The sequence below is a fragment of the Argiope bruennichi genome, chromosome 10 (genome assembly GCF_947563725.1).
Source record: "Argiope bruennichi chromosome 10, qqArgBrue1.1, whole genome shotgun sequence".
In the NCBI taxonomy this organism is placed as follows: domain Eukaryota; kingdom Metazoa; phylum Arthropoda; class Arachnida; order Araneae; family Araneidae; genus Argiope; species Argiope bruennichi.
The window spans coordinates 85445738-85517826 of NC_079160.1; the positions used below are offsets into that span (position 1 = coordinate 85445738).

General features: G+C 28.2%; 3 protein-coding genes across 9 annotated transcripts; 1 reads left to right on the plus strand and 2 right to left on the minus strand.

Moving 5' to 3' along the window:
• Positions 1 to 2692: 2692 nt before the first annotated feature.
• On the minus strand, positions 2693 to 13226 carry LOC129988937 (C-factor-like). Its single transcript, XM_056097223.1, has 5 exons — positions 12874 to 13226; positions 11085 to 11142; positions 6872 to 7059; positions 5915 to 6085; positions 2693 to 3142 (listed from the first exon to the last, which is right to left on the minus strand). The coding sequence occupies exons 1-5, from the start codon at positions 13003 to 13005 to the stop codon at positions 2915 to 2917; spliced, it is 777 nt and encodes a 258-aa protein (XP_055953198.1). The 5' UTR covers positions 13006 to 13226; the 3' UTR covers positions 2693 to 2914.
• Positions 13227 to 34155: 20929 nt separating this feature from the next.
• LOC129988950 (zinc finger protein 239-like) lies at positions 34156 to 55865 on the plus strand. Of its 3 annotated transcripts, XR_008785711.1 has the most exons (3): positions 34156 to 34411; positions 38784 to 40598; positions 40684 to 40953. XR_008785711.1 is itself a non-coding variant. In XM_056097245.1 (2 exons), the coding sequence occupies exon 2, from the start codon at positions 38945 to 38947 to the stop codon at positions 39995 to 39997; it is 1053 nt and encodes a 350-aa protein (XP_055953220.1). In that variant the 5' UTR covers positions 34156 to 34411; positions 38784 to 38944; the 3' UTR covers positions 39998 to 40953. The 3 variants fall into 3 exon arrangements, 1 of the variants encoding a protein (XP_055953220.1); XM_056097245.1 differs by having other exon boundaries at positions 38784 to 40953; XR_008785712.1 differs by lacking the exons at positions 34156 to 34411; positions 38784 to 40598; positions 40684 to 40953 and adding exons at positions 51582 to 51804; positions 55220 to 55865.
• A 5129-nt stretch (positions 55866 to 60994) lies between these two features.
• On the minus strand, positions 60995 to 69002 carry LOC129989424 (uncharacterized). 5 transcript variants are annotated; one of them, XM_056097963.1, is made up of 5 exons: positions 68345 to 68368; positions 66984 to 67115; positions 65794 to 65926; positions 65053 to 65087; positions 60995 to 62838 (listed from the first exon to the last, which is right to left on the minus strand). In XM_056097963.1, exons 3-5 carry the CDS (start codon positions 65903 to 65905, stop codon positions 61066 to 61068), a joined length of 1920 nt encoding a protein of 639 aa, XP_055953938.1. In that variant the 5' UTR covers positions 65906 to 65926; positions 66984 to 67115; positions 68345 to 68368; the 3' UTR covers positions 60995 to 61065. The 5 variants fall into 5 exon arrangements, with proteins under 5 accessions (XP_055953938.1, XP_055953937.1, XP_055953935.1 ...); XM_056097962.1 differs by lacking the exon at positions 68345 to 68368 and adding an exon at positions 67937 to 68206; XM_056097960.1 differs by lacking the exons at positions 66984 to 67115; positions 68345 to 68368 and adding an exon at positions 68951 to 69002.
• Positions 69003 to 72089: the final 3087 nt, after the last annotated feature.

Consider the following 72089-nt stretch of genomic DNA (forward strand, 5'->3'; position numbering starts at 1 on the left):
AAAACATTCATTTTATTGGTTTATCAGTCTTCGCGTATTTTTATTCTGTAAAAAGAATACAGATCTTAGATAGCATGTATGTTTTATAGTCAAGATCTTCCGTTTATATTTACGTATGAAAAGATAAAGTTTTCATATAAACGAGAATACTAGATTTTTAAATATAAGATAAGATGTATTTTTATAACTATATCAGGCTTGTTAAGTTATTTATTTCATGTGTATATGAATTATTTATTTGATTACCAGATTTATCAAAAGCTTTGAACAGATTTAATTTCAAATAGTAGCAAATTTATCAACTGTTAAATTCTCTTATTGACTTGTGTGTTATTAATTAGCTGAAATGCACATTTAAATAATCCACTTATCTTAAAACAATTGGAATCGCTTGTGATGGTAATAGTTAAGTTCAGGTGTTTCTGTTTCAGATTGTCTTTTAAACTTTATTGATTTTCATTTGAGAACTATATTTAGCATACTTTGACTGTGAATGAATAATGCAGAGAATTGATATGATTTGCAAGTAAAAACTATTTTTTACTGTGAATTTTTAGAAAGTTATCACGGAAAAAAGTCAATATTTCTCTTAATTTTTGATTAATTATAATTCTAATTAAAAATTCAAAAAATCATTTTCCTACCATCCAAAGTATATATTTGCCAAATTTGATAGGCAGACGACCTGGTATGTACAGAGCCAGTATATACACATAGAGACAAAAGTTTTTTCCTTGTGTTTAAGTATCAAAATTTAGTTAAAATATCAATACATTTTCTCGCAAAATACTTTTGCCAACAGAAAACATATGTTTTAGCAAACCTAGACTAATCACTCCCTACCCCCTTTTTTTCAAAGAGCTACGCATGATTTATTGGCCTTTTATGATCCGTACGCAAATGGTTGTACGCATTTGTTCCACTACCGTTAAAGTTAAATGATTGCGTTTCAAAGTGTAATCGCATTAGAGTTCATTTTGTTCACTTTTTTTCTTTTTCTTTATAAATCTTTCACAGTGTTTTGGAAACTTTAAAGAGGACGGATGGCATGCTCGCATTTCGCGTTCTGATTTCTAGTCTGTGAACTGGAAAGCTCTCAACATTAGGTCGTAACCTCTTATTTCAAGAGAATATAATTTTAGAAGAATGTTTTCTGTGAAAGAAATTTTGAATTATGGATTGCACTTGAATTTTTTTTTTTGTGGAATACTTTGAATTATATAAAAAAAATCATGTGTACTATGAATAAAAAATACTCAGAATTTTTATTTTCTCGCATATTAAATGTAACAAGAGAAAGTATTCATCATCAAAAATTCTAATTCGAGATTTTGATGAATATTCTTGTTTCTCAATCTGAATCCAAAAAACACATTTTTGGAATTATGTCTGTTTGTTTGTCAATGAACACAATAATTCAAAAAGCAATAAATAAAGGAATAAAATTCGTTTTGTTTTCTTAACAAAATTGTAGCTTCTTTCAAAATTTAGACGAAATTTGAAAGGGAATCTGTCCATCGTTCGTTCTTATGCATGTGTACATGTTAACTCAGAACCGCAAAGAGCAATTTCGTAACACCTTTATTAGAGAATATGAGAAACAGTTTCAAGAAAATCGCTTCCGGTGGTTTTAAAAATCTATTTATTCCGAAAAAAAAAATCATGAAAAAAGTCATAACTTATTATTATTAGTGGCGATTGTTTGTTAATTGAAATTCTTATTATTAAAATAATTTAAATGATTTTAGAATAATGAGCATATTGTGGCAACAGGAAAAATGATTGCCGTTATATTTTTTATATCTTATGTCAATATTAAGGCTAGACATAAATTTTAGGTATGTTTCAAATCGATTTTGAACTTCGTTTCCATCAGCTAGATTTTGTTTTGAACTCCTCAAGGATTATTTTGGGAATATAAATATTATTCATAATACTCTAAATTATTTCATGAATTCCATTATATGAAGAGATACGAAATTCTTTATCTTTAATCATGGATGCTATAAAATTGGAACACTTCCTGGATGAGAGAAGTGGTATTGTGCAAAAGCCAAATCAATTGGAAGGATGCGATAAAGTCGTAGAAACGTTGTTTTTTTTTTTTGTTTTTTTTTTCTTTTTTCTTTTTTTTTCTTTTTTTTTTTTTTTTACTTTTAAAATTATTATTTTTTCTTTTTTATTTATCGACTCTCTTTTATGGAACAATAACTAAAGATTAAAAACGAAAATATATGCTTTTAAATATTACGATGACAAGATGCAACAGTGGCATAACGACGATGAGGGAGGCCAACTCCTTCACGCGTTTCTGTAGCCTCTTTAAAAATCCAGATAATATGAGGGAGAAAAAAATGTTATTCCCCCTCGCGCCATTTGTCATTGCTAAGCTATTGATTACGATTGGAAAAGATTAAAAATCACATGCTTGTGCAGGCTTGAGACGCGTGAGAATAGAACCTGCGACCTTTGGGTTAGCAGTCCAGTAACAAACCGATTTTGCTAAAACAGCTGTTCGGGCAGAAGCGCTGTTACTGGCTTATATGCGATCCACCACATGCTCCTAGCGCCACTTACCTTCGCTACACCACTATTCAGCAATTCTGCACCCTAATGAATGAGCCACCACTAATTCTTGTTTCAATTTCAAGTTTAAAATCACACTATTATTAAGCAAATTAAAAACAGCACATAAAACAAATAAAAAATTTTATTCAAATGAAAAACAGACTTTCCAATATTTTTTTTTTTTCCTTTGGTAATTAACAGATGTTCATCATCTTCAATCGTTATTTCTGTACAACAGAGTTTCATGCATTGCCATGAAGTTACTATGCAAACCATTTAACCAATATCACACAGAATTCATGATTGAAAATTGATGGAAAAGAAATAAATAAGTTCATGAATGAGTCTAATAAGGGATAGTTTTCCCATGCCTGTCCAGGAATGTTCCATGGTGTGATTCGTTGAGAGTAGGAAGGGTTTTTATGATGTCGGAAACACTGTCCCAAACTTCTAGCATGGCTCGATCTGTGCCCATGTCTGTCTTTACCCAACCAGGGCACATGTTCACCAACAAGATACCTGATTCCTGAGTCATGGTGAGGGCAACTACTTTCATGGTCATGTTCAGGGCTGCCTGCGAGAAGAAATAAATTATTAGAGATTCACGTGGCAAAACAAATTAGCTGTAAATAAGCCAATATTATTGAACAAGTCTGTATTAATTATATTTAATTGAAATTAAATGGTTTCAAATATATTTTATGTACATGATTCCGTTAAACTGTGAGTAAATCATTTTAATTGTCTTGCGTATATTCGCTTCAATGCGTACAAGAATCTTGCTAATGGAGACCAAATTTCATAATGTTGTAACCATTATTTTCCGTCTTAAAATAACAAAACAAACATTAAATAGAATCTTTCTTCTCTAAATTCCAACAAGGATGATTTTCAACAACATTTAAGAAGAATCAGTAAAACATATTTCCTTAAAAGAATATGCAATCAAATTCGAAAGTGAAAACAGAAGTAAGGAAATTAGTAGGATTTAACCGTGCGTCAAAATCATATGCACATAAAAACATTTAAAAAAAAGAATTTTTATAAAATACCATCATAATCTAATGACTTTATAGCCATGAAAATGTTCGCATTGTTTAAAATAACTGATATTTCAAATAACATTTAATACAAAATGTTTTTATTATACAGGGTGATGAAGAAATAACAGCAGGTGTTCGGAGCCCTGTAGTGCGTTATATACAGGACGAAATATAACGTAATTTCGCCACCATACACATTAAAGTATGCGGTTTCGATTTATCAAAAAAAAAAAAATAGTACCAAAAAATTCCGATAGGGGAATATCTGGCGCTCCAAGCGCATAATGTGTGAAAAAAGAATACATAACTACCAATGGAAACAATAAATAATACCACACCAAATAACAATGAAAAATGTTTATTATAGCAACTTACAAATTTGTTTCTAAGTGACCACCAACTTGATGTTCCAATAATTGTATGCAATACACGGGGTTTCCGACGGTGGCTCGCAACACATCGGCATTTATTCGTCTGATATGGAACATTATTTGATCTTCTAAAGTAGGAATGTCAGGAACATGTCCTTGATACACAACGCCTTTCAAGTAGCTCCACAACCAGAAATCGTCAAGATTCAAATCAGTGTTATCAGAGAATGGATGTTATCTTATACGGATAAAATTTCAGGATCTTACGCAATATATCTTGCACCGTCGAGAAAGGGATATCTTTTTGCGTGATATTGAATGAGTACTGCTGGTACCCTGCTTATTAGCTATCGCCTGATCCATATCGGCAACCTTCAACTTGTTCCTGCTTGATACATTTAGTCCTTGGCCTGGTGGCACACCAAGAATTCCGGTTGTTTCAAATTTTTCAACCATTCTTTGTAAGTTAGTTAAGGTCATTGATGCTCTACGTAACTGTTTTAACCGCCGATATTCACGAAGAGCAGCACTGGCATTTTCATCTCGCTGATAAAACAGTTTGACTAATAAGGCGCGTTCACGTAGTGACAACGCAATAGACTGGCGAATTCTTGCAGAATGTCCTAAATTCACGTAACCCTTCCTTTTCTCTTCTATGCCATGTCACAAAGTACCCGTATAAGCAAATTAAATAATAAAGTTTTCGATCGCAGCGCCAAGATCGGCGTTTTTTGGTACTATTTCTTTCTTGATAAATCAAAACCGCATACTTTAATGAGTGTGGTGGCTAAATTTTGTTATATTTCGTCCAGTACATAACACGCTACAGGGCCCCGAACACCTCCTGTTATTTCTTGATCACCCTGTATTTTAATATCTTCCGTTACTGTATTCATCAAACAGTCAAGTAAAAAAATAATAATAACCAATAAATTGTCCAATTATACAGAATATTGAATTGACTTAATCAATAAAAATATTAACGCTTATTAAAATCCCATTTTACAGGATTAACACAAAGGTTATAAAAGCCACCCGTGCAATTCTATTTAAAATTAAATTTTATTACAAAAAAAAACAATTTACAATTATGCATTAAAGTAAAATTAATAGATTATCATTATAAAACCAGTTAGCCAGGCAGACTTCTCTACCTAAAACTTGCTCAGTGAAAAATCTCTGAACCTATTCAAGCAGGAGAGATAAACTATCAAAAACTGACTGTCAAACTTTCATAGTGCTATAATATGAAAGCATCACCTGAACTTTATTCAAAAATTACACAGAACATAAGCCGATTGTATCCTATCTCAACAGCTTCGTTGTATGGTCACACGTTTGTTACATCTCCAGAGATATAAGTAGTCCGAATCATTGCATAACCCATTGCAATGAAAACTTTCATTTCATCAAGCCCGATATTGGACCACATTATTATTGCACAAAATAAATATATTGAGGAATAGAAATATTGCACAAAATAAACGATTCCTGGCATAAATTCATATCTATCTACCCTGTCAATTTCTTTACTTGTGTGTATACGAACACAATAGCTCAAAAATACAACAATTATAGAAATGAAATTTGACAAATGATGTTAATACTATAACATTAGAACTCCATTATGTATTGGACCAAATCTATCAACTTGCAGACTATTTGTCAGTATGCATGTGACCTAGTTACTACATTTAAAGAAAAACTATTAGATTTTTGAAATTTGATGTGTAGTATTTAATCAATTCAGGACTAACATAATTAGGGTTATTTTTATTTATTTATTTATTTTTGCAAAAATGTGCTCATGTTTGATATTTGTAACTATTATGAGATTTCTCTGGTACGTTATACTAAAAAAATTTTCACAAATGAGATTTTAAAGAACTGCCAATAAGAGTTTCAGATCTGAGAATTTAATTTTTTACGAACCTTGCTGACTCTGTATCCCATGATTTTCAAATACTCTGTCCCCAAAGGACTTGCGGGAGATAATGTCGCCATGGAACCGGCAGTGGAAGAAATGTTGAGGATAGCTGATCTTGACACACTTAAGCCATCAGTTTTATTAGCAGCGGATTTCTGCAGAAGAGGTAGCATTTCCTGGAAATAATCAAGTTTAGATATAAGAAATCAAATTTAAATTGGATAGAAAATCAAATTGTTATGAATGGCCGAGCTTGCTTATCATAAATGATGATGACTTTAGTGGGAGGGGGACGAAATAATCTTATTATGCTCAGAGCACCAATTGTCTCCAGTATGCAATTATGAAAGAATTAATGGGATAAAATAACAAAATATGGATAGGGCAGAAAAATAGAATTGAGTGGTGTAGATAAATAACCAAGCAAATTAGGCAACTGCCTATGAACCCCAAATTCACCAGATTTTTTGTAGCATTTTCAGAACATTTTCATTCTCAAGAGACGTGCACTCAAACTTATTAAAATAAAATTAAATATTGCTTACATTTTGGTACATTAGGCAACTGCATATAAGCCTCAAGTTCTCCAGATAGTTTTTCGTAATATTTTCAAATAATTTTAATTTTCAAGAGCCATTCACTCAAACTTGCTGAAATAAAATTGCTTGCAATTTGGAACAATTATTATAACAGCATTCCTAACTTATTACCTTTTGTAATCATGAATGGCCGGCCTTACCTATGATAAATGTTGACGATGGTAGGGAGGCCCGAAACCTTGTTATACTCTGGATATCAGTTACCATCATTACACAGTTGTCAGTAAGTCGTAAGAACAAAGAGACTCATAACAATGCAGTTAGGTCCCGATTGCACAACCTGCGTTCAAATGATACACGCTGTTCAGGTTGCAGAAGCTTCTAAGTCATCAGTAAATTATTTTACTTGTTTGATAGCCTTACCTTCACTATCATGAGTGGGCCAATGGTGTTGGTGGAAAAGTGAAACAGCATATTGTCTTCCGTTATGTCTGGGAAACCCTGCCACTTCACGGCACCTGCGTTGTTGATCAGGAGGTTCAGCCCTTTCTCTCCAACCGAGTCTTCAATTATCTTCCGAGCATTTTGGATGTCTTCTATCTTTGTGATATCTGGAATAATTTTTACAAATTTAAGTATATTTATTACAAATTGTGTTTAGATGATACAATATGTTCAAAATATGTAATATTGAAATGAAACGAAACAAAATGTATCACGTAAGTGTTGTCTGGAAGAAGAGTTGGTTTATCAAAATGGTAAAACAGATAATTGCCTGGGAATCCAATGCAGTGACTGAGATCCAAGTTTTAGTGGGCCGCGGTGGTCTGGTAATAAGGTCCCGGCTTCGGAACCGGAGGGTTTCAGGTTCGTGACCCGATTCCACCGAAGAACCGTCGTGTAAGGGGGTCTGCTGCACGTTAAATCCCTCATGACCAAACGTTCTCCCGCTGGTGTGGTGTGGTGTGGAGAGGGGGGGGGTGCCAGCTCAGGTGTCGTCCTCGTCATCTGACCGCGGTTCAAATTACGAGGTCCGTCCCAAAATAGCCCTAGTGTTGCTTCAAACGGGACGTTAATATAACCAAACAAAGTCTTAGTATTTTTAAGATAATTTTAGGCTTATATGAGCTGTATTTGAAATTATAATAAAATAATGACTGAATTATGGTGTTTCTCAGCTACCTGTATCATTATCTTCAGCCGTTTTATTGAATGATCTAGTGTTGAGAAAGATTATTCTTTGTGATTATTCCCATTAAATATCTCTCCACTAATTCCCGAACCATATGGTGATTTAAATTCCAAATTCAATTAAAGAAAATTCTATTTTTGCAACAAAAAAAAATCCAGCTTCATTTCCGTATTTCTGTACAAATAACATTTATCTGTTTTCGAAAACAATTCTACATATTGTTGTCAAAAGTTGTTCCGACTTTTGGCTCATACTGCACTTATGCATTCCAAACTGAGATGATTTATCAACAACGCTGTATTACACATGGAAGTATCTAATATTAGCAGTGTTAGCTAGAAAAATGTTTATCAGAAAAACAGTAGCGCAATGGAAAGCGGTAACGAACTGCTTTCCTCTGCGGTCAGTATCCTTAAAAGGTATACAGGAAAGATGTGATGAAAAACATGAGAAACATTTTATTGTGAAGTCAGTGCGTGAAAATAAATGCTTATTTCAGCTTAATGTAAAATAAGTTACAAGTCCTCCAAATGAGTGATTTCACAGGATTTGGGGCATATGATAAATATGATTTTTAATATTCTTATTAAGCATATGAATTAAAATGAAGCACACATAAAATGCATGGAAATAATAGAAATAACATACAGCTTACAATATAAAGCCATCGAGAATGGCTTTTCCGAAACATTCTCGCCTATTGTCCACTGGAAACTTATCTACTTCTCGCCATATAAAATTAAGAGCATTGGTAAGAGCACGAATGTCTTATATAGAATTTGCGAACATTAATTACGAAATATACATCTTTGGCTTGAATCTGTCGAGTGAATCTGCATTTTGGATACTCTTTTCAGACAGATTAAAACCAAAATTTCATACTGAACTACAGTTACAGTCACAAAATCGCATACCGAGTATATTGATTGAAATTATTGAGTTTATCATTTATTGTATATACACATATACGAAAGAAGAGACCAAAAAATGGTCAATCCTTTGTCAGATTAGATTCTAAATTTGACATGGATCTATATTTTAGATTCGTAAACTGTGTGACAAATTTTATCTTTCTGGCCTTTTCCTTTTTATTTTTTTAATCATATTCACTTGTAATCAGGAAGCCGAACAGACAGACTTCCTATCAATGTATTTCGGTCAAACTCTGATAAAAATCTACAAATTTGGAATAAATTCAATATACGAAATTTCATCTGTCTAGCTCAATGCGTTTTTCAGTTATTGTTCTCACAGACAAACATAATGGCAAAAATGTGTTTTTGAACTCAGGATTAAAACATGGAGATTCTCCAAAATCTCGAGCTCTAATTCTTTTTGATGATTATAATACTCTCCATAATTCATATACGAGAAAGTAAAAAAGAATTTAATTTCGAAACATTTAATAATTCCATGAGAAATTCTAAAATTCTATTAACATAGTATTTCGAAACTATATAAGATATTTTTGAAATCAACTTCATAACTTTGAGTCCTGGTCAGATAATGGGGACGGCACCTCAATCATCGATCCACTCTCCATAAGTTTACGGAACATCGGTTTGAAGAAATTTCACTCTATACAAGATTTAATGTACAGCAAACTGATACATGACGAATTTTCTGTGAAAATCGAATTTCGAACTCATGATCCTATGATTTTGCAGCCATGAGTGGATGAAAATGCCACTATGGATTCCGAAAAAATTCTAAAGTTAATGTACTTTTTCTATCAAAAATTTTTAATTTTATTTCTGTTTTCTTGACGCTTTATTGTTCTTAGTCTTTCTCTTTTCCGCTTTGGTTAATCACGTATTATTTTTTAGATTTCTGATACGGTTTCTTTCTCTTCAGATCGATTTTCATAATTCTTAGCAAAGGTAACAGAACGTGATCAACCAACTATTGCATTTCATCCTTTATGCCGGTCTTCAATTATATCTTGTGTCTGGGGGAAAATATTGTTTTCATAAACAAACTACAATTCCACATGCCACCGAAAAACTGATGGTTTTGACATGAAAATGTTTATAGCAGGTAGACGGTGAATTGTTTCATCTCACATGTGTAATAAACATCATGATGGAAAAATCTTTCAAAAACGCTTCACAGCGGAGGCTATTGGATCTAGATCTATCAAAGTTTAATTTACCAGTTGGATAATAGACACTCAGAAAGGGTTCTTTAAAATATCAATTACATTTTTAATTAAAAGTTATTCAATGTTTCTTTATAGTTTTAAAACATAAAATTGCTAGCTTATTGTATAATATTTACAGTATATCAATATTATTATCAATTTCCTTTCTGCACAATTTTTAACTAATTATAATAATTTTCAAAAATACTTAAAAACATTTTTATAGCAATATTTTTTTATTGTTTTAATTATTTGAATTTGTACCCACGCAGTTTGCACCGCTTATAAACAATTCTTTGTTTTTGTCTTCAAGTCATCGCTGCTATATAAGTAAGAGCGAATTTTAAAAATAAAATTGACAAATTAATCCTAAAACATTATTCGGTTTCGATGCTTCGAATTAGAAATTTTGATGTCTTCACAGGTTTGTTTTTTAAATGAAGAACACAAAAAAGATTTTCTTTTTTTAAATATCATAACGCGAACTGAGTCATGATTCTAATAAATGTAACTTGAGGAGCTAAAAAATTATTTATATCAGTATTGGATTAAATGCAAGCTGAAAGCAACTAGTCACAAATTAGACAGATACAAACCTTTCTGGTAGAATGCAAACTCAATGTTAATATTGTTTAAGACTATTGGTAGCATTTTCTGTAAACTTTTTATGCATGTTATAATATTTAATAAAGTCACTTATGAAAACACTTTCAATAATGAATTAATATTCATTATTTTAATTATTATCTACTTTTCAGATTTTAATGAATTATTATATTATATTATCTATTTTTTAGTTTTTAATAAATTACAATAAATATTAAAATTCTTAGAAAAAATATCTTTCCGCATTCACCATCAGATGGCACTATTTGTACAGAATCAAAATTTAATTAGATCAACCGATTAACTGATAATTAAATTCTACAAATACTAGAATAATGTAGAGTCATCAAAAATATACTTGTTCGTAGACAATCTCAAAATTCTAACATATCAGAAATAAGTGAAAAATCATGCCATCTTTACAAGCATGAAAAGTTCAAGTTCAATAAAAATGTTTAATAATATATTATTAAAGAGATTACTCTATTTACTATTATTTATTTATTCTTATTTGTTTAAACTTATTAATATCTCTAGAATATCCTTAAACTTTTGCAAAAATCCGGTGGATATTTCAACTTTTCTTTTTTTTCATTTTTTTATTACTATAGAAATTCTGAACTAATTTCGCTGATTAGTGGAAATTGCCACATTCTAATTTTATAGGATAGAAACTTATTAAAATCTAAAAAACTTACCCATTTTGACCAAGATAACCTGACTTTCTTTGGATGAATCTTTAATGTTTTTGAGATCCTAAGAAATTAAACAACAGTAATGTTTAATAAGATGGCAATTTCTTACATAAAACAATCCAAGTAATACTACAAATTATACGATGTTTTTAAGTCTTTTAACAACAATAAAAAAAAAACTAGTTCATTATATTTGTGCAATATAAAAAATGTGGGAAATATACTCATTTTAATCAATAACTAGAATAAAGTCTATTCGGGCATTCAAGAACAAATTTTTAAACTGCGGATATATTAACGATGTTATATTGTTTTGAAATACCAGAAGTTTAAAAAATGTACAGTTAAATAAATATGGTAAAATCCTAGATGGGCCCACCTCTTGGCGACTTATTTGAAATCTCGCCAAGTTGACTACTAATTGAGTATTTGTTATTACTATTTTTCAATAAAAAAGCGATACTTGAATGCCAGAAATAATAATAAATAAAATAAAATATATATAATAAAAAATAAATATAATAAATAAATAATATAATAAATAAATAAAATGAATAAATAATAAAATAATAAATAAATAATAATAAAATAAATAAATAAATAAAATGAAATAAATATAATAAAGAATAAAATAAAATAAAAAGAAACAAAAAAAATTCCGTCTAGGTTGCTACATTGGCAACGTTATCGCCACTCGATCAGCGAGAATTCAAAAAGACGCCAAGAGGTGGGCAGCGCTAGGATCCACCTATAAATATTAGTGTCCTAAAAATCGCTCGAAGTGGCAAATTCGAAACATATTTCAAGTTCTAAAGACAAGTGTGGACAAATTAATGGTAAAAAGAAATAAACATAAATCGAATTTTTAACAAAACTTATTTTTACTAGGCTGAAATAACCATTCCATTAAATAGCTAAGAGTTATTCCCCTCTGAAATTTAAAGGCAATGAAAATGAATAATTAATTACTTTTTCTTGCTGTTCTAGATTAAAAATTAGAATTAACTATATGTATAACAACAGGATTTTTTTTTTTTTGCTTTTAAAAATGTTTTTCTCAAGAATAACACATTCATATTTTATATATATATATATATATATATATATATATATATATATATATATATATATATATATATATATATATTGTATAAAAAAATCTCTACCAATTCCGAGCCTTTAACGCGAAATGCATATTTTGTTAATGTTTCACTTTGAAGTTTTAGGTATCAACCGTTGCACTCTGTGCATATCTGCTTTTATAAAACGATTCTTTTGTTAATGCTTACAAAAAGAATGCCAGCTTTTTTTTAAAAATTAAACCTATTTACGGGTTTTAATTTTCAGTATGAATTATTTATTAAAAGCAGCATATAAAAATTTTATCTAAATTTAGAACAAGCCCATGGCTACTTCTTTTAATGCGGTTCAGTGAATCGAAACCTAATTATCACGAATTCATTTTTTTTTTTATAGCCACAGCTTAACTTAAAAATGATTTATGACATCGACTTGAGGTAAACCACCACAATATAATGTTCAATTTGTCTCTCATATTTAATTAAATGATATCTATGGTTTTGAGAATATGTTACTTTGATTCGACTAAATAACCATAGAGCTTCTGTTTGTTTATGTTTTAACCATTTTTTTTTTTTTTTTTTTTGTATTTACCTTAGATGTTTATAAATTATTTAGCTCAAGTTTATCAGATAAAAAAAAACCTGGTTTAACACAAAAGGCAAATTGCGGTTTGGAAAAAAAAAAGAAAAGAAAAGAAAAGAAAACTAACCTGAATAGTGCTGTCATCTCTGAAGGTGGCAAATACATATTTAGGAGGTTTAGGTAATTGCACCAATTGTTTTACTAATTCCAATCCGATTCCGCGGTTTGCTCCGGTAACCATAACGCTTTCAACTTCCATCTTTACTAGCAAAAAGAAACACTTCAAGAATTTTAGAAACAACCGCAACAATTCGTCACTGAGAGCTGGCTTTGTTTCTCTAAAAGAACTAACTAGGTTCTCGGACTTTAAATACTATTTCTAACGGCAACCATTCGCGGGCTCGCGTGTTCAGGTTTTTAATGAACGGGTCGAAGGATATCCGACTGAAGTAATTCGACGACGTTGATTCCTGTAGTGAAAAAATAAAACAAAACTCTTCCTGGCTGTTAAATGATTGCGTTTCAAAGTGTAATCGTATGAGAGTTCATTTTGTTCAGTTTTTTTTATTTCATTATAAATCTTTCACAGTGTTTTGGCAACTTTAAAGAGGACGGATGACATGCTAGCATTTCGCGTGCTAATATCTAGTCTGTGAACTGGAAAGCTCTCAACATTAGGTCGTAACCTCTTATTTCAAGAGAATATAATTTTAGAAGAATGTTTTCTGTGAAAGAAATTTTGAATTATGGATTGCACTTGAATTTTTTTTTTGTGGAATACTTTGAATTATATAAAAAAAAATCATGTGTACTATGAATAAAAAATACTCAGAATTTTTATTTTCTCGCATATTAAATGTAACAAGAGAAAGTATTCATCATCAAAAATTCTAATTCGAGATTTTGATGAATATTCTTGTTTCTCAATCTGAATCCAAAAAACACATTTTTGGAATTATGTCTATTTGTTTGTCAATGAACACAATAATTCAAAAAGCAATAAATAAAGGAATAAAATTCGTTTTGTTGTCTTAACAAAATTGTAGCTTCTTTCAAAATTTAGACGAAATTTGAAAGGGAATCTGCCCATCGTTCGTTCTTATGCATGTGTACATGTTAACTCAGAACCGCAAAGAGCAATTTCGTAACACCTTTATTAGAGAATATGAGAGACAGTTTCAAGAAAATCGCTTCCGGTGGTTTTAAAAATCTATTTATTCCAAAAAAAAATCATGAAAAAAGTCATAACTTATTATTATTAGTGGCGATTGTTTGTTAATTGAAATTCTTATTATTAAAATAATTTAAATGATTTTAGAATAATGAGCATATTGTATCAACAGGAAAAATGACTGCCGTTATTTTTTTTATATCTTATGTAAATATTAAAACTAGACATAAATTTTAAGTATATGTTGTTTTAAATCGTTTTTGAACTTTGTTTCGATTAGCTAGATTTTGTTTTGAACTCCTCAAGGATTATATTGGGAATATAAATATTATTCATATTACTCTAAATTATTTCATGAATTCCATCATATGATGAGATACGGAATTCTTTATCTTTAATCATGGATGCTATGGAATTGGAACACTTCCTGGATGAGAGAAGTGGTATTGTGCAAAAGCCAAATCAATTAATAAATACAGGGAATATTTACACAGTTTTAGACCGATTTCGATTAAGCATTTTAAAAAGCAAATGTTTTTGAATAGAAGTTTTGACAACAGTTTATTACCTGAAATGAAAAATATCGTTTGCTCCTTATAAATACGTTCTTTGAAAATGTAAACCAGTTATATATATATATATAAAAAAAAAAAGTTGAATGCTTTTTAAAATCAATTCAATTGTTGAACTAAATTGATGTTAACATTTTAATATCAATTCAATTGTTGAACTGAATTGATATTAACTTTTTAATATTAATTTCATTGTTGTATTGAATTGATATTAAAATTTCTATGTGCAAAATGAGCGACATTATTTATCGAAAAGAAAAAAACAGTCAGTCATTACTTCTATCTGGAAAAAAGACCCAAAACGAATACCTGTAAAAGGTATGTAATGTTTTTTAATATTTTTAAAATCAAATTGTTAGTAAAAAGAGAAAATCCCCAAAGTAGATACTAAATGCAAAATTGTTAATATATCTGTAGAAACAATAAAAAATTAATAATAAAGCAAGATTTACAAATTAAAACTAAAGAACATAATGTTCACTAGCTTCTGCTGAGACATGCAGCTCAAAATATTTTGTAGAATCCTGTATTATTTAACAGCAGATAAATGTAAATATGTTGTGGTTCTTGAAGAAGCACGGGCTTACCTAAATATCTGTAGTAAAAAAATTAACTTTTTACTGCGGAAAACAAAGAGAAAAAGAAAATGTATAAACTTAGTTAAGACAATGCAAAGTAAGTTTCGGAAAAAAAGATTATCGCAGCATTCTCCTACAATGGGAAATTAAACCAGCGCAAATGGTCTTCTCAAAACTTTCTCGCATACTCTTTAATAAAGATATAATCCCAGTACACTCCTTGCATAGCATTAACAAACAATAGTTACGAAATATCAACCTTTATTGTGAATTGAAGAAATTTTTACTGAATCTGCCTTGGCATCCTTGGCGAGTATTTTGGCTATTAATCTCTGACATGCGATCAAAAATACCCAAAAAATCGAATTTGGATTTCAGATATGTTATTCCCAAACGGCTGACAAAAATTTAACATAAAATTGCATTTAAAGTCGCAAAATCACATACCAAATTTGATACATTTAAGTCTCTGCGTTTTTGAGTTACTGCATTTACATGTCTCTGAAAGTACAGACCGATGGACAGTCAACCAATCGTTGGATTTCGTTTGACAGGCGTCTATACTAAAGATGTTAAATCTAACCACTGAATTTTCTCTATGTAGATCTTTACGTTTTGCAGTTATCAGGCTGAATTATATTCGAACAACCGGACAGACAGACTTCCTCTGAAAGAATTTTGCTCAATATTTGATAGAAATCTACAAATTTGGTTTTAAGCCTGTATACCAAATTTCATCCGTCTAGCTCAAAGAGTTTTTGAATCATCTTTATACTTCGTACTATCGTATACTTCGTATACAAGAAAGTAAAAATAATAAGATTGAAAAAAAAATGTTAAAACCCTTCCAACGTTCTATCGATAGAAAATTTAACGTCTGATATTTGAAGAAGATATTTCATTACTTTATTCTACTGATTTTCAAAGAGTGAAACTTTATTAAAACAAACCACAAGTTATACTTCAAAAAGTACCACTGTATTCCTTGTAAAAATGAAGACTGATATAGGTAATGTATTTATACCTTTTCAATGCATTCTTTTGAAATCTCCTCACCCGATATTTCATCTATGGATTATTGTGCTTTTGGTTCTGTTGAGAAAATCTCTTTCTAAGTGCAAACTCACCACGATTGACGAACTTTGGAAAATAGTAGAAGAGGAATGAAAATCAATATTTCTAGAAATTTTTAGAAAAGCCCTTCTGCTATGAAAATTACACAGCTGGCTTTATAGTCCATCAAAAAAATCCATTAGATCGAACATTTAAAAAATAATTTTTACATCTTAAAAATTAATTAAAGTGTCCCGAAATCGTTCTAAAAAATAAATAAACCCTCTCTATATAACTGATAATTAAAAAATAAATGCAGGAAACAGTGAAATACCTATTAAATAATTAGTGAAAATAAAATATGAAAAACAGTTATTTTTTATTACAGTTATTATTATTACAGTATTTTTGTTCGACGATGTCCTCGAACCATCCCGGGATACCAATTAAGAATGCTAAATAGACAAATTTTAAAAAGTAATCGTTGACTACCGATATGAGCTTGCTTGTCATTAACAAAGCCTTTAGTATTTTTCCGAGCTCACTACACTTACATGCGTTACCTCAAAGGAGATCCATGCGTTATCTCAAAGGAGATCCTGCATGGCATTGGCGGAACAATGATTATGAGATATTAACCTTAGGCAGGAATTTAGCATTTTTAGTGATTTTAGCATTTTTTTTTTAGTGATTATCTATCGATTAATCCTTGGCAAGTTATTTGGCGATTAATCCTTGGCATGCGGGTAATAGTATCAGATGTTTTTGTACTAGTGTGTATAGACAGTATATATTGCAAAAAAAAAAAAAAAGTTGTGAAATGTTGTGAAATAAAACAAGGATAAAAAGTAATAAAGTCTACCTGTTTATAATAATAAATAAAGTGTTAAATTTTTTCATAAATAAAGGGCTTTATTAAAACTTTTTTAATTTTTGTCACTTTTGTGTCTTGCTATTTGTCCCTAATTAAACTAAAAATATTATCATTTTGATGCTTGTTTTCATAATGTATTCTGACAATTAACCCCTTGCTTGCCGCAGACGTATATATACGTCTCCCTAAGTCAATGTGTTAACTACCCCTGGCGTATATATACGTCTCGCAATTAACTATATACGTATATATACGTGGCACTAGGGACCGAATCTCGCAAGTTATCCTCGGCAGGTAAGGGGTTAAAACCAACGGAAGTGGTTTCCCCAAAACGTTTTTACATATTCTCTAATAAAGGCGTTATCCCAAAGGAGATCCTGCATGGCATGGACGGAACAATAATTACGAGATATTAACCTTTGGCAGGAATTTAGCATTTTTAGTGATCTTAGCATTTTTTTAGTGATTACCTATCGATTAATCCTTGGCAAGTTATTTGGCGATTAACTTTTGGCATGCGGGTAATAGTATCAGAAAATCGAATTTTTGTTTTAGATGCGTTTTAACCAACTGATTAATACAAAAATTTTACACAGATCTAAAATTGTAGGCACAAATTCCCATACCAAATTTGATATATTTAAGGCTTTGAGTTATCAGGTTTCCATGTTTTTGAAAGTACAGACCGACAGATGGCCAATTCCTTGTTCGCTCAAAATTTGAAAGGTGTCCACACTATAGATTTTACTACTGTTAATACTCTCTTCGTTTTGTTAAATTATATTCGAACATTCGGGCAGGAATTTAGAGTGCGTTATACTCAAAATTTGATATAGAACTACAAATTTAGTGCTATAAATTTCTACAACTTTTAGCTGTGTCATTCTAGCTCAAAGCGTTTTTAAGTCACGGACAGACTGAGTGACATTTTCCAAAAATGTGCTTTTCGAACTCAAAGAGTTCTAAAACGAGGAGAGTCATCAAAATCTCGAGTTCATTTTTTTCTATACTATACTTTCTCTATGCTACGTAAACGAGAAAGTAAAAAAATGAATGAAATTTTAGTTTTTTTTAAATCTCGAATAGCCTTCTGCTACGCGCGTACATCGATTTGTTTCATTTGACTGATATGTTAACTTACCAAAGTGTGTGACGATCATAGTAGTGATTAAGACTTAAAAATTGCATACTGAAGTCATTTCACATTTTTTTTTTTTTAATTTGAGTTAAATGCACTAACCGATTTTGTCAAAAAATATTGCTTTTCTTAGAAAGCTCAGACTTAATAGCTACCAGTAGAAATTGAAAAAAGTTTTAAAAATTAATGAAAAATGCTAAATTTTCGGCAAACTTTACGATTTTTAAGAACCAAGCAGGAATGGAAGATATTTATTAATTTTTTACAATCTTTTTTTCTCATCGATTTGCAACTTTTCCATGAAATAGCGACATGAAAAAGATTTTTTTTTCGAACCATTCTAGATGAGGATGCTAATCACTTCGCGTTCTCCTCTCTTTCACCCTGACCCATCATCATCTGCAACCTTGGTTCGAGAGTAATTCTGAGAACAACTCTTGAGATAAATTACTTCACATTTGCTTAATATCAAAAGACGGTTTGAAACAGTCATTCTAGTCTTGAGTTTGAATTCTGTTAGCCAGTCTTTAGAAAAGTCATTAATTTGATCAATGCCTTTTTTTTTTTTTTTTTCCGTTTCTGAGTTTGTTTGTTTTTTTCTTTTACTTTTATCAATACTTTTATTTATATTTTATTTCTAGCTATAGGCATTTTTTAAAAATCTGTTTGTTGGATTTTATTGTATCAAAATTATTATCTATTTTTTCCATAATGCATTACTCATGTATTATGTTAAACATTTAAACCTTTTCGTTAAATGAAAAGTTTTTATGTTATTAAATGCATTGAGTAGGGCTCCAAAAAATTTTTATTAAAAGAATACAATAAAATAAGTGCAAATGTAGCAAATGCGTCACTTTATTAATATTTTTCTTTATACAAATTTTTATTTCAGTCGTTAATACTATGACGCTGCTCTACAAAAAATTAGTACCTTTCTTTTAATGTTTACAATTATCATCAATTAAACAAAAATAATTAAGAATTCGAAATGCGTGCTTTTATCTAAATATCTAATGGCAAATAAATAATATTTTTGCAGCATAAAGTTTAAAATAATCTAAAAAATTTAATACTTTTTGCAAATGAAATTATTAAAAATAAGATTAAATTAAAACTTCTTGGAACAGCGGAAAAATAAAGGCCAGATGTTTATTTTTTAAACATTCCTTTTTAAATGAAAAAAAAAATATTCTTATGTGGTTGTTTTGCATTTTCAAGTTTATACCAAACGATATTTAAAAAAGTTTTAAGAATATTTTTTTATACATAAATTGTTTTGAACAGAAAGCTTATTAATTTTTTTAATTATTGAAATATTTATAAGTTTTTATTTCAATTCCTTAAAAAAAATAGTATTCAGAACAGTAAATGATTTCTGAAACTGCATTATCCATGCAGAAGAAGATGCTTTTGTTTTATCTTCAACAATATTTTTTTTATTGACATATTTCACCCTACATAAATTTTGCATTTAGTACAGAATTTTGCTTCTGTGTTTGTTTGATTTTTTTTCAATATTAATTTTATCAATCTCACAAATTATTTCTAAAATTGTAAAAGGCTCTCATTTTTTTTCTCATACAAAATTTCGTTTGATATGTAATCGGAGTAGAATTCCTTACATGTATCAATTATTTTCCCTTAACTTTAGTATTATTTTTTAAAAGAAAAAAATCTTAATTTAAAACATATTGAAACTTTGCTTAGCTTCCATTTGAATGACTTTTAATACGAAAATCCTCCTAAAAATCTGGAAATCATGCCGTTCTGAAAGCTTTTGGCTATCGCTACATATCTTAAGAACTTTTTAACAGAAACGGATAAAATTTGGAAATTAATGTTTTAGATCTTGCGCTTCGATTTACATCAAAATTTTAATGAGTTTCTATTCAAATATTTTTAATTTGTAAATTTAAAAAGGATTTGAAAATATAAAATGTACTTTCATATTTTTAAAAATGCATAACATTTGTCTTGTTTATTGAGTATTTGTTTCTTGTTTATTGAATGCATAATATGTATTATTGTCAAAGTATTCTTGATTCTTGAAAGCATTGAAAAAACGAGAACTCTCATTTAATATTAAGGACTAAAAATTTCAATTGTGTATAAATTACCAAAATCACACATGTTGTGTATTTGTGTTATTTCAATCCATTGAATATAGACATGTAATCGAAATCAGGTTTTTGCGATTCAAAGAAATTAAATTTGAGTAGAACGAAATATTTAGATTATTTCTCAGATGAAAAAATATTTCATGCAATAACAGGGAACATATTTCTATATAGCTAAGAATTTATATTTTTATTGTGCAGTAATTAATTCCGAATAATGAACAGTGTACAGATACTCTTTTGACGGACTGTAAAAACGAATTTCTTAAAAAATGTGAAATCAAAGATCTATTAGAAACTTATGATGAGAATTCTATCTACGTACAAGAATCTTGATTGCATTTTGTCTTTAAAATGTATTTCCTACAGTGTCATTTTTGGACTCTTCATCGAAAAAAATGAGGCCAGATTAGCGAGGCTAGGATTATCAACTATTTGCTTCCGTAATTCGGTGCATAATTATTCACTTAATACAAAGATTTATTTATTGCTCAGAAAAATTAATATAGATAATTATTTTAAGTTGAATTTCTCTGAAAAATTAATCTACATCTTCTTACCAGTCTCTAGTTATTTTTAACTATAAAAATTTAAAATAAATAAATAAATGAAGCATCAAAAAACCTCACCGTCTTGAGTGGTGTCCAAGAGGAGGCAACCCAAGTGTAAAGGGTTAGAAAGATAATATGAAAGTAGAGAAAAAAATATTTGGAATGTATTGTTGGAAATAATCTAACACCACAAAATTCGCATATTACTATAGGGCAGTTTTCAATTATGATTCTGAGAAAATGCACACATGTATATATTTATTCCATAACATAGAATAAATAGATGCATGTGTTTATTCACACATTATTTCATATTAAATCCCATTACTTATAAACATCTTAAGGATGGGAAGCAATTTCAAATTTTCATTGACATATCCATGTTCAACTAATTTATAATAAATGGCTATTTTAATCTCAGTAAAGAAAATTTCAAAGAAGTTTGTTGACCTGTCTCTAATAAGCGACACTTCAAACATTAATGGATTGTAAAAAACATTATTATTTTTATATGTCACAACAAAACGTCCTCTAATATAAAAACAGACTGTTTATTTCTAATGATAAAAATTTAGCTTCGATAATAGAAGGTAGCGAGTCATCGTCGTCATCTGATCATGGGCAGAATTACAAAGACCATCCAAAATAATTCAAGAGGCGTTTCAAAACGAAATGTCAATCTAGCTAGACGAAAGAACATTCAAAAACTAGCTGAAACAAAAAAAAAAAAAATACCTAACCTTAATATTTACACAAGATATAAATATAAAAAGTAACTGCAAACCTTTTTCCTGTTGCCATAATATCATTCCAAAAAACAGAGGCGTAATGGCTTCTGATAGAATAATTCTCAGAAGGAGAAACGCATGTGGCAACAAGCTGTGAAGGTTAGAAAACCAATGCTGTTAAAAATAATTGAATATTTTTTTTTTATTCGTCAACAAGCCAATAACGAATCTTCCGATAATTCACAACTGTTAAAAAGAAATTAATCTTTTTATAGCAGACGATCTTGAATTTTGTCCTGGAATACATAGAAGAAACCTAAATTACTTTTTTTTGCTTTTATAGGTCTTTTAAAGTTTTTCATGAAACTTTTAAGAACTTAAAAGTGTAGAAAATGGTAGTAAAAATTCTAACAAAAATAAAAATTTAAAATTTTTATTTAATGGAAAGAAATTTGTTTCCACATCATACAAAAATATAATAAACAAAATTATGACTTACTCCTATTAATGAAATAAGGTCTTTTATTTATTTATTTATTTATTTATTTTTAGCTTAACACATTTAGGTTCTTAAAAGAGATCCAAAGGCTTTTCTTATTCATATTGCCTTTTTGTTTCGGAAACAGCACTTAGAAAAAATTTCACAAATACAATATAAAATCAATATATTTTCCAGGTAATCTGTTTTTAGTTTTTTAATTAATGAAAATATATGAAAATAATTGAAATGTAGAATAATTGTATGCATACTGGATTTTTTTTTTTTTTTTCTTAACCGATTGGTCCTAAAATTTCATTTAGGACCACCATCATAGTAACATAACAAATTTGTTATTTAAGTCGCTAAGTTTTTTGAGTTATCGCGTTTTTTGTTTAAAGCTTTTAATAGAATCGTCGAAAAGCAGTATTCTCTCGGTATTGAAACTAACAGTAAGAGCTGAAGAATACATTTTCTAAACGTAATTTGAATCCAAATCGGTTGACTTTTGGAGAATTTTTTGGCACGATGGCTGGCACGATTTTGTTGTGCTTGGCGAGAAACCGGACATTGTTCTTACCTATTTGTCATTATGAATTTATAGATCATTGCACAAAAACATGATTTCAAACGTATTGAGAAAAAAAAATTTCGAGATCGACAACTATAAAACAGGTTTGCTAAAGGAAAAATTCTGATTTTTTTTTTTTTAATTAAGTTGTTAAAAATTGAATTAATTTTATTTCATTCTAATGGCGCAGAAAGAACTAAAATCCCATTTTATTAATTTTATATCAATTTAAAAAAAAACCATAAAATCCATTGAATTTTAAAATAAAAATGGTAGCATAGAAAATATTTCATATATTTTTTCTAAATAATCCTATATTAAGTAAATAATAATAGATTTTATATTTATTGTTAAAAGATGTTGCTATTAAAAATCATGGAATATTTTGATTCATGAATTCATTCAATTACATTTATTTGAAAAAGTCAACGATTAAAAAGTTAAGAGTTATTTAATGAAGGACGCTGTCATCAGTTGCTCAGTTTATCCTAAATATCTTAGTGGTGGAGATAAAATTCTTTGGGCATTGCGTCTTTTAGATTTCCCAATTTTCAATCACAAGGACGAATATTTGGAAATCAGATTTCAGTAACGTCCCACCGAATAAGAAGACAAAATTGAAATCTATTCGCTGAATCGCTTATCAGAATAATAAAAACATGAAGTTTTTAAAAATCTGCTTTTAGTAATTTACCGAAACCAGCGGAAGTGGTGTCCACTAAACTTTCTCGTATTCTCTCATAAATTTTTTTGTGTTAGAGTGCAATATTTGATGATTAATCAATGAAATGTGGTTTATACACAAGTACCAGAAAACTGAATATGTGTTTTAAAAGTCTTTCTTCGGACCGATCAAAGTCAAAATAAGGCACAGAACCACAACTGTAGTAACAAAATCACATATCAAATTTCATATTTTTATATCATTGTATTTTTGAGCTATCGCATTTGCATGCTTGTGAAAATGCAGACTGAGAAACGGTTAACCATTTAACGGATTGGATCTGAGATATAATTACACTTAAATCTGTGCCAAATTTTATAGATGTAGATTTCTTTGTTTTGTCGTCATCGTGTTATATTCGCGCAGCCGGATAGGCAGATTTTTTCTGAATGGATTTCTTCAAAATTTGATAGAAATATACAGATTTTGAGTAGAAACCAGACACTACATTTCATTCATTTGGCTCAAAGAGTTTTTTTGAGTTCTAGTGATTTTAGACAGACATAAATCCAAAATCGTGTTTTCCAGATTCAAGGAGGTCTGAAACGTGGAGAGACATCATAATCTTGAGTTCGAATATTTTGTCAATTTCAATAATTTACGAGAAATTAAATGCGAAATTATTTTCTTTTATCTATCATTAATATAGATGTCAAACTCAAATTTTAAGAGTATCTTATGGAAATGTTCTAAGTATATTGAAATTTTAATCACATTTATAACTTAATTTAATTTTTGCTAAATGTTTATGGACTTTTTTTTGTCTGTGATATTCAGTAAAGATAAATATCCTTAAAGTTTCAGCATCTTACACTTTTAAAATTTGATTTTATTTCCAAATTTTTGATTAAAAGCCTTTTTTTACTTTTAAGAACAGAAATGAAAGAATATTTTTAAAACACTATTATTTTTTAAGTTTTTACTGTGATTTAATACATGATTTTAAATATTATGAAATCTTGGAATTTATTTTATTTTCGCATTCTCGCCCATTAAATTAAAATTTCATTAAACTAATTGATTAATTGATAATTAAATGTTGTAAATATTATAATATTGGATAGTCGTCAGGAACACACAATTGTTCAAAATTTTAGAATATCGCATGTGTGTGTGAATGAAAAATTAACTGAAATATTCCGTGTTTACAAATATGTATCAACTTTATGTCTTGAATCGAAATAGTGAGAGGAAAGGAAAAACGTCAGGGAAGAAAAAAAAAAGTAATAATGTTGTGCCCTCAAATTTCATATTTATGTGTGACTGAAAATGACTGTGAATGTGTGCTATCCAATCAATTTATTTACTTTTAGCATCAATAAAGGTTCTTTGAGGTCGTTCATTCCATATTATCTTTACCAGTGACGGATTGTAAAAAAGAAAGAAAAAAAATGAATTCGTAAAGCTTAAATGGAAAAAATGTAGGAAAAATTTTTTGAAGCAATAATCTCAAACGACTATTCCGACCCCTTTTGAGGCACATGGAAAAAATCTGAATAACCAGGACTTCGCAATAGAATAAGCAGAAACTATGAGTAAGTCTTAAGGGCCATCACCGGTCATGGTACAATCCCTTCCGTAGGCGATGCGTCCTGTTATCAGTAAGCAGTAGCCGACCCCATACATTTCTGTATCAACAGGAATTTACCGGTTAATACTGAATTACGAGGAAATTTCTCATCCCCATATTTGAAGTGCCTCCGAGGAGGGGGGGGGCTAAATCTAAAGCTATCAGAAAATTTAAAAATTCCCTTTCTTTTCGCACACATACATACAATAAATGGCAAAATAAAAGTTTTAAACAATGGAGAAAAAACATGTAACACACAATCATCTATATTAATAAGAAAAGTAAATTGAGTTTTAATGCCATAATCAAAAGCATTGTTACTAATACTTTTAGCCGGGAAAATCAACGCAATAATTAGAAGGATTGTTAACAATTTTATATAAAACCCTTATTTTCACCATGAACTAATATGAATTTTTGTGTGGAAAACTTGTAGTGTAGAAATAAGTGTGTAGCTATCCGAAAATTCACAAATTCTCTTCCTTATTCTTCATGCAAAATATGCGTTTGATGCAATCTGGAAGTTTAAACAATGGGAAAAAAACACTAATTAAATAATCGTATTAACAAGTAAGGCGAATTAAATATCAATCCATTAATTAAATATATTGTTACTAATTATAATATATATATATATATACTTCGATTTATTTCATCTCGGGAGGCATATTATGTACAAGGAAGAAGCGATGGAGATATGTCAGTCCACATCGCGATACAAAAGCAGAAGAACAAAAAAGAGACCGAAGTTTTTTTCTTTCGATGGTTTTACTATGAGATTTTGATTGAGATTTCTTTGGCGTGTGTAGGTTTTCGATAGGGAAGTTTAGATATCTTTAACAGAATGTTGAAAGCATTAGGATTTTTATCTCTTCGCTCAGAGCCTGATAACTTACTGAGTTCAGCAGTTTTCTAGAGCGCGTGTTAATAATAAAAAGCAGAACTGGATCAAGAAATAAGAAACCATTTTAGAATGAAATTGATATGGATTATATTAAGTTGAAAATTAGGAAATTAATTAATATTTAAATTAGATTGTAATATATATATATATATATATATATATATATATATATATATATATATATATATATATATATATATATAATATTTTTAGTTAATAAAACTTTCTCAAGAATTTCTTAAGTGTACACTCCTATTCTAAAAAAGAAAAAATAATACACATTTCGTAACTTAAATCTAGTAGTTTATTTTGTTATTTTGTAGGTAACTAACACACACATCGCGATACAAAAGATACACACACACACACATATATATATATACATACGATCTCCTTTAATCTTAGCAAATTTTCATAGATAATTTATTTATTCTATAACATTTTTAATTTTAAATATAATTTGCATTTTAAATTTCTTAACTCAATTTGGAATCCCTAAAATTTATGAAAGGAAAAATTCAGCTGCAATCTCCTCCCCACAACCATTTCTTCAAACCATAAATCTTATTTCAAGGTTCCACCGACACATAACCTTGATCAGATCTTTAAGGAGGGAAAAAAAATTTGAAAACAACTACAGAGTTCCACAAATAGAGAAAAATCGTCAAGACTGCCAAGTTATTTGCTGCCTGCCAGAATAGATTATTCTTTTTGTTTGAGCTAATCAGATTTTTCTAAACTTCAATTATGGACGTTTTAAAATCTGAAGAACCTCTTGATGAAAAGGTAATTTGGTAGTTTGGAAGCAAGTATGTCAACAAATAATAAGTCAAGCATGACAATGAACACGATTGTTAAAAACTAACAAGATATATGAATGGGATAAGTTGAGAAGCATAAAATAAATTATTAAACAAGAAACTTTGCATAAAATCATTATAAAATTTATTTTATTATGATTTGTAATTATATCATTATAAAAATTATAAAGATACTTGCGAGCACATGCGCACGTATATGGCTACCAAATTTGGTACTAGAAGGGTAAAAATTTGCTCCACAGAGCAATTTTTTTTGAAATGTTAATTAGAATTTAATTAACTAAAAATCAAGTGAAATTCTGGCATTTTTTCGCAATTACAGTGAAAAAATTATTTTTTAAATGTAAAAATTGTTTTTATAATGATACCAAATAAATTATCATGGGAATTTTTGTTGAATTTTGTCAATATTTTAAAATTTATTTTTGTCTGAATTTCAACAATAGATTACTTTATTGCCTTGAAATTCAAACCGTTTTTATTATTTCATAAAATGTTTAATCGAATAATTTTCTTCCATTATTGAAAGCTCAAGACGAAGAATTCTGTGTTGATATTTGTGTAGTTCACATGACGAATATAAACAGTAAAGTTCAAATAGTGTGAAACTGAGAAGATGTATGCTACTAATCTCCATGACAAACTTTTATGTACACGATGACAAATGTAAAGCAATTAAAATAACAGAGCTTTAATGTTTGGCAATTGAATGGAATGACGGGCAAAAAGTTTCAGCTAAGTGATTAAAAACCAGTATTTCTTCAAACCAACTGGTTGCAAAGAAACGATTAGCAGTAAATATATAAAATTAGTTTTAATATTTTTAAATTATGATAAAATGTAAAATGTATTAAAATAAAATAATTAACAAAGAAATAGAATTAAGTTCAATTTGCACTTGAATATAAATGCCACTAAATTTACTCTTAGATTAACTGAAAATATCAGAAGTATGGTTTTAATGGAGAAATGTTCAAAAATATAACGAGTCAAAAAATTTTAATAGCAATAATTTTTGAGGATAAATTCTGGCTGAAATAATGACTTAAGTAAACAGGACTGAATTGAATAGTGTAATGGTTGTGCAAGTTAACCGAAGTTTCTTTCCTGTATTATCTAAATTTAGGTTTGACATTTGATCAAATTCCTAGGATTTAGAGATACCAAAAATCAACAATCGTAATATTTGATTGCATACGGTAGCAATGTGACTTCCTGTTCTTAAAATATGAATTCGTGCTTTAGTTGTCACTTTCTCTCCATAATAAATAGTAAATGAAAAGCGTGCCGCATAAATTCCTGATCGAGTCACTTTTTTTTAATCAACAAGTAATATATAAAAAAAAATTTTAAATCAATTCCTACTTAGGTCAAAAAAAATTATTTTAGTTACTTTTTATTAAATAATTACAATTAATATAAATATGTATATACATATGACAGAATTACAATATTAAGTGGCAAAATAGAGCTTGGCGACCATTTGGCGACATGGCAACGGATTTGGCGATTTTGGCAACTAAATAGAAATTACTGGAAAAATTTAATTAATTAATTAATATTTGAAAAAAAACTGAATTAACATCAAGTGTCATCCACTGCAAGTTTTAAAAAATGTATATGAACTTGAGTTCATGAATAAAAAGTATTTTATTAAGGATTGAAAATTTGAACAAGATATATATATAGAGAGAGTGAGTTAATAGTAGGAATTGAAAAATAGCTATTTTTGGAAGAGTATTGTATCTTTTAAAATTAAGATCACTATTTAACCCATTGTTGGTAAGGAAAAACGCTAGTTTGCGTCTTTCATCATTTGATTGTCCAAGACGGGAGACTAAATCTTATCTGCAGTTTTCCCTTTAACTTGTTAAGAATCAGAAATTAAAATTATGGAAATATAATACGATAATAATATTTATCTCTATCTCTACTAATAATAAAAGTGAATGCGTGTATGCCCATTTCTATGCTGTGTATTTGTTGAAGTTTTGTCAAACCGTTATATTTGCAGCAACTAAATCTGAAATAAATACGCATTAGTAGTTAAAAACAAGTTATTTGGTGAGGATTTTTTTTATTTCAATTAATGAGAAATAAAGCATGATTTTGACCTTTATACTTTCTCTTATACGATGTATACAAAAAAAAAAATATTGTAATAGTCAATAAATTCGGAGTTCGAGGTTTTAATGCATCTCTATGTTTCAGACTTCCTCCATAACGAAAAAGCATTTTTGGTGATAATTTCCGAAAAATATCATTGCACAAAAATAATTTGTAACATATTGAAATTTTTAAAAAATGTCAATGATATCAATTTAGTAGCCTTGTATGTTTTTTTTTGTGTTTTTTTTTTTACCAAATTGTCAAAATAATTTTAAATGTAATTTGTAACAATAATTTTTTATTATTGCAATGAAAGTCAGTCCATTGCATCTTCAAGTCTTTAGATCTGACTCTTCTCTCCGAGTGGAGGGGGCACCTCGAAATGAGGATGAGATGCTTCCATTATGGTGGTTGGATCTCGCCACCCTGTAGGGTACATGAAAAGGTGGGGGTCTGACTCCTCCCATAGATGATGGGACGCACTTTCTTAGAGAAGGGTTGAACCGTGGCCGGTGATGGCCCTTAAGACTCAACTACAGTTTTCGCCAGTGTTGTTGTTGCGGTGGTCTGGTCATTCAATATTTATTATCCGTAGGCCTTCGGACGGGTCGGAGAGTCCGTGATATGATTTACATCTGACTGTTCTTTCGATATTCTTGAATCATTTCATAGTACACCTCGTTTCATGAAAAGCTTCGTGGTACAGTTCAGAAAATCAAATGGGCTTTTTGAAACTATTTTCTATGATTGACTGACTCCAAAAATTTAATACTGAGTTTTCATTTTTACATCAAAATCATACATCAAATTTGTAAAGGATCATTTTTGAGTTATTACTTTCATATACCATGAATTGGAAGATCGATAGTCAACAACCATTTGATAGATGTATCTAAAATTCAATTTTTTAACTACTGAATGAGTGTTTCAGTTTCCTTAATTTCAGACGCACTGACAGACAGATCGAAAAGGACCCTTTATTAGGTTTCACCAAAATCTTGAAATAGATCAACGATTCTGGTTTTTATAACTATAAGGCAAAATTAATCTATGCGGTGATATTATTGTATTTTCATGCACAGACAGAATTTGCATTGATTAATTTTTCCAAATTTCGCAAAGATTTGAAAAAAAATTCGTTTAAAAATCTTACATCAAACCTATTTCACTTAAAGCATTTTGTTTTAAATTACCTTGGTCACAGACAGACATATTTCTAAAAGTGTGTGTTTCGGTCTTAGAGAAGTCTGAAATTCAGAGATTTTTCAGATTCTTGGTCATATATTTTGACGATTACAATATCTTTTCTTTGTTCGTTTTATCTGACCGTAATACAAAATTACAAGATCCGTTCGAGAATGATATTCGTGTTACTTTAACCCTTTCTAGGGCCGTGGGAAGTATGCTTCCCACCAAATTTATCAATCTTTGTATGAAATTATGTAGGTTGGCATAAGTTCTGACACATTTTTTTAGTAAGTCAGAAACTTAGATGCTTCAGTTCTTTATCTCAGATAAAATAATGTGCCTTGATTTGTTACTTAATTATTAAATAACCAAATGAATTAATTAATCAAATTAATTTTATCTAATAAGCTAAATGAATCCCTTTTCTTATTCTGATTTCAAGCCTAAAAATATTTTAACATAATACGACTAGAAAAAATGGCCCTTTAAAGGGTTAAAATAGAACACATCTGCAAAATCGAAGTAATTTATTCGTTTATATTGTATAAGAGAAAATAAGAGTGATTTTTGTAACAAAAGATTTGCAATGTGAATTTCTACTTTTCAGATCTTTTTTTGTACACATCAAAAATTCGAGGTAGAGTTTTTCGAGGATTTTTATTTTCTTCCTATATATTCCCAACTCCAAAAATTTAAAAAAAAAAGTTTATATTTGTTTCCGCTTTTTGGCTTATTTTCTGTTAACTATCTCACAAATTTAATAAGTTTGATCGGAAATGTACAGGTATAAAAGATGAAATATGTCTTCATTGCAGAGAAACATGAAGTTATGATGCGATGAGGCGAAAAAAAAAAAAAAAAACTGTAACATCATTTCCTGTTTTACACAACGGTATGAAAATCTAAAACTAACTAAGCTTTGTGGTTAATTATCAAGATCATTTGAACCCAGTTATGCAGTAAGGAATCAACTCTAAACGCGACTCAATTGATTTTGTAAAATATTTCAAGTATTTGCATTTTTCTGAAGTTACATTTTTGAATGTAATCAGTGGATTATTTTTCTAAAATAGTTTTGAATGAATAGCAATTTAAAGTGAAAAGTCCACTATATAAAAGAACAGAAAGCAAAAATTGTCATCTGTTCAGGGGGAAAAAAAAACAACTTTATTTGAAATGAATCGAATAACAAAAAATTGCAAAATATCATGAATAACAAAAATATTGTAAAGCAAAATCAAAAAAGAAACTACATTAATTTTGGTATTTTTTTAATTGCTACCTATAATAATATTTAAATATTCCATTTGGAAATATGAAAGTAAATATCCATTGATAAACAAATACAATCAGCGGTCAAAATAAATATCCTTTGATAAACAAATACAATCAGAGGGCGTGGTCTCCTCCAAACTTTCTCGCTTACTCTCTAATAAAAAAAAGTTATCCCAAAGAATTCTTTGCATGGATTTGCGGTGCAATAGTTACGAAATATTCTTTTGCGTAGATTTAGCATTTTCGGAGAATCCACCGTGGATCTTTGGCGAGCTTTTTATCAATTAATGCCTCGCATGCAGTTAAAAATATTTGGTTTTTAGACGCGTTTTTCCCCAGCCTATTCAAACAAAAATTTGACACAAAACTACATTTGTAGTCACAAGATCCCATACTAAATTTGATATATTTAAGCTATTGCGTTTTAGAATTATCGTGTTTGCATGCTTCTGAAAATACAGACCAATAGATGGTCAACCCATAATTAGGTTTGGTTCAAAAAATTTCTGGCATCTGTATTATAGATGTATGTAATTTGTGTATTGAATTTTATCCATCTAACTCCCACCATTCTGTAGTTATCTGTGGTGAATGCTTATAAGCCAGTTAACAGCAACGCTTCCTGAGCAATTGCTTTTGTATCGTGGTCATGTTACGGGGCTGCGAACCACAAGGTCCCAGGTTCTATCCTCGCTCATCGCAAAAATCGCCACATATCGTATTAAATTCAACATCTAGACAGACAGACTTCCTCTGAAAGGAGTTTACTCAAAATTTAACAGAAATATTCAAATTTGATTTAAAAAACGTGTACCAAATTTCATAAGTCTTGCTGAAAGCGTTTTTCAGTTATCTCTATCGTAGACAAACAGGCAGACATTTTTTAAAAATGTGTTTTCCGAAGTCTTGGATGTTTGAAATGTGGAGGTCCGATAAAATCTTGAGTTCGAATTTTTTTGACGATTACAATATTTTATTTATACTTTGTATATGCAAAAGTAAAAAAGTACAATCGAAATGTCTTAAAAATTGGAAAACTGACTTCTTTGAGATATATTTGAGTGAAAAAAAAAGTTTCAAAATTATTATTATTTTTTTTTTTTCCTCCTAAATAGAAAATTACGAACATCAAATCATTTCTTTTATTAAAATCGTGATTAAAAATACCCGATGAAGTAAAATTAATATTATTTGATTTTAAAAAAATACTGAGTCAGTATTATTTTAAATAATAGAATATTTTTAGCATACAGGTTTAAAATATACAAACAAACGAAAAACCAGTTTAGAAATTAGTACGAAATTTTTATCGGTATAGAAAGAAATACAGGAAATGGCATGGTCAAAGAATTATTAATGGATAACGTTTGTTGTTGGTAGTATAGGTTATTACAAAACTTTATTTGCAGATATTCTACATTCTTTTCTTTTTAATATTTCTTTATTATGATGTAAAGAAAAAAATACTTACACTTTTTTGCTGTAGAACACTTGCTAAATGTGTTGGATTTAGTAAGTTAATAAAGGAATTTCTTTGTTTTTCTAACAATATTCTGAGTTTGGAAATAAGAGTAAAACTGAATAAAATGTTTTATATATTGTTTTATATATATTTTATATATATGTTTTATTAAATATAGATATGTTTTATTATATATATATATGTTTTATTAAATATATATATGTTTTATTAAATATATATTTTATATAAATGTTTTATATATATTTTGCGACAAATTTTTTTGAAAAGATTATCCTCAACATAAATTCTTGAAAAAATTAATCATATTCTCTACACGAGTAAAAAGTAAAATCGCCTGAACTAGCAAAGTTCGAAATCGAATGTTTAAGGTGAAACTCCGTGTTCTACCGTCTATGCTTGCACGTTTAACGCTCACATCTTTAAGACATATTAAAATAAGTTCTATATTTTGCTTAAATTTTAGTTAAATTGGTAGGCAAGTCAATGAAAATAAAATTTTATCAATGAAACTTGATCTCCAATAATTAAATGAAAATTTTGATGATGAATATGACAGTCGAAGATAGATTAAATTAGAAATTTTAAATTGATTAGAATTGGTTAGAAATTTGTTTAAACTAAATTGAAATAAATAAAAATGTGAAGTTCAATTTCATTATTGAACGCTAAAATGAATTAATTTTTCCAAAAAATAAAAACAAATTTTAAAAATTTATAGGGAAGTTATATTCTAAAACATACGATACAATTTTAAAGTGTCCTATATCTTCGTCGAAATAAGAAAAATTTTATTAATTTACATATATTCATAATAATATATGTTAAATAATAAAAAACATTGGGAAAATAAAATATTAATTATTTTTTTAAATTTTAATTATTATTTTTATTCATTTCACTTAAAAATTGACAAATGGGGTTAATTAATAATATATATGCTTATAATTAATATTATGAAAATTATATTATTATTAATGATATTTCATTAAACTATTAACAATTATAATTTTTTTATAAAATTTAACATTTTATTATTAAAGTAATTTTGAATAATTCCCTTTCAGTTCCGAATTTCCAAATGGGTGCGCGGTTCCGGAACCGCAAAAAGAACAGTTCTGACACCATGTATTCTGCCATGTCCTTCAGTATTTATGAACAGTAAAAGATTTGAAAATAATGCCAGAGCGCATGTGTTTAAGATAATGTTATTTCTATAGTAGCAAAGTCTACTTACTACGTTTTAGTAGCAAGATATATAACCAAATAACTCTGGTCGAGGTTGGTGACATCTGGTGATGAAAAATCAACATAAAAAATTTCAAACATTCTCGTTAAAACTCTTTGAAGTTCCTTATCTAAAAAATGATGGTGTTTAAGAGAAATTTTCTCATCCTTTCCTTTTTCATCCTTTCATATATATATATATTTTTTTTTTAACCGAGGCTATTTCGGGCAAGCAAAAAGAGTAAACGCCGGTTTACTTGGATGATTCGATCTTCCGTGAACGTTCGTTCTCTAATCGATTACCGTTTCGGAGCCATCCTCTGAATAATGAAAAATAAAATAGCCTTCTACATCATAAGTAAACAAATGGGAAATCTATGTATTCGACATTCAAACATTATAATACAAGTGCTCAGTTACTCGCTGAGCATTTTATAACGTCGAAAGAAAGGAATATTTACAATTTTAAATTTAACAGATAAAGAATTGATAACTCTTTATTTACAAAAGGCTCACGAAAGTGATCAGAGAAGGTAACTTATTAAGAATGTGAAATTTATAGATATATTTAACGGAATAGAATCTTTAAAAATACATAGGATTATTACATACATACATATATATATATTAATAAATTAATTCATAGAATTGTTTATCTCCTTAATAATACTATGCAGGGAGCATGCTGGCTTATTTAAAGAGACAGAATTTTCATGGTTGTCAAATATAGAACTGTTTATGATTTTAATTTAATATTTATTTTTTTTTTGAAATTAAACAAATTATTTTTTCAAATAATATATGCACTAAACATATAGGTGTTTGTTTGATAAAAGGAAACATATGACACTTTTTTATTTTTATTTTGAATGCTTAATCATTCTTTCCCTCTTATTTAAATATTTTCATTTATTTTTCTAAAACTCTTCACTGCACTCAATTATAATGAAATTTTTTAGGAAATAATTTGAGTTACAGACTTTTTTCTTAAACATGATTGGAGTAGGTGAAGAAATTATAAATTGATCTATTTAACATATGCAGAATTTAGTGTTAAGGAAGAAACACCATGAAAGATCTGCATTGATAAATGCATTCATTGTTTTTTTTATATACTATTTCTGCCTCATTTTTTAAAAAACAGTTTCTGAATAGGTATTTTGCATGTGTGTCAAATTGTTATGCTGTTAAAGATTTCATAAATTTGCTCTTTTCAAGTTGTATAAAATAAGAAAATCAGGTACCAGAGTTTTTCCAAGGTGAAAAAATTCTAGCCAAATGCATAAAACTTTCTAAATGTCCACCTTTTTTTTTTTATGTCCACCATTAAGTACAAAATGCATCATATAGTGCAAGTTTGGAAAATGGCTGCCTACAGATGATAGAAAAGAGAAATAACTCACAAAAAAAAAAACAGGTACAATGTGGCAATTAGATATGAAACAAGTAATACAGAAGTATTTAAAATGGAAATCATGTCAATACTGATGACAAAAATTATCACAGAAAATGTTCGAATATATCTAGATATGGCAAATTGACACAAAAATAAAAGTTTATCCAAAATTTAACAATAAATAGAAGTACTATAATAATAGAAGAACTATATTATAGAATATACTATAATAATAGAACTACAAATATGAAAAATTGTTAAATATTTAGGGAAAAAATAAACCTACTAACCTCATTTGTTTCAAAAAATGTTTAAAGTAAAGATTTGAGAGTTGCACTACCATTTAACCTTCTGTTTGATCTTTTATTTTATTAATAACACTTATACTTTAAGGCTTGTTTTTAACAGTACTATGCAATTTATTTATGTAGTTAAAATATGTATATAGTTATTATACATACTTAAGATATAATTAATTTTAAAGCTATTAATTAGTAATTTTATTTTGTTATACCAGTTTGTCTTTCAGTTTTCACATTTAAATTTATCATAATCAGCATATAATATTATCTTTTCTTTGATTATTTATTCGTAAATAAATGTACTTTCTTTAATTAAGGTCTTATTAACTTCTAAACATTCCCTATTTTTAAGTATGGACTGTGGAAAAAATGTTGAATTGTATTCACCTCAATTTTCTGAAGCTCCATTAAATTATTATCAATATATTTGTTGTCAGAAATACATATTGCTATTCTTTTAAAAAATATTTTTTTTTTTGTGTGTGTGTGTGTGTGTGTGTAAAATTTAAAGCCAATTTTATTTGAACCATTCAGTTGAAACAATTTGAAAAATAAACAGTTTAAATAAGAAAGATTTTAAACTGAAGCATGCTATGAATGTGCATAGAAAAATAAGATGAAAATTTTTAAATGCATTCTGAAAAAATGTGTTGATCTGATCATGATAAGTTTAATTGATTAATTGCAAAGCATTGCATTGTTTTTTTGGTATAAAAGCGTCTTTTTTTTTTTTTTTTAACACAGAGAATTACATAAACAACAAAGTCTGTAGCCTATTTCAGCCTTCAAAACAAATTTTGGAATGTAAAAACCACTTTTCTTATCTCTGAAAATTTATCCCAAAATATATTTCATACTTCTTTTAGCTTGATATGAATATTATACCAAGTTTCATTCAAAGGAGAGTTTCAAATTCATTCGCCCTTTTCTGTTGTATACATTTTCTAATTGCTCCCTCTATTTTTTTGTTTGCATACATATTTCAGAAACAAATGAAAGTTTATTTCATTTGTATGACTAAATAATATTTTGATAAAAGTTTTTGGGTACTTTTCCATTAGCTGGGCACAAGCGAAAAATTGTCAAATAATGTAGAATTCCACCAAATTCCATTAACTGTTTTGTCATTAACTTCGCTGGGCGACTTGGCTCGCATTTGGTACACAATTGTCGACATTTGCACCCAGCTAACGGGAAAATACCAGTTTTTGAAATCACTGGAATTTTAAATATATTTTATATATTTTCAAATTAGCTATTGAATTGAGAAAACAATAATTCTTAAGAGATATTTTAATTAGATTGTTGTGTTTTCAATGTTTTTATCTATTTTATCCAAAAATACTTTTGTTTCATTAATAATTTTATTTTAATTGATAAAGTTATACATTAAGAATATTAGTATAAATTCTCTATCACTAATATATACAGTTGATATCATTTAACTGGATTGTTAATTATTTATATTATCATTCACTTTATATTATTAAAATATATTGTTCCTGGATTGATGTATTCAAATATGCACAAAATTATTCTCTACTTTGATCATTGCATTATTTCATGTTTGAAGTAGAGAATCGACTATTGCTTTTCATTTCCCATCAGTTTTAATGTTTAAAAATCTTCAAATTTCATATTCCATTTGTAATTAACTATCTTGGCATCATTTTTTGAATAAAATAGTGTTTGCATCTTCTATTTAAAGTAGAGTTATCAGAATTAGTTTAAGCTAACAGCTATGCTGCCAGACCTGGCTTAATATTTGTGGAATAGCCATAAATCACTGTTGCCTGCAACTGAACTGTGAAAATAAAATGAATAAATATAAGAACTGAATTGAGAATCAAAGATAAAATTGAAGGTTTTAAGAGCTATGAAAACATTAGAAATGAGTGAACACACAACTCTGTGGAACAATTGAAAGCTTTAGAGTTTCCTCTTCTTTGTAAGCATATGAAAAATTGTAGCTTTAGTGAGAGCAAGGTAAAGGAATGAATTGATTCTGACAGTATGATTGTATGGTTGATGATGATTCCAACAAGGATGTAAGTGCTGAAGAAACCCTCCGTCTAACTCTGATATGAAGCACATAATTATGAATGAAATAATGAAATCCAATATGCATCATCTTTCATCAATTTTTAAGTAAACAATACAGGTGTTACCATAACATAAATGAACTGTTCAGAAATAATTGTCAATAAATTACAATGAATGGATTTTTTAATTGTTATTTTTGAAATAAATTATAGATAGTTCTGGGATGTTTCCTTTTCTCTTTTCTCCTTTGATGTGATAGTAATATATTAGATATTACCTATTTCAATTATTACTATTATTTGATTATTGTTATAAAAATTCTTAAAACCTAAAATGTTCACATTAAGTGGCAATTATATGTATTATTTGATGTTGACTTACAAATCATTTTATCTTTAAAAATAAAAGAGCTCTTAAGTTTTACACTGAGAACAAGAGAAATGCAAAATCAAGGAACAATAGTGATAAATCAATAACAATTACTTTATATAAATGAAACTGAATTTCTTAATGCTAATCAAGAATGTTTGAGTCCTGATTATATTGATAAAAACAAACAAGTATAAACCCAACATAAAACATTTATCATCATTTTTCTTGCTCATGTGCTGTCATATCAGTAGAAATGGTACATAATGTAGGTGTCTATCATTTTCCTAAAAAACTTTTAAATGGAGAGAGGAATAGTGAATATTTGTAACATTTCATCATGACCATTGTGATATTCTAATTTTAAAATCATCAGGTGGTTTAATTTATAAGTTCTAATATTGAAAATTTTATTGGTGGTGGTGGAAAAAATATTTCATTTCCGTCCTTTATCTATTAATAACATAATTTCGTTTTGGGTTTTTTACAAATTATTCATTTTTAGGTTTGATCTGGATTTTTTTTTAATTATCCTGTACATCAGAAAGAGGATAAGGAACAATCCTGATCTGACATGCTCCTGATTCATGATAGGTCACATGAATAATTTATTTAGAATTAATTTAGTAATTCTATATCATTTCTTAAAAACATATTCTAAGAAATGTCATTTCTTAGAAATTTGCCTATAAAAATGAAAGAACTCAAACATTTCACTTTAAAAGTTATATATGTAATAAAAAAATTTAAAAAGTATTCATAGAAACAACTTGGTAAATATATTTTCTTTTTCAGATATCTTCCGAGAACGGCAAGATAAAATGAGGGACAAAGTTTTAATTTAAATATTTTGTATCACTGCACAATACATGAACAAATAAAAAGCAGTTTATATAATTCATCTATCCACCATTCCAACTGAATTTTGAGAAAGAAACAAGTGTGAATGGCTCAAGATGGCAGGCTCTGTCAAGGGTGATGAAACAAATTTGATTGATGATCTGTGTGTTAAAGACATTAACAGTGAAATAAATTCCCTAAAAGAGATTCCCACAGTTGAAGAAAAATTCATATGTGATATCTGTGGTAAATCATTTTCTAAAATTACTAATTTTAATTATCATTATCGAACTCATACAAATGAAAAACCATTTTCTTGTCATCTATGCAGTAAAAAATATTCTCAAAAAACTGCTTTGAATTATCATATTTTTGTTCATTTAAATGAAAAACCCTTTTCTTGTGATATATGTGGTAAAAATTTTTCTCGAAAACCAAGTTTAAAATATCATTATAGAACTCATACCAATGAAAAACCCTATTCTTGTGAAGTATGCAGTAAAAAATTTACTTGCAACAGTCATTTAATTGGACATTCACGAACCCATACAAAGGAGAAACCTTATTCTTGTGATTTGTGCAGTAAAACATTTCGTCGTAAAACTTATTTAACTGCACATTTAGCTCTTCATAAAAATGAAAAACCTTATTCTTGTGAAATATGCAGTAAAAGTTTTTCTCAGAAATTTCGTTTAAATTACCATCGCCGAATTCATACCAATGAAAAAACTTTTGTGTGTGAAATATGCTGTCGAGGATTTATGGAGAAAAATCATTTAAAGAATCATCTTCGTATTCATACAAAAGAAAAACCCTATTCTTGTGATGTGTGCAATAAGAGATTTACACAAAAATCTGCTTTAAATTTTCATTATACAACTCATACCAATGAAAAACCTTACAACTGTGAAATATGCAGTAAAAAATTTTCTCTTAAAAGTCATTTAAGTTTGCATTTACTTACTCATACAAATGAAAAGCCCTATTCTTGTGATATATGCAATAAAGGATTTTCTCATAAAAGTAATTACAATAGACATTTAGTTACTCATTCAGATGAGAAACCCTATGCTTGTGATAAATGCAGTAAAAGTTATTATCAAAAATCACATTTAAATCGCCATTATCTAATTCATACAAAGGAAAAGTCTATTTCTTATGATCTATGAAATAAAAATTTTAACCATAAACAAAATGTGAATGAGCATTATGTAACTCATACCAATGAAAATTCCTATTTTGTGAAAAATGTAGAAAAATACTTTAAGTCAATACTTTTATACTTTAAAAAAAAAGGAAATCTTTAGTTAGGGATAAATATAATAAGACACTATCTATGAAAAGTTTTTTCAATGAGCAATGCTATATTCATAAGAGTTAAAAAATTTCACTAGACATTTATTTACCATACATAAATGAATTTCCAACATTGAACTAAACAATATCATGCTGATAAGATGAACAAATTTGCATTTAGAAATACTTGTATAAATATTTATGGTGCCCTATTTTAAAGTTTTGATTGTTTCGTTGTATAGTGATTTAATTTTAATATTAAGGCAAAACAGTTTTCTTTGTACATTTTTTTTTTTCTATTTCAACTAATGATGCAATCAAATGGTGAAATTATCTATTATTTTTCATAGATCTGAAATTGAGTAATTATTTTTTTAAAAAATATGCACTTTCACTCATACCTCTGTGATGATTGAAGATTGCAAAATTCATACTTCTGGCTACTTGATACTTCTGCTTTTATAGTGAATGATGGTATGTTTTTCCTTTCTATGAAAATTTTGTCATTATAAATTTAAATGTTTTTGCTATGTTGCATTTTAAAAGAGTTTAGTTAAAGAACTTTTTGTTTCAGTAGAATAACGTTTGAGAAATGATGTGTATGATCATTGGTTTCCTGTCTGCCAGTCTTTGTGTAATTTATTATTTATTTATTATTCATATATATGTTCATTTTTATTTATGGAAATAAACTGGGACAAACTTGTTAATAGTCATTCTCTTTATATATATATATATATTAGTAATAAATGCCAAGTTAAAAGGAAAAAAATAGTATCAAAATTAAACTAAATAAAATAAGAACCCGGCCTGAAGACTTTCTCAAAGGTCATCCTCAGGCAGGGATTTTTTCTGTTAGAAATCTGACTATAGTCCAACGGTATTGACCCCTTGTGACCCGAAAATCCCCTGAAATTAAGGCCTACTAAGAGAGACACCATTTTTTACAGAAATGAAACAAAACAATAAATTATAAAAGAATACGACCACCAATTAAGCAAAAAATACAATTACATAAAATAAACTATATAAGAACTCTCATAACCTCTCTCTCTCTCTCTCTCCATTCAAGGTAATAAATAATTGGAGAGGCGTAAGTAGAAACAGAATTAATACACGGGGAACAAGATGGAACAATTTTTGTAAAAAAGATTTTTACCTGCTGCTGGTATGTCCTTTCCTTTTTGTTTTAATAATTGGTTATGAGAGTTCTTATATAGTTTACTTTATGTTGTTGTATTTTTTTGCTTAATTGGTGGTCTGTTCTTTTATAATTTATTGTTTTGTTTCACTTCTATAAAAAATGGTGTATATCTTGGGCCTTAATTTCAGGGGATTTTCGGGTTACGAGGGGTCAATACCATTGGACTAAAGTCAGATTCCTCACAGAAAAAAACCCTTATTTTGAATCCCTGCCTGAGGGTGATCCTTGAGAAAGTCTTCAGACCGGATTCTTTTTTTTTTTATTTGGTTTAATTTTGATTCCATTTTTTTTTCCTTTTAGCTTGATATATATTACTAATGTGTCTAGATTCATCTGTGTTTTAGTTGTAGCTGCATTTGTACTGTCTAAATACAATAGTGCTTTTTCTACTTTTTTTTTTTTTTGCTGTTTTTAGTTTGATCCGGAAATATTTTTTTATTTCGTTTCCAAAATAGTTTTAATTTCATAATGCTTATATTTTTGATTTGATAAAACATTATCTCAAGAATCACGTTTAAATCAGCATTCTCAAATTCAAGCAATTCAAAAGCCCTTTTCTTGTTATGCATGTGATAAAGAATTCTCTCAGAACTATTATTTAAATTAGCAAAATCAAACCCCTAATAAAGAATGCCTTACGTTTGTGAAATATGCATGATTTTTTTTTCTTTTTGTAAATAAAAAAAAGTGGAAAAAATCTGCTTTTTGTTATGTGCCATAAAATGTTTTAATAAAAATAAGAAAAGTTGCTAAATTCTGGAACAAACTGAAAATAGGTATTGAAACTGCCATTTTGATTTTGTGTTTATTCCAAAATCAAGACAAAGGCATAATGTTATATCAGAATATCCACATTACATCAGCAATTTCATTTTATGAATTGTTATACTGCCTGTAGTAGCTTCTACTTATATTTTTAATAAATTGTTTTTTCGACCAACTGATTCACTATAAAAATTGGTTTATTTTTAATTAAATTTCTTATGTGTAATGTAATATACACGATTTAAAACTGTTAATTTCATAACTTTACATTTATGCTGTTCATTGTCCATAAGAACCATTTTAATAGAGTCATGTTGCCTGGCATCATAAGACTTAAAAATGTACTCTTCAGATTCTATCTTCTATCTTTCTGAATGCTGTACTTCATTTTCATATTCATCAGGTAAATACGTATATTAAACACGATTTTTCAGCCTTAGCATTCAATATTGGATGAAAAACTTGGGATTTAATATTTCTGAAACAATGAAATGGGTTTGAATTTCACGGCAACAATGTAATCTGTTACTGAAAATCGAGTTATATATATATATATATAATTTAGAAAAATGCCAACATTCAGGAAAAATTTATATGTCCTTTAAATTGATGTGATTAATTTTTTTGAAGATACATAAAAATTGTCTGTTGTTGTAATATGTTCAGAAGTTATCATGAATAAACTCCAAAGTTTTGCTTAATTTTTCACTGATTAAAATATTAAAAAAAAAAAATCCAAGGAAATGCATTTTTATGTCCCAATTTATGTCTTTGGCCAAATTCAGTAGCTCTGTGTCTGATGTTCTAATCAGAAGCGCCTCTTTACCCTTATTATTAATAGAAATATGTTGCTACCTGACTGGTTTTGGAGATCGGCGCTTTCATTTGAAATATTGATTATATATCTACATTTTGAACAGTTAATTGGGAATGTATTTTGCTTTTAATGTTTGAAAACATTGAAAAATATAAATTAAGTAACAACTGAAATTTATACAAAACATTTTTTTTTACTTTTTTTCTCTGCTTGCTTGCATAATAAATAGTTTAAATATTTTGAACTAAGCATCAATCGATAGCTAAACTGAGCAACAAAGAAATAGCTGATGAGAAAGTTGCAACAGATGTGCCTGTCATTGGATGAAAGTGTTTATATGATGCTTCGAAAAACAAAATTAAATAACCTGAAATTAAAAATAAATTTCCAAAAACAATATCTAGAAAAAAAAATGTAAAAAATATCATTTAAAAGAAATTCCCAACACTTTTCAAATAATATATTAAGGTGTCCCAAAAGTTTTTTTTCTCATCGCGCTATCAATTGTCTTATCTGGCTTTGCTTGTGCAAACACGTAGGCTTATCTATTAACCGTCTATGTCATCTGTTTCAGTTGTACCAGAGCTCTACTGCACCGCAAAAAAGTTCTTTTGCCCATTTGGTGGGATTGGAACTAATTCCTCAAGGTAAAACAATGAATTCTACGAAATACTGTCATCAACTGGAACAATTAAAAGCTGCCATAACAAAAAAAAAAAAAAAAAAAAAAATGGCCAGAATTAATGAACAAACAATGCGTTGTTTTTCATCATGACAACGGCAGACCACATATTGCATTAGTCGTAAAAGAGAAGCTTTTACAGTTTGATTGGGGTGTTTTACCATATCCTGCATACTCTCCAGATCTTGCTCCATCCGATTATAACTTCTTTTTGTCCTTAAAAAATTCTATCGCGATAAGCGCTTTAAATCCATCAGCGAAATAAAAGCTCACCTCGAGGATTATTTCTTGTCCAAAACACAATACTTTTGGGAAGAAGACATAATCAGACTTCCTGAGAGATGGAAGAAGGTAATAGAGCAGAAGGGTTCTTAAATAACAAAATAAATTATATCTTAAGAAGTAAATATTGTGTATTCATTTCATGTTAGAAATAGGAAAGAAACATGGAACACAATAATATTTTGTGAAGAGTAAAAATTTGTTTTCATTTCTTTCTTAGTTAAATGATTTTTTTTAAAAAAAGAAAGCCAAAATGTAATAATTGTAAAATTAAAATGAGATTGAAAATTTATAATTAGAAAATAAAACAAATAGAAAATGTTTAAAATCTCTTTACCAAAATCATCAATATGAAATTGTCGTGAAAAAAATATTTCATGATACAAAATTTATCGAATGAAATAAAAATGATATTTAAAAAAACGAAATTAAATTATCTTTAAAAAATGTGGGTTTGTAGCTTACTCTCATGTTCCGGAAATGAAAAATAAGGTCAATTTTCCGGGAAGACTTAGTATAATGTTATGATTCACGAAAGGAAAAGGAAGTAATCAATTTATGGTATTAAAAAAGGAAAAGTATTTGAAGAAGTATTAGTTAGCCTCAACGAAAAGGTAATAGCTATTTAGGAAACCGCAAGTAGACATCTAGGATATAAATCAATTATTTGAAATTTTCAGGGAAAAAAAACAAACAAGATTAATTAAATGATGACGCATGTTATTTAAAAATTCCTGCTGAACCTCCAAGTAACGGACCGATTTAATAAACAGGCAAAAGGAACAACCGCCTAAGCGCCAGATCTAGATTTTTTTTATGACATTTTCAGAAAAGCAGCATTTCTAATTAATTACCTTTTGCAAGTTTTATGTTCTTTTGTACTTTTGAAACTGTCCGATTCTATAATTAAACAGCTTTTAGGTAGAATTAAAAAGAAATGTTTTTTTTTAAACTATCTTATTTAAAATTACTTTCAGATTTTGATGTTTGTATAGGAGAGACACTAAATATTGTTCTCTTGAAAATTACTTGATAAATTTGTACTTTTTCGAAAAAATCTACTAATTAAAGTACCTTATATACAGAATAAAATTAAAGTTAGTATAAAAGTATCTGTTTTGGAAAAGGAGCGAGATCTGCACTGCCTAAGGACCTCTAAAGGACTTAATCGGGTGCTGAGCAAGTGAGAATAATGACTCAATCTCATACGAGATCTCAACCTTCCATCAGACAGACAACGCTGTGGAGCATGAAAACCACACATCATTCGTTGATTTGAAGAGTAATTGTGTAAATCAAATCCTAATTTTTAAGACATCTGGAAAGACTCAAATCTTAGTAAATGTCTGTTAACTTAACTCAAAACATTCCGAATACATATAAGCGCCGCTCACTAAGTCGATTTTATGATATGTACCTCATTATTATGTCTAATTATAATCTTTGTATTTTCGGCAACGGCAACGTCGTGATGTTTCGGAGTTCCGCGATGTGACAAAGTGGTCACGAGCACCTCCACATCATAATTTGGAATAGACACTTTAATTTGTTAGTTTAGGGAAAGTTAAAATTAATTGAAACTAGTTTAGACGAGCGCAGTAAAGCTCTAACGTCATGAAATTTGGTAATTAATTTTTGTATATTTAAAATTAATGGTACAGTTAATTTAATTAAAATAATGTAAAGTTTATTTATGGGGTAAAAAGAAAATTTAATGGATTTACGTTACACGTGTCTTTTTCTATGGAAACTCACTTTAATTGGGCTGAATAAAAAAATTTCAGAAAATTATACTCGCGTGTATAGTCATCGTAGCTATCTAAGGCCTAAACAGTAATAATTTTGAGAATCTTAAGCCACCAGATTGGCAACAAAGTTAGGAGGTTCTCAGCTTTTTAACGGCTGTGAAATTGATATATACATTATCAACTGCAGCTCTAGGTCTTTTCCTAGAGCTGGGTAATGTTGGATCATACGCTGGTAAATTTAATTACTCGTTGCGAATCTGGGGTAACTTTGCGAAGAATTTGATTCTTTTAATAAATTCCGAAACAGGTTCAATTTTGAGGTCGTTGTGTATTATTTTTCCTCTGACATACCAGGGTGCGTTAACTATTTTCCTCAGTTGTCTGTTTTGAAAAACTTGCAACCTCTTGATGTTAGTGGCTGATGTCGCCCCCCCCCCATATTTGGGAGCCGTACATCAGAATTCTGTAGGCGGTTCAAGGTCACATTTTCTACCTCATTACTGGTTATCTGCGTCGCAACACTGAGGCAGACAATAGTGCCACTTTTTTTTCTTTTACACAACTGTTAAGGTATTCCGATAGCTTTCTGCTTTATACTTTGTTCAAGTTCGTTATAGTTTGTTCGGGATTGTGGGATTCATTTACGCTCGCATTGTAGGTTTACTGGGATTTAATTATCTTTGGCAGGAAAACTTGGCGTGCATAGAGAATCCAAATTTCTCGCATTGATAAGAGAATTCTCGCGGTAAAACTGATAAGTTCTCACTAAGAATTTTTCTCTTCTAAACATTGATATTATGATGTCTAATAGAAAATTATATTTTACAAAAATGATAAAGAAGATAGATGTCTAAAGAGGACATTTTCACTTAACGAAATTTGAAAGCTATATCTTAGCTAGAATAGGATATCTAATACATAGGGAATTGAATTTTTACGCTATGACAAGACAAGTTTTGGCTTCAAATTCAGGTTTTAGTGATACAACTATATAAATTAACAAAATAATAATAATAATCTAATGTAATAAAAATCTAATGTGCGATTATCAAATTTTTTTGGAGCCATAATGATTGGATGATGCACTGGTTGCATTCTGAAATAAATGCTTTCTTCCGAATTTGTGGCCAGTCCTTCGAAATTTAAAACTAAGCATATATCTGCAAATTTTTTAGATATAAATGGGAAATTTTGTACGTATAGATGAAAATAAGAGAAAAATTATACTAATTCACTCTTGAAATCATGATGGACGTATAAAAAGTTAATTTTTGCAATTTTCGTACAATTGCATTCTTTACTTAATCAAATTTTATAATTGAAAGCATGTCTAGATGCGGTATTTAAAAAAAAAAAAAAAAAAAAAAAAACTTATTGCTAAGTGTAACCACCTATTGCTTTTTAGGGGGAAAAGTGACTTCAGAAACCATGCTTATATAGCTGTGAAATTAGTCTTATCTTACGGCCTAATATTTAAATATTTACTATTGTAATTTCAATTTTGATTACGATAAAGGTTCAATCTATATGAATCTATACTGTTGGTAAGAAAATCAAGAGAAGGAATAAAGGAATTTAAAAAAAAAGAACGAATAAAATATAAAGTAATATATTTTATTTTTTGGTTTCTTTCGTGTATAGATTTAGGACAAATTTAAAATTAGTATTAAATGTTTGGTAGCGCTTTTAAGAAAATAGGCAGAATTTTGCTACTGCATTTACCTGCGTGTAAAACTTTAGCTCATCCTACTGTATTTGAAAATTAAGCGTTTTAATGTACGACATATTGTTCCGAACCTGTGATGTTGCTTCCCAGCATAACTGCTTCCATAGGAGGTCCCGGAGCTTGGCGACCATTTGGCGACTTGGCGACGAATTTGGCGCCAAAATAGATTATACCCGAAACATCGAGAATTTTCCCGATCCGTCGAGTAGGAACGGAGATACGCCTCGAACGTTCTTGATTGGTTGAGAGGCTTCTAGCCCCGCCTCCTGAGACCTATAAAAGGAAGCAGCCGCAGCTGCCGGGCAGTCGTGAACCTGGGCGGTGAATTGAGAAGAAGTCGGAAGCGGCAGAGCAGAGCAGAGTAGAGTGAACCAGAGTCGTCGTCGTGAATTGGGTTGTGAACCAGTGGAGTCGGAGAGTAGTCGGAATCGAAGAAAGAACTGGCCTTCCACAGATTAGCGGAGCAGCGACGGAGTCAAGTGAGTACTGAATTAAGTTGTACGCTACGGTCTGTTGTCTGCATGTCTCGGCTGAAGATAATCGTCTGCTGTGCTGTATATAGTTGTCGTCTTTGTGCTGTCCTGTGTGTCTTCGTGCAAATAAACGTCGTTGTTTTATTTTCTACTGCCTCCTGCTGATATAGTGTTCTCCATACCATATAACTCCCACTATCCAAACGGACCCCGGAAATTCCGTAACAACATAGATGCTGCATTTATATGTCGATTGCTGGTACATTGGAAGCTAGAAAATGCTATAAGCTAGAAATGTGGTAATATATTTCAGATTTGAAGGAATTTCAGTAATTATCAACATTTTCTTATTGAAAATATATTTTTTTCTCTGAGAATTAACCAACGGTTATTTTTTAAATTATTATTATGATTCTTATCTCATTTATTTTAGTCAAAGTGCTTATTAATTTGCAAAAAAAAAAAAAAAAGCAACTTATTTGAACAATTTTAACTTAAAAAATACATTAGCCCATTTCAAGTATCAGCTTGTGGAATATATATACATATTGGAAGAACTAAATATTATTGATATCCATTTAAATTTGAATTTAATACTCTTTATATGCATTTTTTTTTTCATTTTGTTATTTGTTTAAATATATCAAATTTGTTGTTTTTTGTTTTAAATATATAAAATTTGGTATGTTATTTTATGACTATAATTTTTATTTCAATCAGAAAAAAAAAAGCGTCTGTAATGGAAATTCGATTTTCAGATATTAGTGCCCATTTACCAGGGATTAACTGCCAAAAAAATTAGCCGAAAATCAGACGGTAGATTCAGTAAAAAATGCTAAATTCATGCCAAAGATTAATATTTCATAACTATTCTACTATTCTATACCATTCAAGGCGTTCTTGGCACCTTTTTAAAAAAATGTGCGAAAAAATTTTATAGAGACCACTCTAGCTGGTTTTTTAAAATTATTATTATTTGTTTTATTTACTTAAGAAAATATCTCAGATTCAACGATTGAATAAAATTGTTTGCTTACACTGCCAGCTTAACGTCCTTACTGAAACGTACTGACGTGGGAAAAAAAAGCAAGCTTTGTCAAAACCATGGCAGTGGAGAAGGAGAAAGAGTAAAGAGTGCGGAAATCGAGTGTTCGTGAAATGCCTACAGAAATTACATAGACTATAATTCCCTACAGTCTGGCATAACTCGCTCGTTCCTTTGATTTTTCCGTTAAGAAATAATAGAAATATCCTTATTTCATTAACTTCTATAAGCATTTACACCATCAGATGACAGTTACTAATCGGACTTATTGACTTTTAGTGGATTTAGCGCAGCTATAACCGCTAACAAGCGGTGATGTAAAAATTCCAAAAAATCGAGTACGTATTTTGAACACTACTTTTTTTATTGATTAAAACCCAAATTCGACTTAAAACTACAATTGTTGATGCAAAATCATATCAAATTTCAATTATTTCAGCCATTATATGTTTTCTAGTCATCGCATTTATATGCGAGAAAGAAAGACTGACAACCGATTAACCGCTTGAAGACTTTAGATCCAAATTTGATACAGATCTTTAGGTGTTAACACTTCAATGCATCATGTAGCCATTTGGCTGCACATTTTTTCCATTTTTAAGTTTCACATGACTGTTTCAAAGGGCAACAATGAGTGATTAGAAATCCTTTTTTAAATGCGTTTTGATAAACATTTGCAGAAAACACCGGTATATGACAAGAGCGGAACTAAAATTAGATTTAAACTGAGAACTTAGAAAAATACCAAAGGGGTCTTTTATTTGAATAATTCTACCATTACAAATACTATAATATTTTATTTCCATTGTAAAAAAAAAAAATGTATTGGTAAAATGGGACTTTTATTTTTATTTCAGAAGTGTTACAACGTTATTTATGTTCCTGGGATATTGTTTAATTCACAATGTAGCCAACTGACACATTTCAATTGTTTTGTTAAAATTTCACCAGAAAAAAAATAAACTAAAATTTTTTAGATAATTTTCCTAAACTATACACAGCTATTCTACGCACATATATTTTTCGCATAAAAAAATGAAAAATCATACATTTTAGGGTTAAATTTCTATTCGAAATTTCATTTTCATTAGTTGTTTCCTTTTTGAATTATCAAGTTTACATGCTGCTAAAAAGCAGACCAACAGACAGTCAACCTTTAGACAGATTTGGTTCGAAATTTGGTAAGAATCTACATTTTGAATGCTAAAATTGTGAATCAAATTATCGTCTATGCCAGTAAAAGTGCAAATTGTCAACCTCTTGATAGATTTGATTCCACATTTGTTTCATATTTACATTGTACATGCTAGACGTGCTATTTGATGAATGTGCTACTTACAAGAACTGTACTCAAAATCTTATTGAAAAATAACAACAATTTTTTTTAATATTAAAAACATAAAATTGTTATCATTCCGAGCAACATGGAGTAAGTATATCATCTAGTCTATTTATTTATTTTCATATTATACTTCGGGAATTTTTTATAATAATCCCATTGTTTTCTTAACAAAACTATGTGTGGGAAATAATAATCTTAAAAAATCAATTGTCAACTCTATTTTTTAAAAACAAAAATTACTTAGAAATACCCCCACAATAGAAGCAGTATATAGGAGCTTTATCAATAAAACTCCATTTTGAAATGACCGTAAAAAGATGACTATTGGACAAAATGTTAACAACCCTGTTTATAGTTTACACACATACACTAAAAAAAAAAGTTAAGAAATTTATCATTTGCGAGTAATCGCTGTATACATTATTGTTAATGAAAATTGGCCGTGGAACATCTTGTGGACGGATGAGGCCCAATTTACTTAAATAGGAATGTCTATACATAACTGCAGAATTTGCACCAAATAAATTCCTTATGTTATCTATATAGCTGATACATTCTTCTAATGTCACCGTTTGGTGATTTTAGGTGATTATAAAGATTCTATATTAATCCACTGACAATGCTTTTATTTATATAATATCATTCTTGCAAACTTTTTAATAATTGTAATCTGCCATCAAGGTCTGTAGAAGGGATTGGATTACTTTACTTCTGGTGGATGGAAAGATGAAGAATAAACAAACAAAAAAAAATGTTATAAAGCAGTTATCGGGGAAGGAAATTTAAAGATTGAAAATTGGAAAAGGTTTATTTGATTTTTTAAAGAATTATAGTAATAAATTTTATTTTATTGTTTTTTTTCCTTAAGAAATTTAAAGACTTGTGCGTCCTTTGAATGTAAAACAAGATTACAGGAATTACAAGATTTAAAATACAGGAAGCAATCGTAATGGAAATTAAACTATTGTAAGATTTTATCAGACTTTTAATCCTGATTTAAATTATATGTATTACAAATCTTTAAAAAAAATAAACTATTCCATGCAACATGAAATTGAATATTATATTTGTTTGCTTGCAATATACTTTCTCTCTGCACTATTAAATATAAAAGACAAGTACATCAAATGTTTAAAAAACTTACTTATTTCTTAGTTAAAATTTATAAAATGAATATATATGGATAGAAAGAAAAAGCATGTTTAAAAAATTACATTTAATTACTAAAAAAAATAATTGAAATATTAGTTAAAATATTTTTTTTTAATGTCTTTAGAAATGTGAAGATAATTAAAACGAATTTCTAGATCAGAAGCAGTGAATTTTAAACTTTTCTTTGAACTGATGATTTTGCACATTCGAAACCTCAAGTACAAATTTTGGTTCTGAAAAATTTGACAAAAAGTGAATACCAATCCATTCAATTGATACTCGTTCCAGAATCGTGCTTATCCGAACAGCAAGATGCAGCTTTCTCCATGAGAGATGTAAACAAACTGGGAGTTGCATTATACGCGGCTTACAAATTAGAAGGAGCTCAATTACTGGCAGGACGTGCTATAAAAAATAATATAATTTGGAACTCAGTCGTACAAGGTATTGCTAACTCATTATTTATTGGAAGCTTGCGAAGTTCATCGATGAGAATTACTTGTTAAGAAAATAAAACTTGTAATAGTTTAACATTGAAAAGTATGGATCCGATATATATGGTTGTACGTATCATATGATAAGACAACTTTTTGAAATAAACTAATTCACATTTTTAATTTAGTTGATCAATATATGTTTTTATCTTCTAATTACCGCCATATACGTTGAAAATAAAAATTAGCAGTTGGTGTTTTCAACTATGTAGATTGTAGGAACGCTTATATATCAGATCCAAGTATGGGAGGGGACAAATAAACTGCTTAAAAAGATAAAAAAGTAGTTTCCATATATATAAATTTATAAAAAATACAAATTCTATGGATTATAAAATGTTAGGATAATATTAACAATTTTTTTTATAATTGGCCAGGATTCTATCTTTTATAGTATTCACTTGGTATTTATAATTATCGAGTTTCTACTTAAATAACACTGTATATAACAATGATCATCATAACTTAAAAAAAGTTATGCATTATCATAAAGTTATTACATTAAGAATTTAGCCTTAAGTAAATTATTAATATATTATTAATTTAAAAATGTATTGAATTGTCTAACAAAATTGCATAACTTGGTCCAGAGTGAAATGGGTTTCTGGCCAGGATCCTCATAGCACGAACTTACTGCCTACGGCCACAAAATGCCTACTCTGTTACTGCTATGTAGGGAACATGTTGTCATACCTGAAAGACAGAATTTTTATATTCACAAAATATGAAGTAGTTTATATTATTTGATAGAATATTTTTTTAAAATTAAAAGAAATTATTACTTTCAATATATAATGCACTAGTTAAATACACTGAGATATGTTCACAAAAACATGTATTGTTTAGGATTTTTTATGTTTATTACATAATTATTTTTTCTTCTTTTATTTATATTCTTTTATTTATTTTTTGAAACATTTTGACTGTATTACAATCAATAAATTAACTTTCTTCTAGGAAATTAGGTGTGATATGAATCATTTTGTATGTGTGTGTGCAGCATTGAAGTAAATAGGAAATTTTGAATTGATCTGTTTAATATATGTCATATTCACTATTGAGAAGGAAATCTCATTAGTGGTGCTATATTAATTGTTTCTTGTTGCATAATCCTTTTGTTTCTCTTTTGACAACAGTTTTTATGTTTGCCTTTTATATATACATGTGCATGAAATTTTTGTGAGGAAAAGTTATGAAGGGTATTATACACATTCTTTTCAGATTGTTTGTGATTTCAGTGAAGTGGAATTCATTATTTGTCTTCTACTACTCTTTTTTTTTAATAGTAGCTCATTTTATATGTCCTAACATTGATTTGATTTTTAATGATTAACCTGGAAAAACATAAAATAGCCTTATTTGGTATAATGCCAAAATTAAATATTATTTTTTATATCATAAATGGATTATATTAAAGAATTTATTTTATAACAACATATATATATATTTTTTGTTTATACTTATTATTTTTTTTGATCAAAAGTTCTGACTTCTTGCCAGGAAGAGGTGGGGTCCAGATCTAAAGTCAAACATTAAGTTGCATCAAAAAATTTCCTTGTTAATTTTTTACTTGGTCATATTTGTTTGTTTTAAATGTTTTACTGATTCATTTATTATAAAAACAACAACCTCTTAAAAAATTCTTTGTATTCAAATAAAATGGTTAAACTTTATCAATTAGATAACTTGATCTAATTTTTTTATTCATTTTATAAAATATTGTATAGTCAATACAATTTTCTTTTTTCATTCAATAAAATATTATGCCATTTATTTGAAGATGATAAATTTATAGGAAGCCTTTTCATCTCAATTATATTGTGTGAATCGAGCATGCAGTTTTTTTCATCTTAAATTGTTATCATTGTCTAAGTTAATGTTAATTTAATATAGAGTAAAATGTTATATTTTATCTCTTTATTACAGCTTTAAGAAGTTATATAAAACCATTAAAATTCTGGTTTCATAATACCTCAAGGTACTTGATAATGTAATACCAAGTCATTGCACCACTATTCCATTTATATATATAAAAAAAGAAATGTGGAGTTCCCATATTATTAAGAATGCAAAAAATTCAAAATTTCAATTCTTTTAGTATAGTATAAAAGATGATGCATAAGAAATACTACTTGAATGCTATTTCAATCCTTATTCCCCTTTCACATTTGTTTTTTTAAATTGTTTAACACTGCAGAATAATTGGAAATTCTTCAGGCTATAATAAAATGTCTCTATTGAAATTATTTGATGATCTCAGAAATGTTTTCAATTTTAGTTAATTTGGTTTATAAGTTAGTGGTTTATCAATTTGATTCTTATTCTGGTCTTGAAAGATATTTAACATTCCTGTCCACTCCCTGTCTTCAAATTTTATTCTGCTTATGTCAAATAGATGATGAATTTGATACATGAAAAAATAAATCTGCAGTTTTAATCCAACATTTTATTTTTATTGTTAAGCACTTGATTTGTAGTTTATTTTTTAACAATTTTATGCAGTTTAAGGCACAAAAGTGAAATTTTCAGATTCTTAAAAGATACTGAATGGATGATTCACTGTTCTTTTACCTTGGAGACTTCAAAAAATGGATTCTGGAAAATGCAAAAAAATTTTGGCCTTTGGCCTATAAAGGTGAGGTTTCGACATAAAGAAGGAATCTCTCATTTCATTTGTTGTATAAATTCAGTGCTGAAGTACTACTAATAGCAGTATTCCATTATTTAATTTGCATTTTGCTTGTTTCCTTCGTTTCAACAACTAATGTCTGTAGTTTATACCTTGGATGTTTTTTTTTTTTTTTTACTAATGCTTCAGCTTTTCTGGAATATTCATTCAACAGTGCGTTGTTTTTCATTATCCAATTTGTTGGAGTAAATTCACCAATCACTCATCAGACAATTTTTGAACAATGCTTTAAAATCTTGTAACTTTTTGCCTTGATCAATGTTTTATCCTAAGTATAAAACCATGGGAAAGTTTAACTTATTAACTCTGATATTAAAAATTCTAGCTTTATTAAAAGAAAATTCTATATAATTTCTAACTATTTTATCTAAACAGTATAATTCTATCTTTATTATTTGCAAATTTTTAATTTTATCAGAGTTTTTAAATTAACTTGTATATCAGAGAGTTAATAAAGACGGGTAATTCTAATTTTTAAAAAAATTATGGCTGTTTATATAGACTTTCTTATAATTAATTTAGTTATTCTATATCAATTCAATTGTTAAAAGAATTTGTTCATCATTCATTTCAATTTGAAGGCAAATGATTGCATCATTGGCAATTACATATTTCAATTTTAAAAGTGATAAAAGTATGTGGAGATACAAAGTAATAAATACATTTCCTTTTTCAGATGTCTTTCATAAATAATCTGCTGAAATGAAGTGGCAAAGTTTCAGTCATACCACTTCATGACTTCTATACAAATAAAAAGCATGGCAAATAAAAGCAACTCATATACAAATTTTTACAATTAAACTGACTGTGATACAACTTCAGTTGAAATTTTGAAAAGAAAAAGAAAATCCCGAGTTTCAAGATGCAGACTTCAATCGAAATCAATGAAATGCATTTACTGAATGATCTGTGTGTTAAAAGCTTTGATACTGAAACAAACTGCCAAAGTGAGCTATGTATAGATGAGAAAAAGTTTATATGTGACATATGTGGTAATGCTTTTTCTAAATTAAGTAACTTTAAATATCATTATCGAACCCATGCAAGTGAAAAACCCTATTCTTGTGATATATGTTGTAAAACATTTTCTACAAAATATCATTTAAATGAGCACTGTCATATTCATAATAATGAGAAACCATACTCTTGTGAAATATGTTGTCGAGGATTTACTATGAAAAGGGTTTTAGATAGACATCTTCTTATTCATACAAAACAAAAACCTTATTCTTGTGGTTTGTGCAGTAAAAGTTTTACTCATAAATCTAGTTTAAATTATCATTATAGAACTCATACAGGTGAAAAACCCTTCCCGTGTACAATATGCAGTAAAAAATTTTCTCACAAAAATCATTTAACTGCACATTTACGTATACATACTAATGAAAAACCCTATTCTTGTGATATATGTAATAGAAAATTTTCACACAAGAGTAATATAAATAGACATTTAGTTACTCATACAAATGAGAAACCCTATTCTTGTGATATATGCAATAAAAATTTTACCCAAAAATCAAGTTTAAATGAGCATTATCGAACTCATACTGATGAAAAGCCTTATTCTTGCGAAATATGCAATAAACAGTTTTTTCGTGAAGCTAATTTAAATGAGCATTTGCGTATTCATACAAAAGAGAAACCCTATTGTTGTGACATATGCAATAAAAACTTTAGGCGTAAAAGTAATTTAAACCAGCATTATCGAACTCATACCAGTAAATAATTGTTCCTCTGAAGCATAGAAGAAATATAATTTAAATCAACAATTTGATACTCACTCAAAAAAAAAGAAATATTTTCTTTATAATAAGTATAATAAGAGACTCTATACAAAATAATTTGAATAATCATTATTATTTTCATAAAAGTTAAAAGAAAAATATTGTATGAGATGTATAGAAACAAAATTCCCATTGAAAATATTAAAACCAAGCATTATCATACTGATATGTTATACAAATTGATTTGAAAATTTAATTTTACTTTATCAATTACATTTATATTCAATTTTATGAATATTTATGGTGTTCTATTTTAAAGCTTATATTATTCTGAAGCATGACGATTTGATTTCAAAATAAAAACAAAGCAAATTTCTTGAAACACTTTTTAAAATTTTTTATTTCAACACATAATTCATTAGAGTGCAGAGATATTTTATTATTCATTATGGAAATGGATTTGAATGCTTTTTTCATCTACAAGGGACATCCCAAGAAAGATTGAAGTTGATGACAATCATGTTTATATTTTTAATGTTACAAGTTATAACTCTGTCTAATTTTAAAACGGTTTGGCAAAAACCATTGCTTGTTTTCGTAAAATAATATTTGAGAAATGATACTATGAAAATCCTATCTTGTATCAATTGGTATATAATTTATTTATTTATTTTTATTCATATTTATCATTTTGATTTATAGAAATAAGTAAAGAAGATTTTAATCGGCAATACAATTCTGCATCTTTCTTTAATTTTATTCATGAAAGCCATTTAAGTTTTCTTATTGATATGTGGGGGGGGGACCCTTATTTTTCTAATGTGCATGGTAAGTTTTTTTTATAAAAAAAATAATAAATTGCCATTGTCAAATTCATATGATTGAAATCTGTATTTTTGTGATGTATATGGTAAAGAATTTTCTCATGTAAATTATTTGAATGAGCATTATTAAACTTACACAGCTGAAAGAAATGCACTATTGTGATGTATGTAGTAAAAATATTTCTCAACAATGCACATATCTATAAAAATTTTTACAAAATAACATATATTGATTGGAGAAGATTTGGTGGAGCGGGTAATGATGGAAACATAAAATAGCTGTTCATTATGATGCTGTGTGCAAACTTTTCATACAGATGAAAGAAAATTTATGTGGAATATCTATAACACATTGCTGAATTTTTGTGATATATTTATTACAAAAATGATGCAACAAAAAGAAATATTGAATATAATAATTTACTGTAAATAAATGTATATAAATGTAGAATCTGTATACACTGTAATAAAAAATTTAATATCATTATATATTTGTTTGTCCTGTTTAGATTATCAGTTTGCAGCTTTAATCAATATTTCTTTACTGGTTTCATTTTTTTAAAACAAAGTTGTGGAAAATAAAATTTTGTATATTTGATATAAAAATAATTCTAAGATCAAAAATATTAAATATTTTTATGTCAGGCAAAACCGGATGAATCAGTTAATCTAAAAAGTTCCTGTTGAATTGTTTCTATTATAATGTTTGTGTCATCTTAAGTAAACTATTGGTACTAATCTGTAATATTGCTTTCCTGTGCAGTTAGTCTCACAATTGGGAAGAGAATGGTACTTTTCCGTTGGCCGGGCGCAAATGTCGCCAATTGTAAACCAAACGCGAATTTGGTGTAAGAAATTTGGCGGAATTCTACATTATTTGGCGAATTTTTCGTTTGCGCCCGGCTAACAAAAAAGTACCAGGGGATTTTAATGAATGCCAGATTTAAGTTCTCCGGCCTTTAGTGACCAGCGCCATCTTTGGTTATAAAAAGAAAGTGCTCGAATTTTGACGATATCTCTATTAGAAACCAAGATAATTTATTCTTTCTAAAACCTTCCATACTCTGTCATGGAATGTATATAAGAGAGGTGTTTATACATGTGAAGTAGTAATTGTTTTGAACGTTTATCCGGTCATCCAAAAAGAACATTACGATTCTTTATGTCACTTTAACAAAACAAAATGCTTAGCTGTAGTTTGAAGACATAGTTTATTTTAAACAACCACATGCCTAACGAAACAGAACAAAAGATAGATTATGCCAAACGATTTCGAAAATCCCCTAATATTAATAAAAATTTTGATCCTTCCCTACCCTCTTAAATTATGTAATGCGTTAAAAAACTTAATATTAGTAAAGTTGGAACAGACAATATTTCTAATAAAACGATTAAGAACCTCTGTATAAAAATTATCTCCTTTAATTTAATAATTCTGTAAGTAAAATTCTGTAAGTAATTTAAGTAAAATTCTGACTTTCGGTTAATTCTCGATAAGATGGACGACATCTATTGTAATTTCTATACTTCCACCTAGAAAAGATCCAACTAACTATAAGCCTATCTCTCTTCCTATCAAATTAATCTTAACATCTCACATAAATTAGTAAGAGACATTAAATTCATCACAGAAAAGCTCTGACGAAACGAAAACAGGAGCTGTTTTCCTCGATATACAGAAAGCATTTGATAGAGACTGAAATAGTTTAGTTATATTAACGTCCCGTTTTAAAGCAACCCTAGGGCTATATTGGGACGGACCTCGTAATTTTGAACCACGGCCAGATGACGAGAACGAACCAGAGCTAATACCACCCTCCCCAAATTTCCGCACCACACCACACCAGGAGGATGTTTGGCCCCGACGGATTTAACGTTCACCAGACCCGCTTACACGACGGTTCTTCGGTGGAATTGAGTCTCGAACCTGAAACCCTCCGGTTCCGAAGTCGAGACCTTACCACTAGACCAACACGGCCACGATAAAGTCTGGAAAGACGGACTATTATACAAACTAATTGATGTAACGTCCAAATACCTCATCAAAATGTTCGACTTTTACTTATCAGGAAGAACTATCCAAATTAAAATACATAAAACCAGGAGTAGCCCAGGCTAATAAGTTGTGACTAATAATTTTCTTCTGCTAATGGCATATTCAACCAATTTAGTACACTTATCTGTATGCACACAAACGTTGTGGTAATATTAGAATGGTACTATGGTACATACAACTCACACTGAACATACATTTAAAATCTGTTGAAAACTAGTTCATAAGATGGAAAATTTAAATAAATGTATCCAAAACCAAAGCTGTAATATTTCATAACGCCTCCCCTTAATTTCCTCAAATCAAAATCCACAATGAAATTATCACCTGGCCTCAGGAATGCTAATATTTAGGAGTAATTTTAGATCTTAAATTAGTATGGAAACACTACTTACACCAAAGAAAAATTCCGAGCTCTATCTAGAAAATTTTATCCTTTGTCGAAATTCAAAACTGAATGGGGACATTAAAATATTTATTTATAGTGCCTATATGCATCCAATACTGACATATAATCCTGTGCAATTTAGAGACATGCTGCCAAAACTAATAAAAAAAATCGTGGATATATTATAAAATAATACCAGATATGCCATTGGCATTTTTTTATATGGTATATAATCAACTCAAATATTTAGAAAATCTGAAATTGTTCCTTCTTTAAGGAAGCTGTCACATAAGAATAGAACTGTAATCTTTTAAAGGTATCAATATCTTCAAACTCTGTCCATTATAAATTGATATTGAAGCGTAATGACCGATTTGTAACAGAATCAATAAACGCATTGAACTGTTCGCATCTTCAACTCCACTTTGATAACAATCGAATGTAAAATCAGCATTTTTTATTAGCCGCGCTGTCTGTTAGACCAAACAGCATTATGAATACGAGTATTCCGTAGTAAATATTTTACAATATTATATTCAATGGTTCTTTAGTGTTTCATAGCTACCCTGAAGAATTCTAATTTGCAAAGATTCTGAATCAATAGGCTTTTATTCAAGCTTCGAAGTGCAGTTCATTTGGTAAAGATAGAAATAAAAAGTAGATTTAAGATGCCCAGAGAACAATCAATATCTCAACTTAATGCTTAGAATCATATGAATATGAAAGAAAAAAAAAAGCAAGAAATGATTGTATTAAATGAAAACTAAGCAAGATATAAACAGAAAATTCCTTTTATATGGAATAATTTTTTGCTGTATGTTTAAAGGTAATTTATATCTTAAATAAATAATAAAAATACTAACTTCCATGATATATCGCGATATTGAAATCTGGTTATCGCTCAACTCTACACGGTGCACAGTTTTGTTTATTATTTTTATAGAGCCAAAATATTGCTCTATATATAAGAAAGGTAAAATTCAAAATACATTATATCGTCCAATAATAATTAATTCAGTTGTGTAATGATCACATACGAAAAATGAAATATATAATTCATGTAAATGTCTTTTTCTATATTACTTAACAGCACAAAAACATTTTAATTATAGTTCATAAAATGTACAAGTAATGTGAGAAATATTAAGCATTTTTTTTTTAAATATTAAAGAAGGAAAGTCAATGTTCTGCACTGCAAACATAAAATTCCTTTTATGTGGACATACTTCACATGCTTGATTCTATTAAAAGATTGCAAAATATCGAACATAATAATTCTAGAAGGGAGGGGAACTAAAATCCATTACAGTTCAAAATTGGTTTATAGTTTGAAACCCGAAAATTTCGCAAACATCCTTAGAAAATGAAAAATCATTATGCTATTGACTAATTGGTAATGTGATATTTTTTAAGAAATGAATGAAGAAATAAAATTATAAATACTGTTTATTGATATGCACAGTTCCATAAATATTTCAATACATTTTAAAGAAATTAACAATTAAAAATAAACAAATGGGGACTTAGACACAATTACTTTTTTAGTACATAAGGTTTCAAAGTTCTGCGTCCACCAAGACTTTTTTTTCTTTTATGTGTTTGAACATTTTCAGATTTCTGTAAATTTAATGTCACAGAATCATCAGTTAGTTTAGAATCCATTTCTTTATCATCAAATGCAATGTCTTCAAAGAAATTTTCAGCCAAAACTTTACTTATGTCTTCATCTACACATTCCTTCAAACTGGGATAATATTCTTTATTGTTCTGTTTAGTTTGAGTTTGTTTTTCTGGGAAAACATCTATTTCTTCTTCCACAGTGATTTCTTTAAACAATTTCTCAGCTGCTTCCAAAGCTAATTTTGAAGCATGCAGAGATTTACCTGATGCAGTCTGAAAACCTACACAGCATTTATCATTCACAGTAGATTTCAGCTGCAAAACATTTTGAGTTTTCTTTTGAGGAACAATATCTAAATTTTCAGAAGAGATATCCTCAAACATTTTTTCAGCTGCTTGAAGTGCTGCTTCCGAAATTTTCAAAGATTTCCCAGAAACAGTTTGAAAAGAGACAGAATGTCCCTTGATTCCAATAGAACCAGCTTTATGTAGATTTTCCACTGAAGGAGAAGTAATATTTTTACTTTTACCTGTATTTATTGCTTCTGAACAAGTGCCTTCATTCTTACATTCTTTTTCTTCACATTCTAAAACTGATAGTTGCAAATTTCCTATATCACCAAGTGCGAAATGTTCTTTGTTATCTGATTTCATTTCTTTAAACGCATGTACATCAGAAATGTGTTCATATTTTGGTGGATTTTCATTTGTTTCTTGTAAATTTAAATTAGTAGTATTTTTTAATTCAATTACATTATACAACAATTGTGTTTGTGAAAATATATCTGATTTATCTAATTCAGGAAAAATTTCTTGGTTTAACCTGTTCCGATTCTGATGTAATCTAGAAGAATTTGAATTATGCATACAATCAGTTGGAAAAATATGCATGGCTTCTGAGCTATCCATCAATTTTCTAGCTTCTAAAATACTAGTGTAATTTAAAATAGACGTTTTTTCAAAGGATGTGAAAATTTTCCAAGTGTTATTTTTGCAGTGACATGCATTCTGCGATTTAAATTTTTTTGTGTTTGATAAAGAATCCTCTCCTGCACATGAATCAACAGATTTTCTTTTCAGCTGTACTTTTTGACTGGATTTGCATGTATACATACTCAAATTCATTTTTTCAACTGTTTGTTCAGAACAGAAGGATATTTTATTCTTTAGATTCTGAAGTGCAGATAATGAATATGATGCTCTAGTAGGCAGGCTTTTCTTGAATCTTATTGCTGATACCTCATTTGTCTGAGATAAAGTCTTTTGGAAATTTGTATTCAAACTCTTAAACCAACTTTGCAGAGAAATCATTAATTGTAATTCATTCATAATTAAAAATTTACTGAACAAAGGGAAATAAAATTGCGAACCAATAACGCTCATATTCAAATTTTTAACAAGGAATTCCAGCATCCCAAAAAACAACACCCATTTAAATCTATCAGCACTTTTAACATAAATAAAAGAATTGTGCAGATGAAATGTGCAATTTTTATTAAAGTTAAGAAAAGTTATTAGATCATTACAGTTTTCAATAGCATAATCTTTGTGCACTGAATATCCTAAATATAAAGCATCATAATGTTCATCATCATTAAAAACAAAGATGTCAATATTGCTTCCTTTAGATGGTGAATACCTCTTATCAACAATACAGTATGAATCCATGTTTCCAGAGTTAGAAATCTAGAAATTAATAAATACAATAAATGGTGTACTAATAGTAATGGATATAAAGCAGAGAATCAACAGAATGGAAGTCCAATGCTATCACATACAAATGGTGGCATTGTACTAAAACAAATATTCAACTAATTATTATATTAATATTTAAAAGTCACATAAAAGATAAGACTATCTAATAAGCAATTGAAGATAAAGTTAATGATAATAAAATAATGCAAGACATTGATAAAGGTAATTAGTAAAACATTAGTTTGGTTGTTTTATCTGAAACAACCCAAGTAGTTTTGTTTCCATTTAATTTGGTCTTTCTTGAATGTTAGTTTGAAATTTGCTGAAGACAACATGTTTGCTGAATGTTTCAAAGATAAAATAAACTATTTTGAAAGTAACTGAAATTTCCACACTTACTAACATAGATATCATAATTTTGAATCTACTAAGGACGTTGGGTGTCTCCTCCCCTCCCACTGTAACAGTATGAATAATATGCTAAAGAAGTTTAAAAGTCATATTGTAAAGTTCGATTCCCCCCCCCTCCCTTCAAATATAGTAAAATTTCAGATATATTTAAAATAACTCAATTATTTACCCACTGCTAATATTTGCATACAGTTTAAATTTAAAACCGCATAAATATTTATTTTAGTTTTTCTGTTAGTAATTTATATAGAAAAAAAAATTCAATAAAATGTAGATTACCTATAAATATATCTTACCAAAACCTACAAAACATATTATCCAAAAATAAACATTTTCTTTAAACCATAACTTCCAAAAGATTAATGAATTAAAAACAAACAATGAAGTTTTTCTAGAACAAATGGAAGCAGTTTAAATCTGTGTTCAGCAATAAAAAATTTTGTTAAGAATTATATTTTAATATCTTTTTTCTAAAATATTAACATAGCAGAAAAAATATATGAAAAAATCATTCTTTATCTTTTAACTGATAAAAAAAAGTTTCATTAATCTTTAAAATTTTTTTCTCTGTAGCCTGCAATAAAAAACAGTTTATAAAAGCACTATCAAGTGAAGGAAAATGTGGTAAAAACCTTTGTGCACAGTTCCCAGATTTATTTAATGCAAAGCTGAAGGAAGGGACATTTGTAAGATGAAGAATGCAAATTTAAAGCTTAAAATGGGAAACAAGATAAATGTCTGGAAATATTTAAATAAGTTTTATTGAAAACCAAAAATATCTAACGAACAAAGTTATTGTATTCTTATTACTTAAAAATGAACTTATTGCTTAAAAACTTTTATTACTTTAAAAACTAATTTTCACTATTCTGAAAATAAGTTTCAAAGATACATCATCAGATCAAGATGTCATCAAGATACATACAGAAAAATGAAAAGGCAATATAAGGATAGAATGTCAGAATGAATACTGACATTCTATCCTTATATTGCCTTAGCAATTATCCTTATATTTGTATTTTTGCATGAATGCTGACTCCTGCTGAGAGGTGTCTTGAAAGAAATCATTCCTCCAAAATTCATCAAAAAAAAAAAAAAAAAAGTAAATGAAATTACAAGGGAAAAAATATATTATATGGAATTACAAACATTTTAATAACTTCATTTGTCATGAAACAGCTAAAATATAAATAAAGTATGTATTTATAAAATAATAAAGTTAAAAATGTCCAAATATTTTGCTCTGAAATGAATTCTCTTTAACTTAGATGCGAAATCTGCATGTCAATCAATTATATACTATTGAAGCTAATATAAAAGGGATAATAATAGTAAAATTCAAAAGGATATAAGTTAAATTTGAACTTGCATTTGCCCCCTTTAGCTCCAAATTATTAAATTATGTTTTAAAAGTCCCATGGATATTCTAAATGACATTTTTTTATAAAACTTCTTCAACGGAGCAAGAAAGAAGGCTGTGATAATTGTTTTAGTACTATTGATAAAACAATCTATTAATATACCATCTTAAGATTTTCATATAAATTCTAAATTTAAGCAACTTGATAATAAAAAATTATAGCAGAGTTTAAAATATGTAAAAATAGAAATATTCCCAAAGGCAAATATAACAAAGAAAATTTTATTTTTAAATTTTTAATTAAAATCAGGACTTAAGGAAATTTACAGATGAGAAGTAAGTATTAAGAAGTAAGAATTAATTTAATAGCAAAGATTTTTTAATAAAAATTTCTTTTTTCATAAACATTTAACAAACTCAAAAAAGATAATTACCTTATCATTAAATTCAATAAACTGGTGGAACTCTCCTGAAAAACATTTAAATACAATTAATCATTAAGTAAAATAAAGAACATAATTTTTTATAAAATTGCCAATGCATAACTGAAAAGCTTTAGAGCAGAAGTTCTCAAACTCTTCTGGAATTTCCCCTTCCCTTTCTTAATAGTTAATCATTTCAAATATCAGAACACTGATGTACATTACTATATCTTTTTGCTATTAGTCGATCTATCTGTTATGAATTACATAAAAAGTAAAATGATCTTGAAATGTAGCAAAGCAAATAAGAAATATTTATTAAAAATTTTTTTAATGAATGCAAAATAAGAAATACATAAGCAAATAAATAGTGAATAAAGAAAAGCAGAAATTGAATAAAATGTTTATTTGCAAAATTTTTGTAAAATATCTTAAATAAAGATGGCTTTTTGAATTAATTTTTCTAACTTATATTAAAGATGCCTGCAGAAATTCTCATTGTTATTGTCTTTACAAATCCAATGCCTGAAAAGTCTGTTCTAAAAAGTAATTTTATAAGCTAATTGAAAAATTTAATAAGAAAAAAAAGAATGTTGTAAATTCTTTTTATATATACTTTTATCTGGACTATATGTTTTTCATGTTGATAAGTTTCAACTTAGAGTACCTTTCATTAGAAATAAAAATATTTAAAATGGTGAAATAGAAAACAATTTATTAAAATTTAAAATTCTACATATAAATAAGACATACTTTTTTGTCCTAGAAGTTTAGAGTAAGTAACAGTTTCTTCTATTGCAATACCATAAGACTTCCATTTTGGAGGATTACAGCACTTGTTAAACAAGAATGTTTTGTCAGTCATTATAATGCCTGTATAATAGAACTGAAAAAGACATACATTATTAGGAATTCCAAATAGTTAAGAACAAGAAAACAATATTACTGTACAAACTTTAAAGCAGATTATCATTATATAATATTTCAATAAAATCTTTAGCTTTATAAGCATAGATTAACTATGTATACATTTTTCTTTGCTCTGTTTCTATTTGAATTCTGTAACATAGAAACAAAAATGTCTTCTCAAACACTTAGTAAAATTTCAATAAAATCTTTAGTTTCACTTGCGTATATTAATTATGTAATTGCTTTTATTTCTTTGAATGATTATCGCATAGAAACAAAGCTTCAGCAAGAGATAGTAGTAGTAGTTCAGTTGATCTCTACTAATAATAAAATATATGAGTGTATCTATGTTTTCGTGTTGTATCTACAGACCACACCATCAATTTACAGCACTGATTTTGACATATTCTACCTTAGAAGGTAGAAATATGCACCTCAGAGCAATTTTTAAATTAGAATTGTACTTTTAACACCATTATGATATTATGGGATGATCTAAATCAGGAAAGTTCAGTTACAAAATAAGCAGAGCATATAAAAGAAATTTCTCATTCAAAATAAATCTTTCTTATACCTCGTTATTTTACTTCAGTTAACAATATGAAGAATTTTTTAAGTATTTTATCTCAGATATTTTCTTTTAATCATAATTTCAAAAAAGTTACAATCAGAAGAAATAAGTCCTCTGAAAATAGCAGAAAATTTGATACTAAACAAGAAAGTTTCAGAAGTAAAATAATCCAGCACAATTCATTAAACTTTTTACAATCAGCAACTACATTTTGGCTCTTAGAATATCTTACAAAATATATCTATGAGCGAAAAATTAATTTATAGCCTCAAATGTATATGAATAATAAACAAAATATTAACATATGCTGAATAAAATATGTTTATTTGTAATATTTTAATGAATTGTTTCAAATGAAAATGGCTTTCTGAATTATTTTTTCGAACTTGCATTTAAGAAGGGAACAGAAAAACACACTCATTAAGCTTCTTTATAAATCTAAAATTCATATAAGCAATCTTACTTGGGATTCCAGTCTACAGTTTACGATTTCCCAATCCTTAATCTAACAAAACAATTGCCACAGTTGAAAATAGCCAATTCAGAAACATCATAGACGAATCCCGAAAATAACAATTTTAGTTGTCTGTTAAGACTGAAAAAATATATTTTTTTAAATAATTCTTTATTGAGGAAGGAAAATATCAACATGAAAAAGTAGTAATTACCAAATCATAACCAATATACAAAAATTTTAATATAAGTTGAAACTGTATTTATTAGCTATTTTCTTAGTAGCTCCAATTTATAAATATTATAAAATTCATTTAATCAGCATAATTATTAAAAATTTGATTTTAGCAGTTACATTAGTTAGTAACCACATAAGAAACTGTGTAACAGCCAGACCTACCCAGAGGCCATGAGGGAGATAACCATATAAGAAGAAAAATGATTTAGAAATAGTAAAAAATATGCCAAACAGGATAGCAGTGTCAAGGTTTTATATACTCCAAAAGATTTTCCACCAGAATTCTCAATAGAAAAATATAATTAAGAAATGCATAAAAAGTATAACATTGCATCCTAAGTTTTCAATATTTCAGTTTTATTAATTTAAATATTTGGAAGTTTCAAAAAATTTAACTATAAACAATTTTCACTGTTAACTTTTCTTTAAAAGTATTAAAATTTTTGGACATTATAGGTAGGTATGATTAGTAAAAGAGAATATAAGTTAATAAAATAAAATAGTTGCTTTATTTATTTATTTACAGGCTTAACAAAATGATAAATGCAATTTTCGCTAATCAGGCACTCAAAGCTTTTATAATAACAAATTTACCAACAGAAAATTAATTAAAGTAGTTATAAAATAAGTAATATTTAGGACAGATTAAAGAAATTTGGAGAACATCTAAAGAATATATTATGAAACACACTCAAAGAAAATTAACATTTTAGATTGAAAAATACCCAATTTTTTTTAATTCAAATTTTTCAGCTTCGTCTGTAACGAGAGCAGTAATTTCGCAATTCAGTTATGTGTAATAATTTTCAGCAGAAAAAACGGTGATTTCCTTTTATAAAATCAGGGGTAAAAAAATTAAATTATAATAATTTTCTCCCTTTCTTTTAAATAGGCCTATATCAGTGCTGTAGCATCAATAAATAATGTTCGACATCTTTTTTCGGCCGTCCGCCTTTCACTTTTAATTTTATGAGCAAAACACTGTTTCGTATTCCCTCCCGCCAAAAACAGTAATTATTCCCCACCCCACTTCCACCTTCTGTAGCATTGCCATCGCTCTTCAAAGATCTATGAATTATTGCATTAAATTAGAATTTGTAAAATCAATGAAAAATATGAAGTTTGTACTATACTTTAAATACTAGCTGATTTCCTTAAAGTATCTAAAAGCTTGGATTTGAGAACTTAACGAAAGATCACATTAAATATAAATAAAGTGAACTACTACAATTCAAGTTCATCATACTACAGTTCTAACCAGAGATGAACCGTTCTTGCAAAAACAAATCGAAACGAACGGATTATTCAAATCCAACAATATAAGATTAGATTAAAAAAAAAAAAATACTTGAAATCCATTAAAATATTTTTAAATTATGGGGGAAGTAATTTTTGGTTTCAATTAAATTTAATGTTCTCGTAATACAATTGAATTTCCGAATTTAGAATGGTATATTGTGAACTATTATAGTGAAAGGCAGTTTCTACTCATTGCGAATATCAATAAAAAGCTTCGAACCCTAAGCAATACTTAACACACAATTGAATCGGAGTCATGCTCTGGATAACAGCAAGTAGCAATCATCTCTATCCAAATAAACAAAATGTGGGAGCTCTAACTTGTCTTATGCACAAATTTAAAATTTCTTGGCAATTTGGAGTCATTTGAATTGTTGGGAATAGAAAATAATTTATATTATTTGATTTACTCATTGCAATGGTAAATCACTCTGTCTTACTTTTGTGTTGTTTCCAGCTGTCACATTTTCTGGATTCATATTGTTTGTCTTCATCAGCGTAAACCCCTTAGTCAATTCCCCTGTTTTTCTACTTCTGTCTCTTAAAGATTTGCCTTCAACTTAATAGTGTTGTTAAATTAGTAGCTTTTTTTTTTTTTTTTTTTTTCCTATCGGAATATTGAATATGATTATTTTAAATGACTGATTTTAAAAATATTGTTTGATTTTCATTTCCTGGATAAATTATAGAAAAACTAATTTTTCAAAATATATGCAGTTTTAAATATAAGTTTACAGCTAAAAAATGGTTTGTTGCCAATCAGCAACATTAGACTGTAGTTGAGATAGGAGCTTCTTAATAGAATTCTATAATAAAAACAAATGAATTTTAAGAATTTCTATGTTTTACATTTTGAAAATAAATGATTTGTAATATAAATACAAAAATCAATAGCAAAAAAATACAAAAATTAATCTGGATACAAAATATTGTTAATCACAAGAACAAATTTATTAGAAAAGTTAAGAAATTATTTGAAAATTTTTGAAATTGCTTTTACTTTTGTTACAGCATAATGTAATGCCATATTTTTCATATTTAATTATGGTGAATCTTTTGCAATTTGAAAATTTGTATCTCATTGTCTTATCTGTGTTTATAAGCATTTGCTCTCATCTGTTTGGCTAGTTATTGATTAATTCTTCTATTTCTTTCTTAGTTAATTTTTTTTTCAAGGCATTTTGAAAAATATCTCAAAAAAAATTTCAGAAAATGTTATAGAAAAATATCTTAGACAAAAAAAAAAAAAATTTAACTTGAAAATCCTTCAGGTACTTATTAATTAATGACATGCAAGCTATTGATTCCCCTTAAAAAATTACCAAAAATATCTAGTAATCTATTGTTAGCTAAAGTTTACCATTGACATACAGTTAATAAATAACCATCCACCTGGATTTGGATCTCATTCTAAAAATATATCCTGAATATCAGAAATTAAAATAAGTTCTTTAATTCAAATTTAAAATATATCAATGAATCATAATTATTTCTTACCAATTTAAAACCAATATTAAACTTTATAAAGACCGCCTGACTTTATAAAATTTTATGCCTAATATTATTGAAAAAATATACTTGCAGAGCACACAAAACAGAATCTGGAAAAAATTGTAATTAAATAGGAATTAACAAATTAATTTGTATGATTAATAAGTATTTTCTTAATGCCAGTTAAGAATGTTTTGCTCTTAAACATACTGATATGAACATTTAAAAGATTCTGTGATATGCTAACTGCAAGCTGTCTAATCAATATTCCAAATCCTGTCATATTATTAGAAACTGTGCATATGCATAATGTCTAGTTGCATTTTTTTTTTCTTCTACTGAGCACCTGAATGGAAAATGATACATTAAATATTTTAACCACTTACCTAAACAAATGTCTTACTCTATGGATTATATCAGCCCTCTAACTGTAAATTCATTTTATGGTTTCATTTTTTACACCTATATGAAAAGTATTTCATTTATTTACACCTATATCTGGTTTCGTGAAACAAAAATATATTTCACTTCCATCCTTTTGTATATATGACATAATAATATATTAATTTGTTTGCAGATCACTGATTTTTAATCACGAATTTAAATCATCCTTCTATCATTAATTGAAACATAAAATAATAATTTAAAAAATTTTTAATTCTTAATTATTTATATTGATACCCATCTTATAATGAATTTAGTTATATATCCAGTTGTTTAAAGAATTTTTCTATGATAAACAGGATTATTCTGCCATAATCATACACATGTAGAATAATAAAAATATGTGGTGATGCAAAGTGATAAATATATTTTATTTTTTCAGATGCCTTTTGAGAATGACCGGATTCAATGAATAGAGTTTTCTTTGGAATAGTCCAAACCATTGCAGGTCTTATATATAAATAAAGTGTTTTATAAAATCAAATTATCAGTAATTCAACTACATCTAAATATTCAGAAAGAAAACAAATTTGGACTTTCAGGATAGAAACTTCTGTCATGGCCAAGGGCATACATTTGCTTTGTGATTTTTCTATTAAAATCTCTGTTATCAGAGCTTCCCAGCTTGAGCTTTGCACAGATGAGAAAAAGTTCACATGTAATATCTGTGGTAAAACACTTCCTAAATTAGATAAATTCAAATGCCATTATCAAACTCATACAAATGAAAAATCCTATCCTTGTGATCTCTGCAATAAAGGATATTCCTTAAAAAGTGAGTTAAAAATACATTATTGGGTTCATACAAATGAAATACCCTATTTTTGTGAGATAAGCAGCAAAAACTTTTTCCGAAAATTTCATTTAAACGTGCATCGCTGAATTCATACCAATGAAAAACTTTATTTTTGTGAAATATGCTGCAAAGAATTTGTTCAAAAATAAACATCTTTATTTAAATAGACATCTTCTTACTCATATGAATGAAAAGTCTTATTCTTGTTATGTATGCAATAAAAGATATTCTCTAAAAAGTGAATTGGATAACCATTTTCTAACCCATGCAAATGAGAAACCCTATATTTTTTAGATACGCAATAAGAACTTTTCTTGATAATTTCATTTAAAGGAACATTGTCGAGTGCATATTAATAAAAGTCTTTATTCTTGTGAAATATACTCAAAAGGATTTGTTTATCAAAATCATTTTAAAAGATATGAAGGAATGAACATATGAAGGAAAAACCTTATTCTTGTGATATATGTAGTAAAAATGTTTCTCAAAAATATTATTTAAATAAGCATCATCGATTTCATACCAATTAAAGATAATATTTGTGTGTAATATATTGTCGTAGGTTGTCTATAAAAACAGCTTTAAGTAGATGTCTTTTTACTCATACAAAAGTAAAATTATATATCTATAAATTATGCAGAAAATTTTTTCTTGAAAATCCAATTTAAATTGTCATTACTTATTTCCGACATATGACAAACATATTCGTAAGGTATGTATAGTACAAAGTTTTGTTGGAAATATTATTTAAATGAGCATTACAAACTGATACAAATATAAAATTCTATTCTTGAAAATCTAATTGAAATCTACATTACTAGATTCACATCAATGAAAACATTCATTCT

Excerpts from the sequence above, each read along its gene's own strand:
- LOC129988950 (XM_056097245.1), top strand. The coding sequence starts at position 38,945 with ATGGCAGGCTCTGTCAAGGGTGATGAAACAAATTTGATTGATGATCTG.
- LOC129988937 (XM_056097223.1), bottom strand. The coding sequence starts at position 13,005 with ATGGAAGTTGAAAGCGTTATGGTTACCGGAGCAAACCGCGGAATCGGA. Across the intron at positions 11,143-12,873 it reads GAGATGACAGCACTATTCAG|GATCTCAAAAACATTAAAGA; the intron begins GTTAGTTTTCTT and ends TTAATTTCTTAG. Across the intron at positions 7,060-11,084 it reads GGTTATCTTGGTCAAAATGG|ATATCACAAAGATAGAAGAC; the intron begins GTAAGTTTTTTA and ends AAATTATTCCAG.
- LOC129989424 (XM_056097960.1), bottom strand. The coding sequence starts at position 68,989 with ATGAATCCAGAAAATGTGACAGCTGGAAACAACACAAAA. Across the intron at positions 65,088-65,793 it reads TAAACTTCTAGGACAAAAAA|GAGAGTTCCACCAGTTTATT; the intron begins GTATGTCTTATT and ends AATGTTTTTCAG. Across the intron at positions 62,839-65,052 it reads TTATTGAATTTAATGATAAG|ATTTCTAACTCTGGAAACAT; the intron begins GTAATTATCTTT and ends ATTAATTTCTAG.